Below are 72,089 nucleotides of genomic sequence, written 5' to 3'. Positions count from 1 at the left end.
ACTCAGGAAGAATTGAAAAGTTGCATTGTTTCCAAAATGGTAATGTCCTCCTTATTTTGAATCAGAGCAACTCCAAAGAAAAAAACAAAACAAACTATTGAATGTTCATTACACATAGCTCAAAGTGAGCCCTGATCTTTAATTAACATTTATTTCCACGAAATAGTTTTGCGTACATTCGCTATTTCATATTCATCTTTTTCACTTAAAATTATCTTATATGCACTTTCCACAAATAGACATGAACACATGTGCCTGTCATTTTAGTTGTATATAGCTTGATATCCTGTTGCTCAGCCATTTCCCTAGACATTTTTTGTTAATGTTGTAAAGTTTTTACTATTATAAATCCAATTTTTAAAGTTATAAAGCGCTGTGAACAACTTTCCCAACTCCTTTTGTACAATGCCTTGCCTCCATTTCCATGTTAGAGCATTATGGGTTATTATGAACCACCGAGACCTGAAAAATCAAATACACCCACAGAGATATATTCAACTAAGTGCTACCTTTAAAATAATCCTCTCAGGATGTGTACATTTTTAAAAAATTGTACTTTAGATGAAGGTTTACAGAACTAGTTTCTCATTAAACAGTTAGTACAAAAACCCCAAAACCCGTTGCCATTGAGTCGATTCCAACTCATAGTGACCCTATAGGACAGAGTAGACTTGCCCCATATCGTTTCCAAGGGGCACCTGATGGATTCGAACTTCTGGCCTTTTGGGTTAGCAGCCACAGCTCTTAACCACTGTGCTACCAGGGTTTCCCAGTTAGAACAAGTATTGTTTTATGACATTGGTTAACAACCCCCTGACACGTCAATGCTCTCCCTTCTTGACCTTGGGTTCCCTACTACCAGCTTTCCTCTTCCCTCCTGCCTTCTAATCCTTGCCCCTGTGCAGGTGTGCCCCTTCAGTCTCATTTTGTTCCATGGGCCTGTCCACTCTTTGGCTGAAGGGTAAACCTCAGGAGTGACTTCATTACTGAGCTGAAAGGGAGTCCGGGGGCCATACTCGCGGGGTTTCTCCAGTCTTTGTCAGGCCAGCAAGTCTGCTCATTCTTTTTTTTTTTTTTAACTTTTATTGAGCTTCAAGTGAATGTTTACAAATCAAGTCAGACTGTCACATATAAGTTTCTATACACCTTACTCGATACTCCCACTTGCTCTCCCCCTAATGAGTCAGCCCTTCCAGTCTCTCCTTTCAGGACAATTTTGCCAGCTTCCAACTCTCTCTATCCTCCCATCCCCCCTCCAGACAGGAGATGCCAACACAGTCTCAAGTGTCCATCTGACATAATTAGCTCACTCTTCATCAGCATCTCTCTCCTACCCACTGTCCAGTCCCTTTCATGTCTGATGAGTTGTCTTTGGGAATGGTTCCTGTCCTGTGCCAACAGAAGTTTTGGGGACCATGACCGCCGGGATTCCTCTAGTCTCAGTCAGACCATTAAGTATGGTCTTTTGTGAGAATTTGGGGTCTGCATCCCACTGATCTCCTGCTCCCTCAGGGGTTCTCTGTTGTGCTCCCTGTCAGGGCAGTCATCGATTGTGGCCGGGCACCAACTAGTTCTTCTGGTCTCAGGATGATGTAGGTCTCTGGTTCATGTGGCCCTTTCTGTCTCTTGGGCTCTTAGTTATCGTGTGTCCTTGGTGTTCTTCATTCTCCTTTGCTTGAGGTGGGTTGAGACCAATTGATGCATCTCAGATGGCCGCTTGTTAGCATTTAAGATCCCAGACGCCACATTTCAAAGTGGGATGCAGAATGTTTTCATAATAGAATTATTTTGCCAATTGACTTAGAAGTCCCCTTAAACCATGGTCCCCAAACCCCGCCCTTGCTCCGCTGACCTTTGAAGCATTCAGTTTATCCTGGAAACTTCTTTGCTTTTGGTCCAGTCCAGTTGAGCTGACCTTCCATGTATTGAGTATTGTCCTTCCCTTCACCTAAAGCAGTTCTTATCTACTAATTAATCAGTAAAAAACCCTCTCCCAACCCCCTCCCTCCCCCCCTTGTAACCACAAAAGTATGTGTTCTTCTCAGTTTATACTATTTCTCAAGATCGTATAATAGTGGTCTTATACAATATTTGTCCTTTTGCCGCTGACTAATTTCGCTCAGCATAATGCCTTCCAGGTTCCTCCATGTTATGAAATGTTTCACAGTTTCGTCACTGTTCTTTATCGATGCGTAGTATTCCGTTATGTGAATATACCACAATTTATTTACCCATTCATCCGTTGATGGACACCTTGGTTGCTTCCAGCTTTTTGCTATTGTAAACAGAGCTGCAATAAACATGGGTGTGCATATATCTGTTTGTGTGAAGGCTCTTATGTCTCTAGGGTATATTCCAAGGAGTGGGATTTCTGGGTTGTATGGTAGTTCTATTTCTGTTTAAGATAACGCCAGATAGATTTCCAAAGTGGTTGTACCATTTTACATTCCCACCAGCAGTGTATAAGAGTTCCAATCTCTCTGCAGCCTCTCCAACATTTATTATTTTGTGTTTTTTGGATTAATGCCAGCCTTGTTGGAGTGAGATGGAATCTCATCATAGTTTTAATTTGCATTTCTCTAATGGCTAATGATCGAGAGCATTTTCTCATGTATCTGTTAGCTGCCTGAATATCTTCTTTAGTGAAGTGTGTGTTCATTTCCGTTGCCTACTTCTTGATTGGGTTGTTTGTCTTTTTGTGGTTGAGTTTTGACAGAATCATATAGATTTTAGAGATCAGGTGCTGGTCGGAGATGTCATAGCTGAAAATTCTTTCCCAGTCCGTAGGTGGTCTTTTTACTCTTTTGGTGAAGTCTTTAGATGAGCATAGGTGTTTAATCTTTAGGAGCTCCCAGTTATCTGGTTTCTCTTCGTCATTTTTGGTAATGTTTTGTATTCTGCTTATGCCTTGTATTAGGGCTCCTAACGTTGTCCCTATTTTTTCTTCCATGATCTTTATCGTTTTAGTCTTTATGTTTAGGTCTTTGATCCACTTGGAGTTAGTTTTTGTGCATGGTGTGAGGTATGGGTCCTGTTTCATTTTTTTGCAAATGGATATCCAGTTATGCCAGCACCACTTGTTAAAAAGACTATCTTTTCCCCAATTAACTGACACTGGGCCTTTGTCAAATATCAGCTGCTCATATGTGGATGGATTTATATCTGGGTTCTCAATTCTGTTCCACTGGTCTATGGGCCTGTTGTTGTACCAGTACCAGGCTGTTTTGACTACTGTGGCTGTATAATAGGTTCTGAAATCAGGTAGAGTGAGGCCTCCCACTTTCTTCTTCTTTTTCAGTAATGCTTTGCTTATCCGAGGCTTCTTTCCCTTCCATATGAAGTTGGTGATTTGTTTCTCTATCACCTTAAAAAATGACATTGGAATTTGGATCGGAAGTGCATTGTATGTATAGATGGCTTTTGGTAGAAGAGACATTTTTACTATGTTAAATCTTCCTATCCATGAGCAAGGTATGTTTTTCCACTTAAGTATGTCCTTTTGAATTTCTTGTAGTAGAGCTTTGTAGTTTTCTTTGTATAGGTCTTTTACATCCTTGGTAAGATTTATTCCTAAGTATTTTATCTTCTTGGGGGCTACTGTGAATGGTATTAATTTGGTTATTTTCCTCTTCAATGTTCTTTTTGTTGATGTAGAGGAATCCTAGTGATTTTTGTATGTTTATCTTATAACCTGAGACTCTGCCAAACTCTTCTACTAGGTTCAGTAGTTTTCTGGAGGATTCCTTGGGATTTTCTGTGTATGTGATCATGTCATCTGCAAATAGAGATAATTTTACTTTTTCTTTGCCAATCCGGATGCCCTTTATTTCTTTGTCTAGCCTAATTGCTCTGGCTAGGACTTCTAGCACAATGTTGAATAAGAGCAGTGATAAAGGGCATCCTTGTCTGCTTCCCGTTCTCAAGGGAAATGCTTTCAGGTTCTCTCCATTTAGAGTGATGTTGGCTGTTGGCTTTGCATAGATGCCCTTTATTATGTTGAGGAATTTTCCTTCAATTCCTATTTTGGTGAGAGTTTTTATCATAAATGGGTGTTGGACTTTGTCAAATGCCTTTTCTGCATCAATTGATAAGATCATGTGGTTTTTGTCTTATTTATATGGTGGATTACATTAATGGTTTTTCTAATATTAAACCAGCCTTGCATTGGCTACCTGGTATAAATCCCACTTGGTCTTGGTGAATTTTTTTTTGATATGTTGTTGAATTCTATTGGCTAGAATTTTGTTGAGGATTTTTGCACCTATGTTGATGAGGGATATAGGTCTGTAATTTTCTTTTTTTGTGATGTCTTTACCTGGTTTTGGAATCAGGGAGATGGTGGCTTCATAGAATGAGTTGGGTAGTATTCCGTCATTTTCTATGCTTTGAAGTACCTTTAGTAGTAGCGGTGTTATCTCTTCTCTGAAAGTTTGGTAGAACTCTGCAGTATAGCCATCCGGGCCAGGGCTTTTTTTGGTTAGGAGTGTTTTGATTGCCGTTTCAATCTCTTTTTTTGTTATGGGTCTATTTAGTTGTTCTACTTCTGATTGTGTTAATTTAGGTAGGTAGTGTTTTTCCAGGAATTCATCCATTTCTTCTAGGTTTGCAAATTTGTTAGAGTACAATTTTTCGTAATAATCTGATATGATTCTTTTAATTTCGGTTGGGTCTGTTGTGATGTGGCCCTTCTCGTTTCTTATTCGGGTTATTTGTTTCCTTTCCTGTATTTCTTTAGTCAGTCTAGCCAATGGTTTATCAATTTTGTTAATTTTTTCAAAGAACCTGCTTTTGGCTTTGTTAATTCTTTCAATTGTTTTTCTGTTCTCTAATTCATTTAGTTCAGCTCTAATTTTTATTATTTGTTTTCTTCTGGTGCCTGATGGATTCTTTTGTTGCTCACTTTCTATTTGTTTAAGTTGTAGGGACAGTTCTCTGATTTTGGCTCTTTCTTCTTTTTGTATGTGTGCATTTATCGATATAAATTGGCCTCTGAGCACTGCTTTTGCTGTTTCCCAGAGGTTTTGATAGGAAGTATTTTCATTCTCATTGCATGCTATGAATTTCCTTATTCCCTCCTTAATGTCTTCTATAACCCAGTCTTTTTTCAGGAGGGTATTGTTCAGTTTCCAAGTATTTGATTTCTTTCCCCTAATTTTTCTGTTATTGATTTCCACTTTTATGGCCTTGTGGTCTGAGAAGATGCTTTGTAATATTTCAATATTTTGGATTCTGCAAAGGTTTGTTTTATGACCTAATATGTGATCTATTCTAGAGAATGTTCCATGTGCACTAGAAAAAAAAGTATATTTTGCAGCAGTTGGGTGTAGAGATCTGTATAAGTCAATGAGGTCAAATTGGTTGATTGTTGTAATTAGGTCTTCCGTGTCTCTATTGAGCTTCTTACTGGATGTCCTGTCCTTCTCCGAAAGTGGTGTGTTGAAGTCTCCTACTATAATTGTGGAGGTGTCTATCTCACTTTTCAATTCTGTTAAAATTTGATTTATGTATCTTGCAGCCCTGTCATTGGGTGCGTAAATATTTAATATGGTTATATCTTCCTGGTCAATTGTCCCTTTTATCATTATGTAGTGTCCTTCTTTATCCTTTGTGGCGGACTTAAGTTTAAAGTCTATTTTGTCAGAAATTAATATTGCTACTCCTTTTTTGCTTATTGTTTCCTTGATATATTTTTTTTCCATCCTTTGAGTTTAATTTGTTTGTGTTTCTAAGTCTAAGGTGTGTCTCTTGTAGGCAGCATATAGATGGATCATGTTTCTTTATCCAGTCCGAGACTCTCTGTCTCTTTATTGGTGCATTTAGTCCATTTACATTCAGCGTAATTATAGATAAATGTTTAGTGTTGTCATTTTGATGCCTTTTTATGTGTGTTGTTGACAATTTCATTTTTCCACTTACTTTTTTGTGCTGAGACGTTTTTCTTTGTAAATTATGTGATCCTCATTTTCATAGCATTTGACTTTATGTTTGTTGAGTCGTTAGTTACGTTTTTCTTGGCTTTTATTTTGAGTTATGGAGTTGTTATACCTCTTTGTGTTTACCTTAATATTTACCCCTATTTTTCTAAGTAATAACCTAACTTGTGTTGTCTTATATCGCCTTGTGTCCCTGTCCATATGGCAGTTCTATGCCACCTATATTTAGTCCCTCTTTTTGATTATTGTGATCTTTTACGTATTGACTTCAATGATTCCCAGTTATGAGCTTTTTTTTTTTTTTAATTAATCTTAATTTGTTTTTATGATTTCCCTATTTGAGTTGATATCAGGATGTTCTGTTTTGTGACCTTGTGTTGTGCTGGTATCTGATATTATTGGTTTTCTGACCAAACAATTTCCTTTAGTATTTCTCGTAGCTTTGGTTTGGTTTTTGCAAATTGTCTAAGCTTGTGTTTATCTGTAAATATCTTAATTTTGCCTTCATATTTCCGAGAGAGTTTTGCTGGATATATGATCCTTGGTCGGCAGTTTTTCTCCTTCAGTGCTCTGTATATGTCATCGCATTGCCTTCTTGCCTGCATGGTTTGTGCTGAGTAGTCTGAACTTATTGATTCTCCCTTGAAAGAGACCTTCCTTTTATCCCTGGCTGCTTTTAAGATTTTCTCTTTATCTTTGGTTTTGGCACGTTTGATGATAATATGTCTTGGTGTTTTTCTTTTTGAATCAATCTTAAATGGGGTTGGATAAGCATCTTGGATAGATATCCTTTCATCTTTCATGATGTCAGGCAAGTTTTCTGTCAGCAGATCTTCAACTATTTTCTCTGTGTTTTCTGTCCTCCCTCCCTGTTCTGGAACTCCAATCACACGCAAGTTATCCTTCTTGATAGAGTCCCACATGATTCTTAGGGTTTCTTCATTTTTTTTTAATTCTTTTATCTGATTTTTTTTTCAGCTATGTTGGTGTTAATTCCCTAGTCCTCCAGATTTCCCAGTCTGCATTCTAATTGCTCGAGTCTGCTCCTCTGACTTCCTATTGCGTTGTCTAATTCTGTAATTTTATTGTTAATCTTTTGGATTTCGGCATGCTGTCTCTCTATGGATTCTTGCAACTTATTAATTTTTCCACTATGTTCTTGAATAATCTCTTTGAGTTCTTCAACTGTTTTATCAGTGTGTTCCTTGGCTTTTTCTGCAGTTTGCCTTATTTCATTTCTGAGGTCATCCCTGATGTCTTGAAGCATTCTGTAAATTAGTTTTTTATATTCTGTATCTGATAATTCCAGGAATGTATCTTCATTTGGGAAAGATTTTGATTCTTTTGTTTGGGGGGTTGTAGAAGCTGTCATGGTCTGCTTCTTTTTGTGGTTTGATATCGACTGCCGTCTCCAAGCCATCACTAGTAGTGGTTTATTCTATAATTGCTCACTGAGTCTTATCTTGTTTTGTTTTATTTCAATATACGTGGATGGGATACTAGATTGTGCTGTCTTGTTCGTTGTAGCCCTTGACTTACTTATGACCTATTACCAACTGGTTTGGGCTGTTGCCAGATATATATGCCTGAGTCTATTCACTATTCTCGAGTAGAATCTGATTTTGGGTCATCAAGTGTGTGCTGCACCCTAACACCTATCCACCTTGAGAAGTAGTGGTGATAGTTGTGGGCACCAGATTCTATTAGCAGCTGGGGTTCACACTCCAGGGGGGGCAGGATGCTGACAGGCTTCCCCCAAGTGTCAGTGAGGTAGGTGTATCTCTATTCCTATAGCACCTTGGTGGGAGGGCACTGCAGCTGTACCTCAGGCCTCCAATGTAAGTACCTCTACTTATTGGTAGGTGTCACCCTCCTTAGACCCCTAAGGCAAGAGGCTAGGTGGTCTGGGGGGAGCTTCAGCCCTCAGTTCCCTGTCGTGGGTCAGTTAGGGCTGTGTTGAATAAGCAGAGATATCAGACCCAGAAAACTTTTTTTTCCAGTAAATACGCTAAAAAAAATGCAGTCAGATCCCTATCAGAACTGCCTTTGGATTATAACTGCCACCTTGTTCCCTGTGAGGATGAAAGCCCGAGATTTGGATCATATATGCTTGGCTGGAGCTGGTTCTGTGTTTGTAGTCCAATTAGGGAAGGATTTTTGGTCTCTGGGTTTTTTGTGGTTGCTTCTCTCAGGCCGGAAGAATGGGTTAGGAAAAGACCAAAAAAAAAAAAAAAAAGGGAAAAGCAAGGCGCCGCGGAGAGCCAGAGCCGTTCTCCCTGTGGCTCAGGAAATTCCAATGTTAATGAAGCTGCCTGGGAAGGGGGGGGGATTCAGAAAAACAGGAGAGTAGCACCCCAGAACATAGCCAGAGTTGCTTATCTTGCTTGGGATGACTATTTCATCTGTCGCCTATGTGTGCTGGCTGTGTGGAGATTGCCCCCGAGGGTCTGGCCCGCTAAAGCCGCGGTCAGATCCTCCGCTGCCCGTCCAAAGCCCAGCGTCAAGGTTCCCCTGCTGGGACGCTGCACTCCCGGCTCCAAAACGAGTCACTGCCTCCCGGGGACTTCTCGTCTGGCCAGCCGCGTTGCCACGCCACCCCTACGGACTGGCTGGGTCCCCTCCCGGGGTTAGTTTCGGGGAGTAGGGCTGCACCCTGTGTTTGTGCCATGAGTAGATGCCATGTTCAGCTCCCCTGCGCCCAGTCCAAAGCTCGGCGCCAAGGTTCCCCGGCTGGGATGCTGCACTCCCAGCTCCAAAACCAGTCACTGCCTCCCGGGGACTTCTCCCACCAGCTGCGTCGCCACACCACCTGCGCGGACCGGCTGGGCCCTGTCCTGGGATCAGTTCAGGGGGGTAGGGCTGCGCCCCTTGTTTGCGCCGTCACAAGATTTTGTGTTCAGCTCTCCTGGGCCCAGTCCTAAGCCCGGCACCAAGGTTACCTGACTGGGATGCTGGCTCCAGGCTCCGAAAACAGTCGCTGCTTCCCTGTATTTGTTCGTTCTCCATCTCTGTCATTCAGGTCAACTCTTTAAATCTGTGTTTGTTGTTCAGGGTTCATAGAGTGTTATGTATGTGATCGATTCACTTGTTTTTCCAAGTCTTTGTTGCAAGAGGGATCCGAGGTAGCGCACCTAGTCAGCCATATTGGTCCCACCTTGCACGTGAGTTTTTTATAAGCTTTTTTTAACTGTGCTTTAGGTGAAAGTTTATAGCTGAAGATGGGAGTTTTTTAAAGGACTGAAATAGATTGAAATTGTGAGTCTATTTGTAAAGCTGCATAAAAGCAATATTTCTCAGAAAAAATTTCAACCAAAGGTCACACACATCATGAAAACAAAATTATTTATTCAGGCAATCTCCACTTTAGCCATTCGGTGTTGTGTACCTTTTAGATTTGATATTGCCCAACAGAGAGTAGCCATCCCATTTGGACGTAACTGAACATTTGGAGGCATCATATGCGAAGACAGTTGGGATTCTGCTTGAGATCAGTTTATTTTGAGAAAGTCTTTTATTACATTTTTACCTAATATTGTGGCCTAACTGTATTACTCAATTTACGTCTGGGTTATTTCTCTGATTACGAACTGAGTATATTGGAGATATATTTGTTAACTAAGATTTTAGATTCATTCCTACCAGCGTTAGTTGTTTAATGCAAACTGAAAAATGTTGTAGATGTAATATCAAATAATACACATGTTATTAATCGCTAAGCCTTAGGAGAAAGGCGATATTTTGCTCCTGCTTCTGTAAAAAAAGTTCCTTCTTTGAAGGGGAAAGAATGGTATCATGACCTTTCATTTCTTTATTACTCCCTTAATATGAAAAAGAGGCAAAAGCAAGCTGAAGAACAAAAACTCTGCAGTTAAACTCCACAGCCTTGGATGTACTCAGTGAGATCGTGGTTCTGACAATGATTTCTCCATTCCACCCTGTACAGAAAGGTCAAACAAACCGTAAAAAGATTAAAGTATCTTCATTGTGTATACATACTTCGAATATTTTGGGGAAAAAAGTATTTTACCTAAATAAACTATACGCTATAGAGTTAGGTATTATTTATTAAATGGAGATATTCAAAGCACTCCACTCCTCCCCCATGCCCCACTAGAACATCAGAATGCAGAATACAAACACTGAGGTACATGCCTTGCACATCAAGAATTACAAAGTGCATGACATGTTTCCTTGTTCTAAAAACAATTTCAAGATATTACAAGCATAGACACTGTGGAGAATCTTAGAAACACTTTAAAAAAAAAACCCTAAAATAAATTTATGAAGCAGAGAGTAAGAGTCTGAATTAGTTAAGGTAGATTGTTCCTTCAAGAATTGAGGTAATGCAGTCTTTGGCATAAATCTAAAGACAACTTTTAGTTCTCAGTAGCATACTTTGGACTCTAAAAACCTGCTCTCCACACCAATCAACAGCAGCGTAAAACAGTTTACGCCTTTAATGACTGAAAACATACCATGCTTTAATGCCTTGTGGATCCCTGACGACTCTCTTCGCACAAGTTACAGCTTGAGTGATGTCATCTTGCAGCAAAAGTGAAAAAGACGCAGTGAGGAATGAAAACAGCTTTCATAGAAATCTCATTGTAAGTTTAGGTTTAGCCAGCTTTACTAGGCAGAGGAAGGAATGAATACTAGGAAGTTATTTTCCAAGAGGCCATATATCTGTGAATAGTAGGAAAATTTTGTCTTTGTGCCATCCTATTTGGCATGAAAGAAAGCATTTTGTTTACCATTTACCAAGTTGTTGGGAGTTCTGAAATTCTTAATATGGAAACCCTGGTGGCGTAGTGGTTAAGAGCTACGGCTGCTAACCAAAAGGTCACAGTTGACTCCACCAGGCATTCCTTAGAAACCATATAGGGGTGCTATTGTTCTACAGGGTCACTATGAAGCGGAATCAACCTGATGGCAGTGGGTTTGGTTTTTAGCATTTTTATGGTCTTAGGTCCTGTTCGTACTTGCTGTTGTTGTTGTTAGTTGCCGTCCAGTCGATTGTGACTCGCAGTGACCCTATGTACAACAAAACGAACCACTGCCCGGTCCTGCACCATCCTCACAATCGTTGTTATATTTGAGCCCATTGTTGTTGCCACTTTGTCAATTCATCTCCTGGAGGATCTTCCTCTTTTTCACTGCCCTTATACTTTACCAAGCATGATGTACTTCTCCAGGGACTGGTCCCTCCTGATAACATGTCCAAAGTAAGTGAGACTAAGTCTCACCAGTTTGCTTCTATTGAGCAATCTGGCTATATTTCTTCCAAGTACAGGTGGTGGTATGTCTACTAAGCAATGTAAAAAAAAAAAAATTTTTTTCGACTAGCAATATTTTTACTTCGCAATTCCACTTCTAGGAAATGAACCCAAAGATGTATGTACAAGGCTTTTCATAGTAATTTACAAACAGGAAAAGTGGAAACAGCTTAAGTGTTTCCAATAGGAGTTGAATCAATAAATAGTGCAATATTCATGTAAGGGAATTCTATACAGCCTTTAAAAGTGATAACATAGATTTGTGTTTGTTTTCATGGAAATGTTAAAATAATAAAGAGTCATAAAGCAGTATACGTAATACAATTTCATTTGTGTAAAAACATACATTGCTTACCTGTCTGTATGTGGGTAAACGTGCATGAGATATAGTTTCACATTTGTATACCGGACTGATGTATAGTCTTGAAAAGTATACGTCAAATAGTTAACAATGGGTATAAATTTGAGTAGTAAAATCCTGGGTGATTTTGTTTCTTGGTACCTGGAAGTTTTATTCAATGACCACAGATGATTACATGATACCAAATATTTTTGAAAGTTACATTAACTGGATTATTAAAGAAGAATATTCTAAGACTAATCTTTATTAGGGATTTAACATTTAAAATTTAATAATATCAATTTAGCAATACTTAGTATTTTATGCATGAAAGGTTCCATACGTTTTTAGTTTTATATGAGCTGAAACACAATATTTGTTTCACCCCAAATAAACAAATGCACAAAATAACTTATTAGGAGTATCTAGAATTTGAGATGGAGTTCGTACAGGTCCCTGATGAACCTTTCAAGGCTTTATTTGTATTGCATCTCTAGCAAGTATAACCAGATGGGTCCTGTGCCATTACTCATATATTATCTTGTCTTACCATTGCAAGATATGCCACAGGCATTAACTGCTCTTGGGGTTTTCCCATCATCACACCAGTTGTGGCTATTCATCTGAAAAATCCTGCATACTCAGTGCTTTTGACTCCAGGATTGTAATTTGTAGCTCAGGTGTTGTAACTACGTTCACATTTGGCCAAACACACTCCTGAAAAGTAATAGGTGAGCAACACCAAATCACTTATATTGTAAGTATAAAGATATATTCGACTTGCAAAGTAATTTAACATTGTAGTGTTAAAGGGCTCCTAAAAAAGTCCTTTTCACAATGCAAATAATTTTGTAATATTAATGAAACAAGATAATATACTTTTAAAAGTATATACAATATGCTTTTACCCTTCCCCTATACCTCAGGCAACATTTACCCTAGAATGTTGAGTGGATTTTTTTCATTCACAGGAGATACAAAAAGCAATAAACCAGTTGCCTTCCAGTCAACTTCATTCATGGTGTTCCCACATGCATCAGAGTAGAACTGTGCTCCATAGGGATTTCAATGGCTGATTTTTCCAGAAGTAGATAGCCAGACCTTTTTTCCAAGGCACCTCTGAGTGTACTCAAACCTCTAACCTTTTGATTAACGGCTGAGTGCATTAATCCCTTGCACCACCAAGGAATCCCTAGACTGATAGAAAAATGCTTTTGATTAGACAAAATAAGGATTTTCTGACAGACAAAAATTTATTAAAATCCTTAACGGGGTACTTGCATATAAATTCAGAATCTGCAAGACACGAGTTACAGAATACAAAGGAATATTTTATCCATCAAATCATTTACTTATTTATTCAAAAAAAGTTACTAAGGGGAAATATTTGAATTCAATTTGAAAAGTACAGTACTTACATTGGCAAATATGAACTAAAATACAAAGAATGTTTTACTCAGGGCATGTCTTCAATTGTGTGGAACAAAATGAAAAACAATCAATCAACCAGGTGAATCAGAATGAAAAAAACATTATTTTCACGCTGAATTTCAGGGATTCTTATGCAGCACAGTTCCTGAGAAGAAATAGCTTCCTACTGCCCTCATATTAAGAGTTGAACATAATCTTTTTAATGTTCATGTTAAAAATCCCATGTTGTGACAGGAGAATTTTTAAAACCATACTGCATCACTCTAGGCTGTCCGGAGTCACGTAAGGAGGAATTGGCAGAGATATTCCACATCCTCAAATGTATATTTTAGTCAGCCTACTTGCACCATTGAGTTGGAGGCAACTGGCAAATCTAGTGGAACTGGAAGACCACAAACAGGTTCCATTGTACTTAGAATGGTAGGAATTTTGCCCTCTCTTGCCCTTATTCCTGAATCTGGTATCTCTGATTTTAAAGGAACAAATTGCTGTTTTTAACCATTTTAAGGATGCAAACACCAAAGAAATTTTAAAATGTCCGCTCCCTGAGAGCCCCTTCTTTTTTTGTGTGTAATTGTTTCCCAGCAATTAAAAAAATTTTTTTTTATTGTGCTTTAAGTGAAAGTTTACAAATCAAGTCAGCCTTTCACACAAAAATTTATATACGCCTTGCTACATACTCCCAACTGCTCTCCCCATAATGAGATAGCCCCATCCCTCCCTCCACTCTCTCTTTTCGTGTGCTTTTCGTCAGCTTCTAACCCCCTCTACCCTCTCATCTCCCCTCCATGCAGGAGATGCCAACATAGTCTCAAGTGTCCACCTGATCCAAGAAGCTCACTCCTCAACAGCATCCCTCTCCATCCCATTGTCCAGTCCAATCCCTGTCTGAAGAGTTGGCTTTGAGAATGGTTCCTGTACTGGGCCAACAGACGGTCTGGAGGCCATGACCACCGGGGTCCTTCTAGTCTCAGTCAGACCATTAAGTCTGGTCTTTTTAGGAGAATTTGGAGTCTACATCCAACTGCTCTCCTGGCTCCCTCAGAGGTTCCGTGTTGTGTTCCCTGTCAAGGCAGTCACTGGTTGTAGCTAGGCACCATCTAGTTCTTCTGGTCTCAGGCTGATGTAGTCTCTGCATTATTTGGCCCTGTCTGTCTCCTGAGCCCCTTCTTATTATCACCCTCCCCTTGGCAACTCTGTGGGAAGGAGAGCAGACTTATAGTTCGTCAGGCTGATTCTCCTGTAGTCACCAATCCATGTCATTTCAGAGTTCTGGCCAACTCGCACCTTTTTTTTTTCATGTTGACTGGCAAGTCAGACGGCTTGGCTGAGCAAGTTGAGCTGGTCCCAGTATTTAACATCTTGTAACTTCCTCCTTCTCCTAGTGGTTTGGTGGCTCCACCCTTTGAACTACCGGGAAAGCAGGAATTGTTTATCCACTGACATTGAAAGGTATTTTGTTTGTGTTTGAAGATACAGATCCTGATGACCTCAGAATTACTCATAGTAAAATGATGAAAGAAGTTACATTGTTGAAACACCTGACTTAGCAAGAATTTAGAAGTTGCTTTGTTTCCAAAATGGAAATGTCCTCTTTATTTTGAATGGGACCAACTCTAAAGAAAAAAAGAAAATAAACTAATGAACAGTATACATAGCTCAAAGTTAGCCGAGATCTTTAACACTCATTTCCACGAAATTGTTTTGTGTACATTCACTATTTCATATTCATCTTTTTCATTTAAAATTATCTTACATGTACTTTTCCACAAATAGACACGGACACATGTGCCTGTCATTTTAGTGGTATATAGCTTGATATCCTGTTGCTCAGCAATTTCCCCATTCTAGACATTTTTTTGTTACTATTGTAAAGTTTTTACTATTATAAATCCAATTTTTAAGGTTATAAATAAGTGCTATGAACAACTTTCCCAACTCTTTTGTACAATGCCTTGCCTCCATTTCCATGTTAGAGCATAAAGTGTTATTATAAAGCACCAAGACTTGAAAAATCAAATACACCCAAATAGATATATTCAACTAAGACCTACCTTTAAAATAAACATCTCAGGATGTGCATTTTTTTTTTAATTGTACTTTAGATGAAGGTTTACACAACTAATTAGTTCCTCATTAAACAGTTAGTACAAAAACCCGAAAACATGTTGCTGAGTCGATTCCGACTCATAGCGACCCTATAGTACAGAGTAGGACTGGCCCACACGGCTTCCAAGGGGTGCCTGGTGGATTCCAACTGCTGATGTTTTTGATTAGCAGCCGTAGCTCTTAACCACTGTGCTACCAGGGTTTCCCAGTTAGTACAAGTATTGTTTTATGACATTGGTTAACAACCCCCTGACATCTCAACACTCTCTCTTCTTGACCTTGGGTTCCCTATTACCAGCTTTCCTGTTCCCTCCTGCCTTCTAATCCTTGCCCTGGGCTGGTGTGCCCCTTCAGTCTCATTTTGTTCCATTGGCCTGTCCACTCTTTGGCTGAAGGGTTAACCTCAGGTGTGACTTCATTACTGAGCTGAAAGGGTGTCCAGGAGCCATGCTCTCGGGGTTTCTTCAGTCTCTGGCAGACCAGCAAGTCTGTTCTTTTTGAGTTATAATTTTGTTCTAATTTTCTCCAGCTCTGTCCAGGACCCTCTATTGTGTGCACATTTTTAAGAAGAATACTGTGTATATATGTTTTTTTTGAAAAGCTGCCAGAGCTCAAAAACTACTGTCCTGGAGCTGCCCATGAAGACAGATTCCGAGCCAGACAAAATGTCATCACATTGTAGTCACCCCCAATTTTCATCTCATCAAGAGCAGTCTGTTTGTCCTTTAAGATTACACTCCCGCTTTGTCTCTAAACGACTGGTTGGAGACCTTGTATAAAAAAGGAAATAATTCCATTTTTCAAGGTAGGTCTAATTTTGTTACTTCATAATAAATACAGAGACATTTTCAGGACCCAAAGAGACAGAAGCCAGTTTAAAACATTAGTCTTTAGTCCCCCATTATATTGTCTCCAACTCATTTCTAAAGAACATCTAGTTATTATCCACACCGTCTCAGTCTTTTGGTGGCGAGATTAACTTTGCTTTTTAAATATCTGAATAGCTCTGCACTTCCACTCTCTTGGGATGGGATAAGGAAATATTTGCTTGATACCCCAAACCAAAATGACACCACGATAATGTGAATACTTAAACAGAAGAGATGTTTTGGTCCTTTAACTATCTCCCCTGGGGGGATGATATCCTATTAAAACCCTATTATTTCATGTGAGGTGAGTTGAATGAGCAAGCTATTTAAAAATAAAATAACAAGTAAGCATGCTTTTTGGGCAGAGATTTTTTTCCCTAGAAATTTTCTATGTTTTGCATGTTTATTTCGTGCGATGTATGTATTTTATCCTTTTGGGAAAGGTGTGTATAGATCCCAGATTATTTTATTAGATTATAATACACAATGTCATTGTTGTTGGGTGCCCTTGAGTCACTTTCGATTCATAGAAACCCTATGTGCAACAGAACGAAACACTGCCTGGTCCTGTGCCATACTCAAAATTGTAGCTATGTTTGAGCCCATTATTGCATCTACTATGTCCATCCATCTCATTGAGGGTCTTTCTCTTCTATATTGATGCTCCATCTTACCAAACATGATGTCCTTCTCCAGGGACTGATCCCTTCTGATAACATGTTCAAAGTAAGTGAGATGAAGTCTTGCCATCCTTACTTCAAAGAAGCACCCTGGTTGTAGTTCTTTCAAGAAAGACTTCTTGCATTTTCTGGCAGTCCATGGTATATTCAATACCCTTCGCCAACACCATAATTCAAAGGCATCAATTCTTCTTTGGTCTTCCTTATTCATTGTCCAGCTTTTGCACACATGTGAAGCAACTGAAAGTATCATGGCTGGGGTCAGGAGCACCATAATCCTCAATGTAACATCTTTGCTTTTCAACACTTTAAAGAGGTCTTTTGCAGCAGATTTGCCCAATGCAATATGCCATTTGATTTCTTGACTGCTGTTCGCTATGGATCCAAGTAAAATGAAATCCTTGACAATTTCAATATTTTTTTTCATTTATTATGATGTTGCTTATTGGTCCCGTTGTGAGAATTTTTGTTCTCTTTGAGATGTTAATCCATACTCAAGTCTGTAGTCTTTGAGCTTCATCAGTAGGTGCTTCAAGTCCTCTTTGCTTTCAGCAAGCAATGTTGTGTCATCTGCATATAAAACCCATTGCCGTGGAGTTGATTCCGACTCATAGTGACCTTGTAGGACAGACTAGAACTGCCCCAAAGGTTTCGAAGGAGCACCTGGTGGATTCGAACTGCCGACCTTTTTGGTTAGCAGCTGTAGCTCTTAACCACTATGCTTCCAGGGTTTCCCATCTGCATATAGCAGTTGTTAATGCATCTTCCTCCAGTCCTGATGCCCCATCTTCTTCATATACTCCAGTCTTGGGTTATTTGCTCAGCATGCAGATTGAATAAGTACGGTGAAAGGATACAACCCTGATACACACTTATCTTGACTTCAAACCACAGAGTATCCCCTTACTCTGTTCAAACGACAGCCTCTTGGATTACATATAGTTCCTCATGAGCACAAAGAAGTGTTCTGCAATTCCCAGTCTTCCCAATGTTATCAGTCATTTGTTATGATCCACACAGAAAAATGACTTTCCATAGTCAATAAAACACAGGTAAACATCTTTCTGGCATTCTCTGCTTTCAGCCAAGATCCGTCTGACATCAGCAGTGATACCCCTAACTCCATGTCCTCTTCTGAATTCTGCTTGAATTTATGGCAGTTCCCTGCAAGTGTACTGCTGCAACTGCTTTGGAATGATCTTCAGCAAAATTTACTTGCCTGTGATATTAATGATATTGTTGAATAACTTCCACATTCTATTGTATCACCTTTCTTTGCAACGGGCACAAACATGGATTTCATTCAGTTGGTTGACCAGGTAGCTGTCTTCTAAAGTTCTTGGCATAGACAAGTGAGCACTTCCAGCATTACATCTGTTTGTTGAAACATCTCAATTGGTGTTCCTTCAGTTCCTGGAGTCTTGGTTTTGCCAATGCCTTCGGTGAAGCTTGGACTTCTTCCTTTGATACCATCGGTCCTTGATCATATGCTACCTCCTGAAATGGTTGAATGTCGACCAATTGTCTTTGGTACAGTGACTCTGTGTATTCCTTCCATCTTCTTTTGATGCTTCCAGTGTCATTCAATATTTTGCCTACAGACTCCTTCAAAATTGCAACTCAAGGCTTGAATTTTTCCTTCAGCTCTTTCAGCTTTAGAAATGACGAGTATTTTCTTTTCTTTTGGTTTTCTAACTCCAAGTCTTTGCACATTTCATTATTATACTTTTCTTTGTCTTCTTGAGCCACCCTTTGAAGTCTTCTATTCAGCTCCTTTACTTCACCATTTCTTCTGTTCACTTTAGCTACTCTACATTCAAGAGCAAGTTTCAGAGTCTATTCTGGTATCCATTATGTTCTTTTCTCTCCTTCCTGTCTTTTTTAAGACCCCTTGCTTTCTTCACGTATAATGTCCCTGATGTCATCCGACAACTCACTGGATATTTGGCTATTAGTACTCAATGCATCAAATCTATCCTTTTTCTTTGCATCAAATCCATTCTTTAGATGGTCTCCAGATTCAGGTAGAATATATTCAATGTCATATTTTGGTTCTCAAGGACTTGTTTTAATTTTCTTCAGCTTCAATTTAAACTTCCATATGAGCAATTGATGGTCTGTTCCACAGTCAACCCCTGGCATTATTCTGAATGATGATAAGGAGCTTTTCCATGGTCTTTTTTCCACAGATGAAAGGAGGACACCATAACTTGCTGAAGATCTTTCATTTTATTCTTGAAGGAGAGGGTGAATAGAACTCTGTAAATGTTCAGGTGCCTGGTGACAGTTGTCCTGATAGTCGCTTCAGTGATCATGTACCATGCCTTTTTCTAAGCCCACCACTTTGGCAGATAAGTAATTTTTCAATTTGAAGAACAAGCTACTTTTGTACAAACCTTGGCATAATTTTAAATATGACTTCCTAGGTTAAGATCTGCACAGGAGCCAATGTCAAGATTAGCATTAATTATTAGCCATGTTCTAACTGAATACCCAGCTCTGGTAGTGAGGAAATTATTTAAGCCCTTTAAGTTTAAGTGGATATATCGCACCTGAATTTAAGGACCATCTTAAGAACAGATTTGATGCATTTAATACTAATGACTGCCAAGAAATTTGGAAGACAGCTTCCTGGCCAAAGGCCTGGAAGAGATCCATATTTATGCCTATTTCCAGGAAAGGTGAGCCAACAGAATATGGAAATTATCAAACAGTACAATTAATATCACATGCAAGTAGAACTTTGCTGAAGATCATACAAAAGTGGCGGCAGCAGTATATCAACAGAGAACTCCCAGAAATTGAAGCTGGATTCAGAAAAGAAAGTGGAACCAGGGATATCACTGCTCAGGCCCAGTGGATCCTGGCTGAAAGCAGAGAATACCAAAAAGATTCTTACCTGTGGTTTACTGACTATGCAGAGGCATTTGACTGTATGGATTATAAGAAATTACGGATAACATTGGAAAGGTTGGGAATTCCAGAACATTTCATTGTGGTCCTGAGGAGCCAGTACCTAGATCAAAAGGCAGTTATTTGAACAAAACAGAGGATACCGCGTGGTTTAAAGTCAGGAAAGGTGTGCCTCATGGTTGTATCTTTTCCCCATGCATCTTTAATCTGTATGCTGAGCAAATAATCCAAGAAGATGGGCTATATGAAGAACGGGGCATCAGGATTGAAGGAAGACTCATTAACAACCTATGCTATGCAGACGAGAAAATGTTGCTTCCTGAAAGTGAAGAAGACTTGAAGCACGTACTGATGAAGATCAAAGACTACAGCCTTTAGTGTAGGTTACACTTCAACATAGAGAAAACAGAAATCCTCACAACTGGACCAATAACCAACATCATAAGATGGAGAAAAGACTGAAGTTGTAAAGGATTTCATTTTACTTGGATCCACAATCAATACCCAGGGAAGCAGCAGTCAAGACATTGACCAAAACAAATTATAGCTTTGAAAAATTATAAGGAAAAGATACCTATCTCATCGTATATAGTTTTACATATACTGTCCACTGATGGGTGTGTCCGTCTTCCTCTCTTTTCTTCCCCAAGTATCCAGCAACATTACCATAAACTATTGGTGTAACAACAGTAACCCCCTAAAGGAAAAATAATTTCAAAGACAATAAATATTGTGCCAATACCCAAATCAACAGCATGAGAGCTCTGAAGCTGTGTTTCAAGTAATGGATTACCCTAGCACTCTAAGAACCTAGAGTTTGGCTATAAAATAAGATAAATTTCTTATTTCCAGAAATAATACCAGATTAATTAAAATTTCCCATTTTGAAGGTGTCTTTTTAAATTACCCAGGTAAAGCACTTTGAGGATTTTGTAAAAAGAAGCACAAAATGTCAATTACTTACAAACTTTAAAGCTAGACTTTGGAAAAAAATCGCCAACGTTGGCAGCCATCACCAGCTGGTTATGTCAGCAGTTTGAGGACATTTTCGTGAATCATCTTCTCCTTAATCAGCCTATGGAGTATTTGGAGTCCTGGTGGCAAAGTGTTTAAATGCTTGGCTGTTTAAAGGTCAGCAGTTCGAATCTACCAGCCACGCCTTGGAAACACTATGGAGCAGTTTTACTCTGTCCTATAGGGTCAGTATGAGTCGGAAGTGACTCGAATGCAACGGGTTACTGAGTGGTGACCAAAACACTGCCCAAATACCAAAGGCAGCTTGTGTGAGGATGTTAGGTAGAACAAAGGCAAACAGTTTTCATTTTAATACTTAAATCAGTATTAGAAAGAACATAGTACAAATAGTAAATAAAACCCCAAATTTCAATACCTTAATGCTTAAGGTATTTTTAAAATTGAATTGATTTGAATAAAAATGTTAAAATAATATTATAGTTGGACTGAGATATGGCAAAAAATGGTAAACTGGCCCTTAGATGACTGAAGCTTCGTAAACACTGGCCTATGGCATGCTTCCTTACATTCCGTGCGCAGTTCTGGGATGTACATTCAACATCTTTCTCATCACTTGTAACAAACACAAAGGCAGTGCTGGGGCATTCTGATGGAAATGAAAAGATAAGAAATTTAAACTGAAAATACAAAATGTTCTACTTGAATCTGGGACAAGTTCTTCAATAGTAAGAATGTATCTGAAGGACAAAGAACAAGTTTTACCACACATGAAAAAAGGTTCTGCCAATGTAATCGACAATATGAAATGTGGCAAAATAGTGAACAAAATAGAAAACGTTTTCATTGCGGTTGGCTATTCAACAAGTATATCTAATACCTACTAGCCTAAAGTTAGTTCAGAAAAATGCAAACTGTACAAGAACTTAAATAAGCAGAGTATGTGCTATTGATGAAACTTTGGGGGCAACCATAGATGGGACCTCAGGTTCAAGGTCTGATTGAAGTACAAGGAGCACTGATGTGACACTGTGTGCGTAACCTTCCATAGCTGCTATGCTATTGCTAAGAATTTGCAGTTCATTAATGGTAAACAGGACTCACCAGCCTACAGGTTTTCTACCTGGATGAAATTAACCTAACCTGGAAAAATATACCTGAAAGAGTATGCAAGAATGAGGAAGGAGGAGAAATCAATCTGTAATTTTCAAGCTTTCCAGGACTAACTCACACCCATTTTTGCTGGAAAAGTATTTGGGGACTGCAGGGCTAAACTCAAGTCATTTTGGACTTAAACTTACAAACTTTTAGAACCTAACATGATTACAAACAGAGAAAATTACATCACATCTCCCTCAAAAATCAGTGTTTTAACCCTCTGTTCTGCAGTAGTTCCCTGTAAGTCCAAAACCTTCCCATAACTGCATGTATTTATAAAGTGTCTAATAATAAGAGATTTTACATGCATCTTTTCCCCATTCCATTAAATTTCACCAGTGTTTTAAATTTTAGAATTCCTACTTTACATTTGCTATTACAACACTTCATAAGATAGCTGTATATATAAAAATGTGACATAGGTAAGGACTCTTTAAAAAAAAAAACAATTGCAGATTATCTACATTGGTGCAATGATGTGTGATTTCTTTTTAAAGAATATTCCTTTCACAATCAATAAAAATCAGAATCAGTTGGTTCCGCCTTAAAAATTAGTTAACATGCCAGGCTCTGTGGAGAAGTAGAAGCAAAGTAAGTCAGTGTCACACGCTAGACTATATCCTAACGTTCACTAAAAATAGCAGAAGTTAACATTTACTCAATGTTCCTTATGTACCAGGCACCGTGTCAGGATAACATGCCTTGATTAATATCCTGGCCGTAGCTTTGTAAACACCATAAACTCGGGCAAGTTTCCAATTTTCTATCCCCTCGGTTCTGGCACTTGTAAATACCGCGGGTGATAGTGACTCTATACTGTTGTGGTGAGGATTAAATCAGAGCATCGGGGAGTGTTTAGCCTCTGTTGGGCAGAGGATAGGCGCTTAGCGGGTATTTGCTGCCACTGTTATTATCCTCACAGCCAGGCGGCGGCACCCCCCCGTTTGCGGATGACCTGGGCTGGAACCGGTGAGCACCAAGCCAAGATTCCCCAGCCCGCTAAGTGGCCTGTTTCCTCTGCCACAACCTCCAGGTCATCGGTGATTACGTTTGCTTTTGACGCGGAAGGGGGTTGTAGTGACGCGGTGACGTCGGCCTCTGACTCCCCGCCCGCCCTCAAGCCGCGATTCAAACCCGAGGACAGAAGGCGCGAAAGAGAAACAAACCGGCCCACGCCGTGCCCCACCACGCTGGGAGGGGCCAGGCCGTGACAGCCACCGCCGGAAGGGAGCCGCGGGCCGGCACTGAACGTCACTCTCCCGCCGGAGTCAGGCCCAAATCCGGCCATTCTCTTGAACATATTGTCCCACGGATGAAGCCGCCACCGCCGCTGCCGCCAGGGAAAGAGACCGGGGCCGGCGGGGTCGCCGCTCCCCTCAAAGGACCCGCTCCTCCCGCGCGGGCCCAGGCGGAGGGTTTGTGGTGGAGAAAGGCTTGGCACCTATGCCCACTGCACCGAGTAACCGCCAAGTCTTCTTGGCGGCCGACGTCCCTGAAGCCCATTCTGTTACGCGCTGGAGAAGATCCGGAAAGATGGAGGAGCGATGGCCACGCCCTGCTCAGGCGCGTTGGGATCACGCGCAGAGCGCGCACGCGCATCGCCCTTGGCCTGGTGCATGGTGGTCCAGGTGGCTGGCACTTGAGGATCCTGAATCATCATGTCACCTATCCAGACGACTTAGCTTCGTAATGAGCGCGAAATTGCCGTTTGGAGGGAATACCTTATCATCGACCAAGTGTTTCCTCAATGATGAAGTCAAAATCATGAAATCTTGCTGACCCAAACCTCCCCCCACAGCTTTTCGTTGTTCTCATCCAGACCTCCACCCCTGACCCCGCTGATTTCTTCCCATCAGCCCCCTTTTTCCTTTCTTGTCCTACTCCGTTGAAATTCCAAATACTATAACTTCTCACAGTGCTCCCTTCCGTTGCCCGTTGCGCTTCTGTGGCACTATTGTGAAGGTGAGTGCTGTGCTGAATTTATGTTCTCCAGTTTAATTGAAGTCTTTCTTACTGGTCGTTGGTTCTCTCTTAATTTCTGTAGTTATTTTAAAAGTTCTGTAGTGTCAACCTCTGACACAAATTCCCTCATTGTTATCATTTGACTTTGCATCCTACTTCGAAAAGATGTTACCTAATGAGGGTCCCTGCTCTGGAGCAGGGGAGCCAATAAAACATACTCCAAGTCAGAAAGAGTGAGAAAGTTTATTAAGGAGATGTATACATAACTGGGGACCCAGCAGAAACACAGGCTGTCTCTGTGGAATCCCAAAGAGCAGTTTTACATTAGAGCTTGTATAGACTCTTACAAGGGTTACAAGTGTGTTTGTAGTCCCGTGCCAGACATTTCTTTATTAGGCTAAAGACATACATATCTGATACCTGGGCTCCAACTTTCCTGTGGCGGTTGTATGCCACAGGTAGTCCGGACAGAACAAAAGGTTATTTGCATCAGTTTTAAAACAAAGAACAAAGTCATTAACATTTGTCAAAACAAGGTCATTAACAGAGGTATGTGAAGAAGGCAGGCAGAGGAAGATCAACTTATAGGTTTATCATGGCCTTAGTTATGTTAAGCTCTGAGCTGCCCATTTTGAAAAAGGAGAAAACATGCTGGGTGGTATTGGGGTCACAAGGATAACAGACCCCATGCCTCCAGACTGAAGCAGAATCTTTGGCTTGCCCAACAGCCACCCTCCTTCTCTTCTCTTCTGTTAAGAGGAAGTCTTTCCGTTTAAAAACAATCCCTTTATCTGTGTTCTTGGAACCCAGATGGCACAGAGATTAAAAGCTTGGCTGCTAAACAACGCGTCATCAGTTGAATCCCCCAGCAGCTACTTGGAAATCCAATTGGACACTTCTGCTGTATTTTGTAGGGCTAGTATAACTTGGAATCGACTTGAGGTAATGGATTTATCTGTCTTTGACATCTTTTTTGTTTTTTTTGCTTTCTCAAGAATTTTGCCCCATCAACCATCACGATTCTGCCTTGCATTTTCAACTTTTTCTTTTCTTTTGGCTTTTTCTCCCAGGAAGATTGAAACAACCTTATGTCTTTCCTATTTAAAGCTAACCAAGCAAACGTTTAATCCCACGTAGCTGTGTGTTGTCCTTCATGGTTGAACTTAGAAAAGCTGTCAACATTTCCTGTTTCCATACCCTCTTCAATCCATCACTTCTGACTTTCACCCTCACTGAAACCAAAGATACTGTCATCTGTTATCAGTAAAGCCAATGTTATTTCCTTCGCTTGATCTCTTGGCAGTGTCCATGGCCTCCTTTAGAGACACCAATTTCTTCTGGTTTTCCTCCTACTTCTGTGGCATCTCCTCCGTTGCCAGGGTAATCAGTCCCTCCACTATGTTCCTGAGGGATTGGAACATTTATCATGTTATATTTTAATTATTTACAAACTTCATGAGGGAAATAACATCCACCCAAATGCGGAAATTATCATATTATATTGTTAATATCAGAAGCAAGTAAAATTTTGCTGAAGATCATTTAAAAGCGGTTGGAGCTGTGTATAAGCAGGGAACTGCCAGAAATTCAAGCTGGATTTAGAAAAGGACGTGGAACCAGCGATATCATAACTGATGTCAGATGGATGCTGACTGAAAGCAGAGAATCACCTGCGTCTTACTGACTATGCAAAGGCATTCGTCTGTGTGGATCATAACAAATTACGGATAACATTGCGAAGAATGAGAATTCCAGGACACTTAATTGTGCTTGTGAGGAACCTGTACATAGATCAAGAGGCGGTTGTTGAACAGAACAGCAGATACTTAGTGGTTTGAAGTCAGGAAAGCTGTGTATCAGGGTTCTATCCTTTCCCCATAGCTATTCAATGTGTATGCTGAGCATATCCAAGAAGCTGGACTATATGAAGAAGAATGGGGCATCAGGATTGGAGGAAGACTTATGAACAACCTGCGATATGCAGATGACACAGCCTTGCTTGCTGAAAGTGAAGAGGACTTGAAGCACTTACTGATGAAGGTCAAAGACCACAGTCCTCAGTGTGGATTACACCTCAATATACAGAAAACAAAAAAGCTCAAAACTGGACCAATAAGCAACATCATGATAAACGGAGAAAAAATTGAAGTTGTCAAGGATTTCATTTTACTTGGATCCACAGTCAACACCCAGGGAAGCAGCAGTCAAGAAATCAAAAGACACATAGTATCGGGCAAATCTGCTGTAAAGCAGGTCTTTAAAGTGTTAAAAAGCAAAGTTGTCACCTTGAAGACTAAGGTGGGCCTGACCCAAGCCATGGTTTTTAGGATCACCTCATATGCATGCAAAAGCTGGATGATGAATAAGGAAGACCAAAGAGGAACTGGTGGTACCTTTTAACTGTGGTGTGGCAAAGAATATTGAATACACCATGGACTGCCAAAAGAAATGAACAAATCTGTCCTGGAAGAAGTACAACAAAAATGCTTTGTTACCATATTTTTAAGGTAAAATAAAATTTAATAAAATTAAACCAATACATAGAACACATTTGGATCTTTTCAGGAAAGACAATGGATTGAACACACATCTTTAGCTTCTTTCCCAAAGTCCTCTAAAGCAAGGAAAGGAGTTTTATAAAAGGCATCTTACTATCAGGATGGGGAAAATGGGAAAGAAACCAGCAACAAAAATTTGAAATGTGGTATGCAAATAGCAGGTGGTAAAGGACAGACCTGAACTGAGCAGGCAGAGCTAATAACCAAATCAATTTACACTGCAGTATCTTCCCTCTCTCCAGCCCAAGAGCCATACAGCCAAGCAATTGCCCCTTATCTACTCCAAAGCAAAAAACAGAGTCTATGCTCTGAGGAACACCAGAGTTGAGGTAGGATATTATCCAGAAAACAGATTTACCAAAATGTGCCTACAAGCTGCTGAAACCCTCACTCAGCTCTTTAAAATGCTGGCAATCAGGCCTTTGTTTTCTAGTAGGGTATAGGTAGGGAGAGGCTTCTCTGGGGAATCTGACCAGCCTGAGAGGAGAGATCTAAGGATCTCCAGTGAAACTGACCCGACCCAGCTTGATCGTTCTACAGTGAATTACACAGATACTGTTGATATCCAGTTAGGCAGTGGGAACTTTAATTAACATTTAGTTGCCCACTGCTGTATTTAAGTAAGTGACCAAGGATTACCAGGCATCTGAGGAAAGCCTCTAAAATTAAAGAGATAATCCAGCAAGAACTGAACAGGAATGGCAAATTGGAGGAAACAGAGGAGAAAACTAAAACAACACAAATCAAAACTATTATCATTACTCCGGTAAAATGTCACAAATATGACAGAAAAACAGGGAAAAAAGAAATCCAGGAAACAAAAAGCTGTTAGAAATTAAAAATACGGTAGTAGAAATGAAACCTTACAAAAAATATTAGAAGCTTAAATTGAAGAAATCTCCCAGATACTAGAACAAAGTACAAAGAGGTGGAAAATAGGACAGGAAAGACAAGAACATCAGAGGATCAGTCTAGGAGTTCCCAAAAGACAGAACGAAGAAAATGGAAGGAAGCAAATCATTAATAAATGATTCAAGAAAGTTTTCCAAAACTAGAGGATATGTTTCCAAACTGAAAGATCCCACCAAGTGCCAGTAGGAAGATGAAAACAGACTTACATCAAGACACATCATTATGAGGTTTCAGAATGGGGGAGGGGATAAAGAGAAAATTTCACAAACGTCTGGGTCATCAAGATTCAGGAAACGTAATAGCTTCAGACTGCTTAATAAGAAGAGCAACGTTGGTTAGCAGTGGGCCCTAGTCCAGTGTGCCTGGCATCCTTGTAAGAGTAGGAGAGACAACTGGAGAGACACAGGGAGAAGGCAGCCACGTGAAGATAAAGGCAGATTGGAGTTATGCTATCACAAGCCAAGGCAAGCCTGGGGCCGCCACAGGATAGAAGAGGTAAGGAAGGATCCTTCTCTAGAGCCTTCAGAGAGAGTGTTGGCCCTGTTGACACCTTGTTCTCAGACTTCTGGCTTCCAGAAAGGTGATAGAATAAATTTCTGTTGTTTTAAGTGATCTGTGGTACTTTGTTATGTCAGCCACAGGACACTCATATAGTAAGTATATGTTTAAGGACATTGGTGGTTTGGTGGTAGAATTCTCATCTTCCATGCAGGAGACCCATGTTCAATTCCTGGCCAGTGTACCACATGGCAGGCCACTACCCATCTGTTTTTGTGTACTGCTGTGATGAACAGGTTTTAGCTGAGCTTCCAGACTAAGATGGACTTGGAAGAAAGCACTGCCAATCTATATTCTCAAATCAGCTGGTGAAAACCCTGTGGATGACAAGGGTCTGAGTTGCAGCTGATTATAGGAATGGTGCAGAGCCAGGCAGCATTTTTTATGTCATGCATGGGGTCACCATGACTTGGGGACTGACTCGCCAGCGGCTAACAATCGGTGCACTGCTTTGGACTTGGAGGCAGAGAGAAGACTGGGGCCTTCAGGCAGTTCTACCAGTGTCACACTGTACCCTGGACAAGCACTTTCCTTTGAAAGGCCTCAGTGTTTCCACTTGTAAAATGAGATGAGGAAACCAAGGCACAGAGAGGGGGAGTAACTTAGCTAAAATCATGCAGTCAGGAAGGAGAGGAGCTAGGATTCAAAATCAAGTTGAAAACCACCGTGGCTCACCTATTAATTCAAAATTCTGTCAGTACCCTGCAGCAGCTGGAGCAGGGCCCAGCAGAATGACGCCCATCTGCCCCCTGCCTCTGCCCATGGCCACCTGATGCCTGGTCCTCCGCGTCGGGGCACTCCTGGCAGCCTCCCAGCCGGGTCTAGCCCAGCCAGATGCACTGCTGGTCTTCCCAGGCCAGATGGCCCAGCTCTCCTGCACGCTCAGCACCCCCCACGCTGCCATCAGGAGCTACGGTGTATCCACGCAGCAGCGGGCAGGTAGCGCCCCCTGGTACCTCCTTTACTACCGCTCAGAGGATGAACAGCACCAGCCTGAAGATGTCCCAGCCCGCTTCTCAGCAACCAGGGATATGGCCCACAATGCCTGCATCCTGACTGACCATCAGCCCTGTGCAGCCCGAGGATGATGCAGATTACTACTGCTCTGTGGGCTATGGCTCCAGCCCCTAGGGATGGAGCGTGGAGGAGTGCTCTTGTCTGCCTCCCACTCTGCCCGAACCTCCGGCCAGTCTCGAACTTTCTCTGAGCCTTGCTTTCCCTTCTCTGTAAAATAGGTTAATAAAATTCAACCTGTCAATCAAAAAAAAAAAAAAAAAAGAAGAGCAACATTGGAATCTAGGGAGCAATGAGGTACTAAGTTGGCTAAATTTATAGGCAACTATCAGTCGAATGTGTGATTAGAATAAAGACAATTTTAGACATGCTAAGACTCAAAAACAAACAAAGCCTCTCATGCACCCTTCCTCAGAAAGTTTTGGAGATGTAATCCACCAAAATGAGGGAATAAGCCAAAAAGGAGGAAATCATGAAATACAGGAAGCACAATAACTGTCAAACACGGAGAGAGAAGAAGAGAATCTCAAGATGACGCTGAAAGAAAGAGCCTAGGATGACAGCTATGTAGTAGGCATACACAGCATCCAGTCTAGATCAGATTTGGTCAGAAATCTTTGTGTGATACTGCTTCAGGAAGATGAAATTGATAAAAGTCCAGCTGTATCTAAGGAAATGAGAGGAGACTTAAATATAAGACTTAGAGTTTGGGAGTTGAATGAATGAGATACGCAGAAATCTAGGCAAAATTTAAAATCATGCATCTATTGACTCTGGGGAAAACAAAACCTTGTGTAAGAACTGTATTTACAGCTATGAAAACCCTGAGTATTGATCTAACAAAAAAAAAAGTATGTAATTGCATTGGAAGGATGGGCTTGGGGCAACAGTGTATGTGTGGTGGGGATGGGACAGGTGGCTAGAGCTTAATTCTTAATATCCATAGTGGGAAGTCAGTGTCCTAAAATGGAAAAATCAAGAAGGAGCAATATAATCCTAGTATTTAAAGTCATGGAGGTAAATATAAGAAGAGCTAAATATAAATAAGCTAAAAGAGGAGAAGGTGGTTGCATCTGAAGAGGGAGAGAAGCTTTGTAGGGTTATTTGTATAAACATTGAGGATTTATAACGTTATTAAAAATAAAAATTAAAAGCCATTTTAAGTGATTTTTATGATAGACATGCATCTAAAATCATTTTTGAAAAATATATTTTCAATGACTACAGCTTCATGTGATTACAATTTTTAGTAATTCCATTGAGCAATTTATAAAAAATATTTTTAAAATGATTCCACTAAGTTGAAGCCTACAAAAACATGCTCAGAGCTTAGTTATAATTAGTGCACATGGAGAGCTCACTCACTGCATAGAATACCTCTCTGAATTTCAAATAGCATCCTGGGGTGAAACTAAGCAACACAGAAAGTGAGTTTCTTTTGACAATGATCAGACGCTGATACTGATTTTTATTCTGTTCTCAGCGTAAGAGTAGAAATTTGGTTTAGGATTTTGATTGTAGTAAAACAACAACAGATATTATCAAAATACATCGCTTTCCATTTTCAGCCAACTTCTGCTGTTTCCTCAGTCAGCCTGGCCTGTCTTAGATAAGTCTCACCTCTGTTTCTTAACTGTCACTCTTCAAGTCTCTATTCCCTACCTTCAAAGATGGTCAGACTATGTCTCACATACTTTGGACGTGTTATCGGCAAGGATCAGTCTCTGGAGGACATCATGCTTGTTATAGTTGAGGGTCATTGAAAAAGGGGAAGGTCGTCAACGGGATGGACTCACACAGTAGGTACAACAACGGGCTCGAGTACGATTGTGATGATAGTGCAGGAGCGGGCAGTGTTTCCTTTTGTTGTAGATAGGTTCACTATTAGTCAAAAAGGACTTGCCGGCAGCGAACAGCAACACCACCACCACCCCTACCTTGACCCATATGTCATACACCTCAGAGAATCCTGTGTCAGCTTCCTGAGTTTATTCATATCAAGATATGCCCAGAGCCTGAAGCTGTACCTGTGTTGGGGCCCTCTGCTGCCAACCCCCCACGGATGATTTATGCACTACATCCACATGGACTTGAGGCTGACCCTTGGAATACCAGAAGTTGTTGTAATGGAATGAAGTGGGCTTAAAACTATGAAAAGCTTTGCAAGACCAACATTGAGGAACATACTAAAGAATGGACAAGAAGCTCATTGCATCAATCAGGGTTAATTCAGAATGTCCCTTATTCAAAGCAGTATTCTGTGTTTGGGATATGTTGTTGTTAGTTGCCGCTGAGTCAGTCCCGACTCATGGCAACCCAATATATTTGAAAATAGAACTGCTTCATAGAGTTTTCTTGGCTGTAATCTTTATAAAAGCAGTTCACTAAGTTTTTCCGCCATGGAGACACTGAGTGGGTTTGAACCGGCAACCTTTACATTAGAAACTGAAGGCAAACTGCTTGTGCCATCCAGGCGTGAGTGATCAGAACGATAAAAAATAAGTTTTGCCCTCCTCCCTATGAGGAGAGTGTTTCAGCATGGTGTGTTGGAACAGGGACACAGTAAGGAGGGGTGCAGGTGTGTGTGGGTGGCAGCCCAATGACAGGTATCAGAGCCTGAGTGGGGTGAAGAAGACAGCTATTCTCAGTGTGATATGAGGCGAGTGGGGGCTCGGTGGAGTGGAGGACTGGGGGGAGGATACTGGGACTTTGGAGAGAGAGGAGAAGAAGTAAAATAGCAATACTTATTTTAGAGTGGGGACACCAACAGGGAGGACTGCAGAGAAATAACTAAGATGGCCAGATAGGTTTGAGTGTTCATTTGAGATTCGTAGCAATGAATTTAAAGTGAGAACTATCAGGATATTTGTGTGTTTTTCTGCAGCAACATGCAGCAGTTTGGGTGCAAGTGAGGATATAGGAAATATATTGAGTGCAAAATCATTTTTTTCAAATTTTTTTTCTTCAAAGACTCCAGTCTTAAACAAACATACAAGGTGTGAGTTGCGAAGCCTTTAATAACCATGTTTGCATTTTTTTTTACAATATGCATAATTTCTTAGCTGTTGTTCATTAGCATTTCACTATTTGCAAACTCATCTGCCTTCTGGATTTAGTTTTCATGCATGAATTTACATTAATAAAATTAAAGAATAGCAACAGCTTATCTAATCTTTCCTTATCTTTCCTTCATGATCAGCAAGATGCATGTGACAGTTTTTTAATTAAATTTTTTTTTTATTGTGCTTTAAGTGGAAGTTTACAGCTCAAGATAGGACAGGTTTTTAAGGGACTAAAATAGATTGAAATTGTGAGTCTATTTGTACAGCTGCATAAAAGCAATATTTTTCAGAAAAAGTTTCAACCAAAGGTCACACACTTCATGAAAACAAAATTATTCATTCAGGCAATTTCCACTTTAGCCATTTGGCGTTCTGTACCTTTTTAAATTTGAGATTGTCCAACAAAGAGTGGCTGTCTCATTTGGAGATGACTGAACAGTTGGAGGCATTGTATGCCTACACAGTTGGGATTGTGCCTGAGATCAGTTTATTCTGAGAGAGTCTTCTATTACATTTTTATCTAATATTGTGGACTAACTGTATTATCCAGTTTAAGTCCGGGTTATTTCTTTGTTAATGAACTGAATATATCGGAGATGTATTTCTAACCAAGGCTTTAGATTCATTTCTACCAGCGTTAGTTCTTTGACGCAAACTGAAAAATGCTGTAGGTATAACATCAAATACCCATAATCAAATAGTACATGTTATTAATCACTAAGCCTTAGGAGAAAGGCAATATTTTGCTCCTGCTTCTGTAAAAAAAAGTTCCTTGTTTGGAGGGGAAAGAAAAGTAGTGTGACCTTTCACTTATTTACTACTCCCTTAATATGAAAAGAGACAAAAGTGAGCTGAAGAACGAAAACTCTGCAGTTAAACCCCACAGCCTTGAACGTACTGAGTGAGATCGCGGTTCTGACAATGTTTTCTCCACGCCACCCTGTAGAGAAAGGTCAAACAAACCATAAAAAGGTTAAACTATCTTCATTGTATATACATACTTCAAATCTTTTGGGGGGAGGAAAGTATTTTACCAATAAATAAACTATAGACTATAGATAGAGTCAGGTATTATTTAATAAATGGAAATATACAAAGCACTCCACTCCTCCCCAAAGCCCCACTAAAGCTCAGAAGGCAGAATACAAACACTGAGTTACGTGCCTTCCACATCAGCAACTACAAAGGGCATCATTACACGTTTCTTTGTTCTAAAAATAATTTCAAGATATTAGAAGCACAGCCAGTGTGGAGAATCATAAAAACCCTTAAAAAAAAAAAAAAAAAAACCCTGAATTGATGAGGCAGAGATTAAGAGTGTGAATTTAGTTAAGGTAGATTGTTTCTTCAAGAACTATATATTGCTGTACAATGTTCAGCATAAATCTAAAGACACAACTTTTACTTCTCAGTAGCATACTTTGGCCTTTGAAACCCTGATCTCTGCACAAATCAATACCAGGGTAAAATAGTTTACCCCTTTAATGACTGAAAACATACCATGCTTTAATGCCTTGAGGATCCCTGACAACTCTCTTTGCACAAGCTACAGCTTGAGTGATATCACCTTGCAGCAAAGCTGAAAAAGAGGCAGTAAGGAATGAAAACAGCTTTCATAGAAATCTCATTATAAGTTTAGGTTTACCAGCTTTAACTCTACTAGGCTGAGGAAGGAATACTAGGAAGTTATTTTCCAAGAGTCCATGTATCTGTGAATAGGAGAAAATTTTTCTCTTCATTCCATTCTATTTGGCATGAAACATTTTGTTTATCATTTACCAAGTTGTTGGGAGTTCTGAAATTTTAAACTAATATGGAAACCTTGGTGGTCTAGTGGTTAACAGGTACGGCTGCTAACCAAGAGATTGGCAGTTCAACCCACCAGGCATTCCTTAGAAACTGTATAGGGGCACTATAGTCCTATAGGGTCACTATGAGTCAGAATCAACCTGATGGCAGTGCGTTTGGTTTTAAGGTATTTTATGATCTTACGACCTGTTTGTACTTCCCGTTGTTATCGTTGGTTGCTGTCCAGTCGATTTCGACTGCCAGCGACCCTATGTACAACAGAACGAAACACTGCCCGTTCCTGCTCCATCCTCACAATCGTTGTTATGTTTGAGCCCACTGTTGTAGCCACTGTGCCAATTCATCTCGTTGAGGGTGTTCCTCCTTTTCACTGACTCTATACTTTACCAGGGACTGGTCCCTCTTGATAACATGTCTAAAATAAGTGAGACTAAGTCTCATCATGTTTGCTTCTAATGAGCATTCTGGCTGTACTTGGTGGTCGTGTTTGTACTAGGCAATGTAAAAAAAAAAACAAAAAAATTTGCTTATTAATTTTTTTACTTAGCAATTCCGCTTTTAGGAAATGAACCCAAAGATGTATGTACAAGGTTTTTCATAGTAATTTACAATCGGGAAAAGTGGAAACAACTTATGTGTTTCCAATAGGAGTTGAATCAATAAATTCTGCAATATTCATGTAACGGAATTCTATACGTCCTTTAAAATGATAATACGGTTTTGTTTGTTGTGGAAATAATTTTAAACAATAAAAAGTCATAAAGTAGTATAGGTAATACAATTTCATTTTTGTGAAAACATACATTGCTTACATGTTTGTATGTGGGTAAATGTGCATGAGATATAGCTTTACATTTGTATACATGATTGATATATAGTCTTGAAAAGTATTTTTCAAAAAGTTAACAATGGTTATAAATTTCTGAGTAGTAAAATTATGGGTGATTTTGTTTCTTAGTATTTTCTAATTTTTATTCAATGACCACAGATTATTATATACAACAAAATATTTTTTAAAGTTACATTAACTGGATTTTAAAAGAAGAATATTCTAAGACTAATCTTTATTAGGGATTTAACAATTCAAAATTTAATAATATTAATTTCGCAATACTTATTCTTTTATGCACGAAAGATTCCATATGTTATTTTTATATTTATATGAGCTCAAACACAATATATGTTTTACCCCAAATAAACAAATCCAGAAAATAACTTATTAGGAGTATCTAGAAGTTTTTAGAAGTTGAGATGGAGTTCTTACAAGTCCCTGATGAAACTTTCAAGGCTTTTTAAAATTTGTATTGCATCTCTAATAAGTACAACCAGATGGGTCCTGTGCCATCACTTATATGTTATCTCCTCTTACCGTTGCAAGATATGCCACAGGCATTAACTGCTTTTGGGGTTTTGCCATCATTACACCAGTAGCGGCTATTGATCTGAAAAATCCCGTAATCAGTGCTTTTGTCTCCAGGATTGTAGTTTCTAGCTTGGGTGTTGTAATTACTCTCATGTTTGGCCAAACACACCCCTGAAAAGTAATAAGCGACACCAAATCACTTATATTGTAAGTGTAAAGATATATTCGACTTGCAAAGTATTTTAACATTTTAGTGTTAAAGGGCTCCTAAGAAAGTCCTTTTCACAATGCAAATAATTTTGTAATACTAATGAAACAAGATAACATACTTTTAAAAGTATATACAATATGCTTTTACCCTTTTTTTTTTATACCTCAGGCAACATTCAGCCCAGAATGTTGAGTGGAGTTTTTTAATTCATAGGCGATACAGCAATAAACCAGTTGCCTTCCAGTTGACTGCAATTCATGGTGATCCCATGTGTATCAGAGTAGAACTGTGCTCCATAGGGTTTTCAGTGGAAGATTTTTCCAGAAGTAGATAGCCAGGCCTTTTTTCTGAGGTACCTCTGAGTGCACTCAAACCTCTAACCTTTTGATTAACAGCTGAGTGCATTAATCCCTTGCACCACCCAGGAATTTCCAGACTGATGGAAAAATGCTTTTGATTAGAGAAAATAAGAATTTTCTGACACAAAATTTTCTTAAAATCCTTAACGGGGTATTTGAATACACAGTCAGACTCTGCAAGACAACAGCTATAGAATCGAAAGGAATATTTTTTCCATCAAATCATTCATTTAATTGTTTATTCAAAAATAGTTACTGAGGGGAAATACCTGAATTCAATCTGAAAAGTACAGTACTTATATTAGCAAATATGGACTAAAATAGAAATAAGTTTTACTCAGTGCACCTCTTGAATTGTGTGGAAGAAAATGAAAAATAGTTAATCAACCAGGTGAATAAGAATTAAAACATTATTTCATGGCTGAGTTTCAGGGATTCTTATGTAGCACAGTTACTGAGGAGAAATAGTTTCCTACTGCCCTGGTATTAAGAGTTGAACATAATCTTTTTAATGTTAATGTTAAAAATCCCACGTTGTGACAGGAGAAGCTTTAAAACCATACTGCATCACTCTAGGCTCTCCCGAGTCACGTAAGGAGGAATTGGCAGCAATATCCCAGATCCTCAAATGTATCTTTTAGTCAGCCTACTTGCGCCATTGAGTTGGAGGCAACTGGCAAACCCAGTGGAACCGGAAGAGCACGAACAGGTTCTATTGTACTTAAAATGGTAGGAATTTTGCCCTCTCTTGTTCTAATTCCTGAATCTGGTATCTCTGATTTTAAAGGAACAAATTGGTGTTTTTAATCATTTTAAGTATGCAAACACCAATAAAATTTTAAAAAGTCCACTCTCTCAGAGCCCTTTTTCTTTTGTGTTATTGCATCCCAGCAAATTTTCTTTTTTTAATTTTTATTGTGCTTTAACTGAAAGTTTACATATCAAGTCAGTCTCTCACACAAAAATTTATATACACCTTGCAACATACTCCCAATTGCTCTCCCCTTAAGGAGGCAGCCTGCTCCCTTCCTCCACTCTCTCTTTACCTGTCCATTTCACCAGCTTCTAACCCCCTCTACCCTCTCATCTCCCCTCTATGCAAGAGATGCCAACATAGTCTCAAGTGTCCACCTGATCCAAGAAGCTCGCTCCTCACCAGCATCCCTCTCCAACCCATTGTCCAGTCCAATCCCTGTCTGAGGAGTTGGCTTTGGGAATGGTTCCTGTCCTGGGCCAACAGAAGGTCTGGGGGCCATGACCACTGGGGTCCTTCTAGTCTCAGTCAGACCATTAAGTCTGGTCTTTTTAGGATAATTTGGAGCCTACGCCCAACTGCTCTTCTGCTCCCTCAGGGGTTCTCTGTTGTGTTCCTCCCAGGGCAGTCATAGTTTGTAGCCAGGCACCATCTAGTTCTTCTGGTCTCAGTCTGATGTAGTCTCTGGTTTATGTGGCTCTTTCTGTCTCTTGAGCCCCTTCTTATTATCATCCTCCCTGGGGTATCTCTGTGGAAAGGAGAGCAGACTTACAGTTTGCCAGGCTGATTCCCCTGTAGCCATCCAGTCCATGTCGCTTCAGAGTTCGGGCCAACTCGCACCTTTTAAAGACCTTACCGTGGACAGTGCCACAAAGGAAGAGAAGCCCCAGAATAAGGAGAGCCTTCATGTTGACTGGGAAGTCAGATGGCTCAGCTAACCAGGGTGAGCTGGTCCCAGTATTTAACATCTTGTAACTTCCTCCTCCTCCTAGTGGTTTGGTGGCTCCACTCTTTGAACTATGCGGAAAGGAGGAACTGTTTATCCACTGACATTAAAAGGTTTTTTGTTTTTTGTGTTTGAACATACAGATCCCGATGACCTAAGAATTACCTATGAAGGAAGTTACATTTTTTAAGACAGGAGGGAACAGGAACACCTGGTTCAGGAAGAACTGAGAAGTTGCATTGTATCCAAAATGGAAATGTCCTCCTTATTTTGAATTTGAGCAACTCTAAAGAAAAAAAACACAAACTAATGAACATTATACATATCTCAAAGTTAGCCCTAATCTTTAATTAACACTCGTTTCCACGAAATCATTTTGTGTACATTCACTATTTCATTTTCATTTAAAATTATCTTATATGTGCTTTTCCACAAATAGACACGAACACATGTGCCTGTCATTTTAGTGGTATATAGGTTTATATCCTGTTGTTCAGCCATTTCCCTATTCTAAACATTTTTTACTATTATACATTTTTTACTATTATAAATCTAATTTTTAATTGTTATAAATAAGGCTGCTGTTAACAACTTTCCCAACTCTTCTTGTACAAGGCCTTGCCTCCATTTCCATGTTAGAGCATAAAGAGTTATTATAAAGCACTGAAACTTTCAAAATCAAATACACCCAAATAGATATATTCAACTAAGTGCTCCCTTTAAAATAATCAGCTCAGGATGTGCACTTTTTTTTTTTTAATTGTACTTTTTAGATGAAGGTTTACAGAATGAACTAGTTTTTCATTAAACAGTTAGTACAAGTATTGTTTTATGACATTGGTTAACAACCCCCTGACACGTCAAAACTCTCTCATCTTGACCTTGGGTTCGTTATTACCAGCTTTCCTATTCCCTCCTGCCTTCTAGTACTTGCCCCTGCGTTGGTATGCCCCTTCAGTCTCATTTTGTTCCATGGGCCTGTCCATTCTTTGGCTGAAGGGTAAACCTCAGGAGTGACTTCATTACTGAGCTGAACGGGTGTCCGGGGCCATACTCTCGGGGTTTCTCCAGTCTCTGTCAGGCCAGCAAGTCTGCTCTTTCTTTTTCAGTTACAATTTTGTTCTACATTTTTCTCCAGCTCTGTCCCAGACCCTCTATTCTGTGCACATTTTTAAGAACAATGCTATGTGTGTGTGTGTATATATATATATATAGCGGCCATAGCTCAAAAGGAACTGTCCTTCTGGACCTGCCTATGAAGACAAATTCTGAGCCACACAAAATGTCATCACTTTGTAGTACTCCTAATTTTCATCAATGGCAATCTCTCTCTGTTTGTCCTCTAAGATTATTCTCCAGCTTTGTCTCTAAATTACTGGTTGGAGACCTTGTCTAAGAAAATCAAAATAATTCCATTTTTGAAGCTAATTTTGTTAATTCACAATAAATATAGAGACAGATTTTCAGGACTCAAAGAGACAGAAGTGAATGTAAAATGCTAGTCTTTAAAATTAGTCCCCTTTATATTCTCTCCGACTCAATGCTAACATGCATCTAGTTATTATCCACACTATCTCAGCCTTCTGCTGGCGAGATTAACTTTTCCTTTTAAATATCTGAATAGTTCTGGACTTCCACTTTCTTGGGATGGGATAAGGAAATATTTGCATGACATCCCAAACCAAAATGATAGCATGATAATGTGAACACTTAAACAGAAGAGATGTTTTGGTCCTTTATCTCTCCTGGGGCAGAAGCGACGATCAGTGATAACATCTTATCAAAACGCTATTATTTCATTTGAGGTGAGTTAGCAAGCTCTTTAAAAATAAAATAAGAAGTAAGCATACTTTTGGGGCACAGATATTTTTCCCCAGAAGTTTTGTACGTATTGCATATTTGGTGCAATGTATGTATTTTATTCTCTTGGGAAAGGTGTCTATAGATTCCAGATTATTTTATTACGTTATAATACCCAGTGTTACTGTTGTTAGGTGCCCTCAAGTCAATTTCAACTCATAGCAACACTATGTGCAACAGAACAAAACACTCTCTGGTCCTGCACCATACTCACAATCATAGCTATGTTTGAGCCCATTGTTGCATCTACTGTGCCCATCCATCTCACTGAGGGTCTTTCTCTTTTTCACTGATGCTCTGCCTTACAAAGCATGATGTCCTTCTCCAGGGACTGATCCCTTCTGATAACATGTTCAAAGCAAGGGAGATGAAGTCGTGCCATCGTTACTTGCAAGGAGCACTCTGCCTGTACTTCTTTCAAGATGGAGTTTTTGCTTTTTTTGGCAGTCCATAGTATATTCAATATTCTTTGCCAACAGCATAATTCAAAGGCATCAATTCTTCTTTGGTCTTCCTTATTCATTGTCCAGCTTTTGCATACATATGAAGCAACTGAAAGTATCATGGCTTGGGTCAGGCGTACCTTAGTCCTCAATGTAACATCTTTACTTCTCAACACTTTAAAGAGGTCTTTTGCAGCAGATTTGTCCAATGCAATATGCCGTTTGATTTCTTGACTGCTGCTTCCATGGGTGTTGGCTGTGGTTCCAAGTAAAATGAAATCCTTGAGAATTTCAATATTTCTTTTCATTTATTATGATGTCGTTTATTGGTCCAGTTGTGAGGATTTTTGTTTTCTTTACGTTGAGATGTTAATGCATAAGGAAGGCTGTAGTCTTTGATCTCCATCAGTAACTGCTTCGAGTCCTCTTTGCTTTCAGCAAGGAAAGTAGTGTCATCTGCATATAGCAGTTGATAATGGGTCTTCCTCCAGTCTTGATGGCTGGTTCTTCATATACTCCACTCTTGGGTTATTTGCTCAGGATACAGATTGAGTAAGTACGGTGAAAGGATACAACCCTGACGCACACCTATCTTGATTTCAAACCACAGAGTATCCCCTTACTCTGTTCAGATGACTCACTCTTGGTTTACATTCAGGTTCCTCATGAGCACAATTAAGTTTTCTGCAATTCCCCGTCTTCCCAATGTTATCCATAATTTGTTATGATCCACACAGACAAATGACTTTCCATAGTCAATAAAATACAGGTAAACATCTTTCTGGCATTCTCTGCTTTCAGCCAAGATCCATCTGACATCAGCAGTGATACCCCTAATTCCACGTCCTCTTCTGAATTTGGCTTGAATTTCTGGCAGTTCCTTGCTGGTGTACTGCTGCAACTGCTTTGGAATGACTTGCATGTGATATTAATGATATTGTTCAATAATTTCCACCGTCTATTGGATTGCCTTTCTTTGGAATGGGAACAGACATGGATTTCATCCACTTGGTTGACCAGGTAGCTGTATTCCAAATTTTTGGGCATGGACAAGTGAGCACTTCCAGCATTGCATCTGTTTGTTAAAACATCTCCATTGGTGTTCCTTCAATTCCTGGAGTCTTGGTTTTGCCAATGCCTTCAGTGAAGCTTGGACTTCTTGCTTTAATACCATCAGTCCCTGATCATATGCTACCTCCTGAAATGGTTGAATGTCGACCAATTCTTTTTAGTAGAGCGACTGTGTATTCCTTCCACCTTCTTTTGATGCTTCCAGTGTCATTCAATATTTTGCCTATAAAGTCCTTCAAAATTGCAACTCAAGGCTTGAATTTTTCCTTCAGCTTTAGAAATGACCAGTATTTTCTTTTCTAACTCCAGATCTTTGCACATTTCATTATAATACTTTATTTTGTGTTCTCAAGCCACCCTTTGAAATCTTGTGTTCAGCTCTTTTATGTCACCATTTCTTCCATTTGCTATAGTTACTCTACATTTAAGACCTAGTTGCAGAGTCTCTTCTGACATCCATTTTTTTCTTTCCTGTCTTTTTAACGACCCTTTGCTTTCTTCATGTATGATGTCCTTGATGTCATCCCACAACTCTTCAGATATTTGGTTATTAGTGTTCAATGCATTATATCTTCTTTTTTTTTTTTTTGCATCAAATCCATTCTTTAGATGGTCTCCAGATTCGGGTGGAATATATTCAAGGTCATAGTTTGGTTCTCATGGAATGGCTGTAATTTTCTCCAGCTTCAATTTAAACTTGCATATGGGCAACTGATGGTCTGTTCCACAGTCGACCCCGGCAGTGTTCTGAATGATGATACTGAGCTTCTCCATGGACTCTTTCCACAGGTGAAAGAAGGACACTATTACTTGGTGAAGATCTTTCATTTTGTTCCTGAAGGGGAGGGTGAATAGAACTCTGTAAACGTTCAGGTGCCTGGTGACAGTTGGCCTGATAGCGGCTTTAGTCATCATGCACAATGCCTTTTTCTAAGCCTACCACTTTGGCAAATAAGTGACTTTTCAATTTGAAGAACAAGCTACTTTTGTGTAAACTTTGGCATAATTTTAAGTATGACTTCCTGGGTTGGGACCTGCACAGGAGCCAATGTCAATATTAGCCATGTTCGACCTTAACACTCAGCTCCAGCAGTTATTAGATTTAGACACCTGGGCAAATTATTTAATCCTTTTATGTTTTACTCGATATATCACACCTGAATTGAAAGACCATCTTAAGAGCAGATTTCATGCATTTAACACTAATAACTGAAGGCCAGACAAGTTGTGGAATGACATCACAGACATGAGACATGAAGAGAGCAAGAGGTCGTTAAAAAGACAGGAAAGAAAGAAAAGAACAAAATGGATGTCAGAAGAGACTCTGAAACTTGCTCTTGAATGTAGAGCACCTAAAGTGAAAGGAAGAAATGATAAAGTAAAAGAGCTGAACGGAAGATTTCAAAGGATGGCTCGAGAAGACAAAGTATTATAATGACAGCTGCAAAGACCTGGAGATAGACAACTAAGAGGGAAGAACGCCCTCGGCATTTCTCAAGCTGAAAGAACTGAAGAAAAGTTTAAGCCTAGAATTGCAATACTGAGGGACTCCACAGGGAAAATATTAAAACATGCAGGAAGCATCAAAAGAAGATGGAAGGAATACACAGAGTCACTATATTAAAAAGAATTGGTCGACATTCAACCATTTCAAGAGGTGGCAATGATCAGGAACCAATGGTACTGAAGGAAGACGTCCAAGCTACACTTAAGGCACTGGTGAAAGACAAATCTCCAGGAATTGACGGAATACCAATTGAGATGTTTCAACAAACAGATGCAACCCTGGAAGTGCTCACTCATCTATGCCAAAAAACTTGGAAGACAGCTTCCTGGCCAACTGACTGGAAGAGATTCATATTTATGCCTATTTCCAAGAAAGGTGATCCAACAGAATGTAGAAATTATCAAACAATATCATCAATATCTTATTCAAGGAAAATGTTGCTGAAAACCATTCAAAAGTGGCTGCAGCAATATATCAACAGGGAACTGCCAGAAATTCAAGCCAGATTCAGAAGAGAACGTGGAACCAGGGGTATCATTGCTCATGCCCAGAGGCTCCTGGGTGAAAGCAGAAAATACCAAAAAGATGCTTGCCTGTGCTTTATTGACTATTCAAAGGCATTCGACTGTATGGATCATAACAAAATACGGATAAGATTGTAAAGATTGGGAATTCCAGAACATTTCCTTGTGGTCATGAGGAGTCAGTACATAGATCAAAAGGCAGTTTGAACAGAACAGGGGATACTGCGTGGTTTAAAGGCAGGAAAGGTGTGCATCATGGTTGTATCTTTTCACCACACTTCTTTAATCTGTATGCCAAGCAAATAATCTGAGAAGCTGGACTATATGAAGAATGGGGCATCAGGATTGGAGGAAGACTTATTAACAACCTGCAATATGCAGATGACACAACCTTGCTTGCTGCAAGTGAAGAGGTCTTGAAGCACTTACTGATGAAGATCAAAGACTATAGCCTTTAGTGTAGATTACACTTCAACATAAAACAGAAATCCTCACAACTGGACCAATAAGCAACATCATAATAAACGGAGAAAAGTTGTCAAGGATTTCATTTTACTTGGATCCACAATCAATAGAGAAGCAACAGTCAAGAAATCAAAAGACGCATTGCATTGGGCAAATCTGCTGCAAAATGCTTCTTTAAAGTGTTAAGAAGCAAAGACGTCACCTCGAAGACTAAGGTGCGCCTGACCCAAGTAAGGGTGTTTATGATTGCCTCATATGCATGTGAAAGCTGGACAATGAATAAAGAAGACCAAAGAAAAATTTACGCTTTTGAACTGTGGTGTTGGTGAAGAATATTGAATATACCAGGGACTGCCAAAACAATGAACAAATCTGTCTTGGGAGAAGTACAATCAGAATGCTTCTTAGAGGCAAGATGACATATTTTGGACATTTTATCAGGAGAAAATTTTTTATTTATTTATTTTTTTTATCAGGAGGGATCAGTCCTTGGAGAAAGACATCCTACTTGGTAAAGGAGAGGCAGAGTGAAAAAGAGGAAGCCCCTCAATGAGATGGATTGACACAGTGGCTGCATCAATGGGCTCAAGCATAACAACGATTGTGAGAATGGCGCGGGATTAGGCAGTGTTTCGTTCTATTGTACATAGGATCGCTCTGAGTCAGAATCGACTTGATGGCACCAAACAACAACAAGTTTTAGTTTCTTCAACTGAAAAATGGGATAACAATAATAATACCTGTTTCTTAGGTTGATGAGAGAGTTCAGTGAAATAGTGTTTGGATAGTGCCTAACAGATTCTGCTATATAATAAACATTTTATACATGTTCATTGTTGTTACTCATTTTCTGTCCACGTTTTTGCACATTTTGAAATTCAAGTTAATTTCTTTCTAAATTTGTAACACATTTTCCCGTATATTAAGGGTATTAACCCTTCATCTGTGACACATTCGGTAAATGGTTCTCTTAGTTTCTCATTTGCCTTTTAGTTCTGTTGATGTTCCTTTTTCAACATATAAGTTCATGACTGTGTACGTGTTTAAATAAGGACTGAATTTTTCCAAAAAAAAAACCTAACAAAACTATCTCCTGAGAACACCTTTTAGCTAAATAACAGATTTCTCATAAAATAAAGAATATTACCCTTGAGTACAGCACACCAAATGGTCAATAATTACTCTAAAGCAAAGATGAAAGGGTAAGGGAACAGGGAAATTAGATAGCTGGAAACTTAACATTTAATTACATGATCATTGACTTAAAATGTTAAGTGGGACAACTAAGATACAAGTCTATATACAGTATGCTCCCAAAGCATACACACACACAGTTATATTCACAGCTTGGATGGAAAAACTATTAAAAATATTAGTGAAATTTAAGACTTTAAAAAAATTCATTCAACTCTTTTTGCAAAATTACTGTAATGGGTCAATTTTTAATCAGAAAGTTACTATAAAAGAATATTATAATCTTTCTTCAAGCAAAACAAATTATAGCTTTGAAAAATTATAGGGAAAAAATGCCTACCTCATTTCTGTGTGGTTTTACATATACTATCCACTGATGGGTGTGTCCATCTTTCTCTCTTTTCTTTCCAAAGTATCGGCAACATTACCATAAACTATTAGTGTAACAATAGTAACCCCCTAAAAGAAAAATAATTTCAAAGACAACAAATACTGTGTCAATACCCAAATAAACAGAAAGAGAGCTCTGAATGTGTATTAAGTAATGGATTACCCCGGCACTCTAAGAACCTAGAGTTTGGCTAGGCTATAAAATAAAATCAATTTCAGCCACTCATTCTTATTTCATGTTAACACAAATAATACCAGATTAATTAAAATTTCCCCTTTTGAAGACCTCTTTTTAAATCACCCATCTAAAGCACTTTGAGGATTTTGTAAAAAGAAGCACAAAAGGTCTGTTACTTACAAACTTTAAAGCTAGCCTTTGGAAAAAATTTTCCAACGTTGACTGCCATCACCAGCTGGTTATGTCAGTAGTTTGAGGACATTAGGCAATCATTTCCTCCTTAATCAGCCTGTGGAGTATTCGGAGCCCTGGTGGTGCAGTGTTTAAATGCTCGGCTGCTAACCAAAAGGTCAGCAGTTCAAATCTACCAGCCACGCCTTGGAAACCCTATGGAGCAGTTCTACTCTGTCGTATAGGGTCATTAGGAGTCTGTATCCACTCGAAGGCAACAGGTGATTGAGTGTTGACCAAAACTGCACAAATACCAAACAAAGGCATTTTGTGTGAGGATGTTAGGAGAACAAAGGTAAACAGTTTTCATTTTAATACTTTATCAGTATTAGAAAAAACATACTACAAATAATAAATAAAACCCCAAATTTAAAAATCTTCATGCTTAAGGTATTTTTAAAATTGAATTGATTTAAGTAACAATGTTGAAATGATATTACAGTTGGACTGAGATATGGCAAAAAATGGTAAACTGGCCCTTAGACTGAAGCTTGGTAAACACTGGCCAGTGGCATGCTTGCTTACATTCTGTGCTCAGTTCTGGGATGTACATTCAATATGTTTCTCATCACTTCTAACAAGCATAAACGCAGTGTTTGGGGATTATGATGGAAATGATAAGAAATTTAAACTGAAAATACAAAATGTACATGAATCTGGGACAAACTGTTCAATAGTTAGAATTTGTCTGAAGGACAAACAGCAAGTTGTACCACACGTGAAAAAGGTTGTGCCAATATAACCAGCAATATGAAATGTGGAAAAATAGTGAACAAAATAGAAAACCTTTTCATTCTGGTTGGATAATCAAAAACGAAATCTAATACCTATTAGCCTAAAATTAGTTCAGAAGAAGAGAAACTGTACAAGAACTTAACTAAGCATAGTATGTGCTATTGATGAAACTTTTGGGGCAACCATAGATGGGACCTCAGGTTCAAGGCCTGACTGAAGTACAAGGATCGCTGATGTGACAGTGTGTGCATAACCTTCCATAGCTGCTATGGTATGCTAAGAATGTGCAGTTTGTTAATGGTAAAAAGGGCTCACCAGCCTACAGGTTTTCTACCTGGATGAAATTTACGAAACCTGGAAAAATATGCCTGAAAGAGCATGTAACAATGAGGAAGGAGAAGAAATCAATCTGTAATTTTCAAGCTTTCCAGGACTAACTCACACCCATTTTTGCTGGAAAAGCATTTGGGGACTGCAGGGTTAAACTCAAGTCATTTTGGACTTAAACTTACAAACTTTTAGAGCCAAACATGATTACAAGCAGAGAAAATTCTGTAACTTCTCCCTCAAAAAAATCAATGTTTTAACGCTTTGTTCTGCAGTAGTTCCCTAGCAGTCCATAACTTTCCCATAACTGCATGTATTTATAATGTGTCTAATAATAAGAGATTTTACCTGGATCTTTTTCCCATTCCATTAAATTTCACCGGTGTTTTAAATTTTAGAATGTTACTTTACATGTAATATTGAAACACTTCATAACATAGCTCTATATGTGAAAATGTGACATAGTAAGGTCTATCTAAAAAAAAAAAGCAACAACAATTGCAGGTTGACTGGATCGGTGCAATAATGCATGATTTTCTTTTTAAAGAATTTTCCTTTCACAATAAATAAAAATCAGAAGCAATTGGTCCCGCCTTAAAAAAATCGTTAACATGCCAGGGTCTGTGGGGAAGTGGAAGCAAAGTAAATAAGTGTCACACGCTAGGCTGTATCCTAACGTTCACTAAAAACAACAGAAAAAAAAATTAACATTTACTCAATGTTCCTTATGTACCAGGCACCGTGTCAGGATAACGTGCCTTGATTAATATCCTGGCCGTAGCTTTGTAAACACCATAAACTCGGGCAAGTTTCCAATTTTCTACTCCTCGGTTTTGGCACTTGTAGATACCGCGGGTGATAGTGACTCTATACTGTTGTGGTGAGGATTAAATCAGAGCATCGGGTAGTGTTTAGCCTCTTTGGGCAGACGATAGGCGCTTAGCCGGTATTTGCTGCCACCGTTATTATCCTCACAGCCAGGCGGCGGCATCCCCCGTTTGCGGATGACCTGGGCTGGAGCCGGTGAGCACCAAGCCAAGATTCCCCAGCCCGCTAAGTGGCCTGTTTCCTCTGCCACAACCTCCAGGTCATCAGTGATTACGTTTGCTTTTGGCGGGGCAGGAGGCTGTAGTGACGCGGTGACGTCGGCTTCTGACTCTCCGCCCGCCTTCAAGCCGCGATTCAAACCCGAGGAGAGAAGTCAGGAGAGAGAAACAAACCGGCCCACGCTGCGCCGCACCACGCTGGGAGGGGCCAGGCCGTGACAGCCACCGCCGGAAGGGAGTCGCGGGCCGGCACTGACCGTAACTCTCCGGCCGGTGTCAGGCCCAAATCCGGCCATTCTCTTGAACATATTGTCCCACGGAAGAAGCCGGCACCGCCGCCGCCGCCAGGGAAAGAGACTGGGGCCGGCGGGGTCGCCGCTCCCCTCAGAGGACCCGCTCCTCCCGCGCGGGCCCAGGCGGAGGGTTTCTGGTCGAGGGAAGGCGTGGCACCTGTGCTCACGGCACCGGGTAATTTTCAGACTCATTCAGTTACGCGCTGGAGAAGATCGGGAAGGAAAGAGAGGCGACGGCGACGTCCTGCTCGGGCGCGGCGGGATCGCGCTCACAGCGCGCATGCGTCTCGCCGCTGCCCCGGTGCAGGGCGGGTTAGGTGGCTGGCACTTGAGGATCCTGAATAATCGTGTCACCTGCCCACACGATTTAGCTTCGGGATGACCGAGAAGTTGCTGTTTGGAGGGAATACCTTGTCATCGACCAAGTGTTTCCTCAATGATGAAGTCAAAATCATGAAATCTTGCTGACACAAACCGCCTCCCACAGCTTTTCGTTGTTCTCATCCAGACCTCCACCCCTGACCCCGCTGATTTCTTCCTATCGGCCCCCTTCTTCCTTTCTTTTCCTGCTCCGTTTAAATTCCAAGTTCTATGACTTCTCACAATGCTCCCTTGTATTGCCCATTGCCCTTCTGTGGCACTCTTGTGAAGGTGACTGCTGTACTAAATTTATGTTCTCCAGTTTAATTGAAGTTTTCGTTATTGGTCTTTGGTTCTCTCTTACTTTCTCTTCAGTAATTATTTTGAAATTTCTGTAGTCTCAACTTCTGACACCAATTCCCTCTTTGTTATCAGATGACTTTGCTTCCTACTTCGCGAAGGTAACAGACCCCATGCCGCCAGACTGAAACAATCTTTGCCTTACCCAGCAGCCACCCTCCTTTCCTTCTCTTCTGTTAAGAGGGAAACCTTTCAGTTTAAAAACAATCCCTTTCTCTATGTTCTTGGAACCCAGATGGCGCAGTGATTAATAGCCTGGCTGCTAACCAAAGGGCTGGCAGTTGAATCTACCTGTGGCTACGTGTAAACCCAATGGGACGGTTCTACTCCATCCTGTAAGGTCAATATAAGTCGGAATCGACTTGAGGGTAATGGATTTGTCTGTGTTCTTGATATCTTTTTTTTTTTTTTTTTGCTTTCTCAAGAATTTTGCCCAATCAACCATCCTCACTCTGCCTTGTATTTTCAACTTTTTCTTTTGTTTTGGCTTTTTCTCCTAAGAGAGTCAAACAAGCTTACGTCTTTCCTATTTAAAGTTAACCAAGCAAACCTTTAATCCCACGTAGCTCTGTGTTGTCCTTCAAAGTAGAGCTTGGAAAATCTGTCAACATTTCCTGTTTCCATACCCTCTTCAGCCCATCACTTCTGACTTTCACCCTCACTGAAACGAAAGATACTTTCATCTATATCGGTAAATCCAATGTTATTTGCTTCGCTTAACCTCTTGGCAGTATCCACGGGCTCCCTTAGTGACACCAATTTCTTTTGGTTTTCCTCCTACTTCTGTGGTATCTCCTCGATTTCCAGGGTAATCACTCTCTCCTCCACGTTCCCGTAGTGCCTGAGGGATTGAAACATTTACCATATTATACTTTAATGCTTGACAAACTTCATGAGGGCACTAACTGATCCAACCAAATGTGGAAATTATCAAACAATATTATTAGTAACACAGGCAAATAAAGTTTTCCTGAAGAACATTCAAAAGCGGTTGCATCAGTGTATCAGCAGAGAATTGCCAGAAATTCAAGCCAGATTCAAAAGAGGATGTGGAACCACGGCTATCGTAACTGATGTCAGATGGGTGCTGGCTGAAAGCAGAGAACACCAGAAAGATGTTTACCTGCATTTTATTCACTATGCAAAGGCATTCGACTGTGTGGATCATAAGAAATTATAGATAACATTGCAAAGAATGGGAATTCCAGAACACTCAGTTGTGCTCATGAGGAACCTGTACATAGATCAAGAAGCAGTTGTTTGAACAGAACAGCAGATACTTCGCGGTTTAAAGTCAGGAAAGGTGTGTGTCAGGACTGTATTCTTTCACCATACCTATTCAATCTGTATGCTGAGCAAATAATCCGAGAAGCTGGACTATATGAAGAAGAATGGGGCATCAGGATTGGAGGAAGACTCGTTAACAACCTGCGATATGCAGATGACACAGCCTTACTTGCTGAGAATGAAGAGGACTTGAAGCACTTACTGATGAAGGTCAAAGACCACAGCCCTCAGCCTGGATTACACCTCAACATAAAGAAAAGAAAAATCCTCACAACTGGACCAATAAGCAACATCATGCTAAATAGAGGAAAGATTGAAGTTGTCAAGGGTGTCATTTTACTTGGATCCACAGTCAAGACCCAGGGAAGTAGCAGTCAAGAAATCAAAAGATGCATCGTATTGGGGAAATCTGGTGTAAAAGAGCTCTTTAAAGTGTTAAAAAGCAAAGATATCACATTGAAAACTAAGGTGCCCCTGACCCAAGCCATGGTGTTTAGGATCACCACATGTGCATGCGAAAGCTGGATGATGAATAAGGAAGACCAAAGAACTAATGCCTTTGTGTTGTCTTGTTGGCAAAGAATATTGAATATACCATGGACTGCCAAAAGAAAATGAACAAATCTGTCCTGAAAGAAGTGCAACAAAAATGCTCCTTAAAAGCAAAGATGGCGAGACTACATCTCACATACTTTGACATGTTATCAGGAGGGACTAGTCCCTGGGGAAGAACATCATGCTTGGTAAAGTAGAGGGTCAGTGAAAAAAGAGGGAGACCCTCAATGGGATGGATTGACACAGTGGCTGCAACAATGGGCTCAGTCATAACAATGATTGTGAGGATGGTGCAAGATCCGGCAGGGTTTTGTTCTGTTGTACACAGGGTGGCTATGAGTAGGAACCGACTGGACGGCACCTTAGAACAGCAACGACATTCAGTTTAGTAGCCTCAGCCTCTGGTGATCATTTGCTGTGACTTATAATCATTGTCTGTTCAATAGATGAATTAATGAAGAACAGAGACATCAAGAAAACTTGAGGCTATTCTTTGAAAGGTAATTGAAATCAGTCAGATCTGTTAAAGCAGTCTGTCCTACAAGGTCTTCCACACACAATATAGGGTTTTTCTTCCCGTACCCTTTCGTGACTTTCACTTTTTTCTAAAAGTGCTTTCAGAATTGGATACCTGGACCGCCTTTTTTTGTTGTTGTTGTTGTAATTATTCTCCAGTTTTCCTGATTTTTTCTTCCTCTTTATTTCTACTTGGATTTTGTTTTTTCCTGAAAATGTTACTGTAAGTATTTTTAAGGTAAAATAATATTAAATTAAACAAATACATATAACACATTTGGATCTTTTGGGGAAAGACAGTGGATTGAACACACATCTTTTGTTTCTTCCCCAGACTCCTCTAAAGCAAGTAAAGGATTCTTATGAAAGGCAAAATCCTGTTAGAATGGGGAAAATGGGAGAGAAAGCTGCAACAAAAAATTGAAATCTGGTATGCAAATGGAAAGTGGTAAAGGACAGACCTGAGAACTGAGCCGGCAGAGCTAATAACCAACTCAATTTACACTGCAGCATCTCACCCATCTCTGCCCCAAGAGCCATACAGCCAAGCAACTGCCCCTTATCTACTCCAAAGCATAAAACAGGGTCTCTGCACTGAGGAACACCAAACAGAGTTAAGGGAGGATATCATCCAGAAAATGGGTAGATTAATGAAACATTTGCCTATTAGCTGCTGAGACCCTCACTCAGCTCTTTAAAATGCTGGCAATCATACCTTTGTTTTCTAGTAGGCTATAGGGAGAGGCTTCTCTGGGGAATCTGACCAGCCTAAGAGGAGAGATTTAAGGATGTCCAGTGAAACCGACCCAACCCAGCTTGATCACCCTACAGTGAAGTACATAATGTTTAAACCCAGTTAGGGGCTGGGAACTTCAAATTAACATTTAGTTGCCCACTTCTGTATTTAAGTAAATGTCCAAGGATTAGCAGACATCTGAGGAAAGCCTCTATTATGAAAGAGATAATCCAAGAAGAATCAAAGAAAAATGGCAAATTGGAGGAAACAGAAAACTAAAACAACACAAATTAAAACTATGATCACTACTCTGATAAAATAAGATGTCACACGCAAATATGACACAAAAACGGAAAAAGGAACATTCAGGAAATAAAAACGAGCTGTTAGAAATTAAAAATATGGTAGTAGAAATGAAAAACTCAATAAAAATATTAGAAGCTTAAACTGAAGAAATCTTCCAGATACGAGAACAAAAGATTAAAAATAGGACAGGAAAGACAAGAACATCAGAGGATCAAAGTAGGAGTTCCAGAAAGACAGAACAAAGAAAATGGAAGGAAGCAAATCATCAATAAATGATTCAAGAAAGTTTTCCAAAACTAGAGGATATGTTTCCAAATTGAAAGATCCCACCAAGTACCAGTAGAAAGATGAAAACAGACCTACAACAAGACACATCATTATGAACTTTCAAAGCGTGGGGATAAAGAGATGATTTCACAAACGTCTGGGTCATAAAAATTCATGTTATCAGGAAGGATCAGTGCCTGGAGAAGGACATCATGCTTGGTATAGTTGAGGGTCATCGAAAAAGAGGAAGACCCTCAACGAGATGGACTCACACAGTGGCTACAACAATGGGCTCAAGCATAACAATGATTGTGATGATGGTGCAGGAGCGGGCCGTGTTTCCTTCTGTTGTAGATAGGGTCACTGTGTGTCAAAAACGACTTGCCGAACAGCAACAACAACATCCCTACGTTGACCCATACGTCGTACACCTCAGAGAATCCCTTGTCAGCTTTCTGAGTATGTTCATATCAAGATAGGCCCAGAGCCTGAAGCTGCACCTGTGCTGGGGCCCTCTGCTGCCCACCCCCAACGGATGCTTTACGCACTACATTCACATAGACCTGAAGCTGACGCTTGGAATATCAGGAGCTGTTGTAATGGGATGAAGTGGGCTTAAAACTGTGAAAAGCTTTGCAAGGACAAACATGGAAGAATATACCAAAGAATGGACAAGAGATTCATTCGGTCAACCAACCAGTGTTTATTGAGAATGTCCCTTAGTCAAAAAGCATTATTCTAAGTGTTTGGGATATGTTGTTAGCTGCTGCTGAGTCAGCCCCGACTCATGGCAACCCCATATGTTACACAATAAAAAAAAAAAATAGAACTGCTCAATTGGGTTTTCCTGGCTGTAATCTTTATGAAAGCTGTTCACTAGGTTTTTCTTCCGTGGAGCCACTGAGTGGGTTTGAACTGCCAACCTTTACATGAAAAGTGTACGGTTAACTGTCTGTGCCAGCCAAGCGCGAGTGAACAAACCCAAACCAAACCACTGCCATCGAGTCAATTCCAACTTATAGCGACCCTATAGTGCAGAGTAGAACTGCACCATAGAGTTTCCAAGGAGCGCCTGGTGGATTCAAAATGCCGACCTCTTGGTTAGCAGCTGTAGTACTTAACCACTACTCCACTAAGGTTTCCGCGAGTGAACAGAAAGGTAAAAAAGAAGTTCTGCCCTCCTTCCTATGAGGAGAGTGGTTCAGCATGGTGTGTCAGAGCAGTAAGGAGGGGTCCAGGTGTGTGTGGGTGGCAGCCCAATGAGAGGTATCAGAGCCTGAGTGAGGTGAAGAAAACAGCTATTCTCTCAGTATAATATGAGGCGAGTTGGGGCTCAGCGAAGTGGAGGACTGGGGGGAGGATACTGGGACTTTGGAGAGAGAGGAGAAGAAGTAAAATAGCAATAGTTATTTTAGAGTGGGGACACCAACAGGGAAGGACTGCAGAGAAATAACTAAGATGGCCAGACAAGTTTGAGGGTTCATTTGAGATTTGTAGTGATGAATTTAAAATGAGAACTATCAGGATGCTTGTGTATTTTTCTGCAGCAACATCCAGCAGTTTGGGTGCAAGTGAGGATATAGGAAATGTATTAAGAGTGTGAAAACATTTTTTTTTCAAAATTTTTTTTTCTTCAAAGACTGTAGATAGTCTTACACAAAAACAGACAAGGTGTGAGTTGCGAAGCCTTTAATAACCGTGGTTGCATTTTTTTACAATGCGCATAATTTCTTAGCTGTTGTTCATTAGCATTTCAAAATAGTTGCAAACTCATCTGCCTTCTGGATTTAGTTTTGATGCATGAATCTATAGAAATAAAATTAAAGAATAGCAACAGCTTATCTAATCTTTCCTTATGTTTAGTTCATTTCTACCAGCATTAGTTCTTTTAAGCAAACTGAAAAATGTTGTAGGTGTAATATCAAAGAGTACACATGTTATTAATTACTAAGTCTTAAGAGAAAGGCGATCTTTTGCTCCTAAAATATCAGAGTACACACGTTATTAATTACTAAGTCTTAGGAGAAAGGCAATATTTTGCTCCTGCTTCTGTAAAAAAAAGTTCCTTGTTTGAATGGGAAAGAAAAGTAGTGTGACCTTTCACTTATTTACTACTCCCTTATATGAAAAAGAGGCAAAAGCGAGTTGAAGAACAAAAGCTCTGCAGTTAGACTCCACAGCCTTGAATGTACTGAGTGACATCGTGGTTCTGACAATGGTTTCTCCATGCCACCCTGTGGAGAAAGGTCAAAGAAACCATAAAACGGTTAAAATATCTTCATTGTACATACATACTTCAAATCTTTTGGGGGAACAAAGTATTTTACCAATAAATAAACTATAGGCTATAGATAGAGTGAGGTATTATTTATTAAATGGAGCACTCCATTCCTCCCAAAGCCCCACTAGAGCCTTCCACATCAGCGACTACAAAGTGAATTACACGTTTCCAAAAAATAATTTCAAGATATGACAACCATAGACAGTGTGGAGAATCTTAAAAACTCTTAAAAAAAAAAAAACCCTAAAATAAATTGATGAGGCAGAGAGTAAGATTCTAAATTAGTTAAGGTAGACTGTTTCCTCAAGAACTGAGGTAATACAATGTTCAGCATAAATCTAAAGACACAACTTTTAGTTCTCGGTAGCATACTTTGGCCTTTGAAAACCTGCTCTCAGCGCAAATCCATACCAGGGTAAAATAGTTTACCCCTTTAACGACCGAAAACATACCATGCTCTAATGCCTTGTGGATCACTGACAACCCTTTTCGCACAAGCTACAGCTTGAGTGATATCATCTTGCAGCAAAGCTGAAAAAGAGGCAGTGAGGAATGACAACAGCTTTCATAGAAACCTGATTGTAAGTTTAGGTTTAGTCAACTTTAACTCTACTAGGACGAGGAAGGAATACTAGGAACTTATTTTCCAAGGGTCCATATATCTGTGAATAGGAGGAAAATTTTCTCTTCATTCCATCCCATTTGGCATGAAACAAAGTATTTTGTTTATCATTTACCAAGTTGTTGGGAGTTCTGAAATTCTTAACTAATATGGAAACCCTGGTGGCCATAGTGGTTAAGAGCTACGGCTGCTAACCAAAAGGTCAGGGGTCAATCCACCAGGCATTCCTTAGAAACTTTATAGGGGCATTATAGCCCTAAAGGGTCACTATGAGTCGGAATCATCTTGATGGCAGTGTGTTTGTTTTTAGGTTTTTTATGATCTTAGTCCTGTTTGTACTTGTTGTTGTCGTTAGCTGCCATCTAGGCATTTCCAACTCCCAGAAACCCTATGTACAACGGAATGGAACACTGCCTGGTTCTGCGCCATCCTCACAATCATTGTTATGTTTGAGCCCATTGTTGTAGCCACTGTGTCAATTCATCACCCTGAGGGGTCTTCCTCTTTTTCACTGACCCTCTACTTTACCAAGCATGATGTACTTCTCCAGGGACTGGTCCCTCCTGACAGCATGTCCAAAGTATGTGAGACTAAGTAAGTCTCACCATCCTTGCTTCTAATGAGCATTTTTGCTGTACTTCTTCCAAGTACAGGTGGTGGTGTTTGTGCCAAGCAATGTGAAAAAAAAAAAAACGAAATTGCCTAGTAATTTTTTTATCTAGCAAATCCACTTTTAGGAAATGGACCCAAAGATGTATGTATAAGGCTTTTCATAGTAATTTACAAACGGGAAAAGTGGAAACAACTTAACTATTTCCAATAAGGGATGAATCAATAAATTGTGCAATATTCATGTAATGTAATTCTACACATCCTTTAAAAATGATAATACAGATTTGTGTTTGTTGTCATGGAAATAATTTTGAACCATAAAAAGCAAGTTGTAAAGCAGTATCGGTAATACAATTTCATTTTTGTAAAAACATACATCGCTTACGTGTTTGCATGTGGGTAAATGTGCATGAGATATAGCTTTACATTTGTATACACGATTGACATTTAGTCTTGAAAAGCATACATCAAAAGTTAACAACAGTTATAAATTTCTGAGTAGTAAAATTATCGGTGATTTTGTTTCTTAGTATTATCTAATTTTTAGTCAATGACCACAGATTATTATACACTACAAAATTTTTTTTTAAGTTACATTAACTGCATTTTAAAAGAAGAATATTCTAAGACTAATCTTTATTGGGGATTTAACATTTAAAAAATTGAATAACATTAATTTTGCAATACTTATTATTTTATGCATGAAAGATTCCATACATTACTTTTAATTTTATATGAGCTCAACACAATATTTGTTTCACCCCAAATAAATCCACAAAATAACTTATTAGGAGTATCTAGAATTTGAGATGGAGTTCTTACAGGTCCCTGATGAACCTTTCAAGGTTTTTTTATTTGTACTGAATCTCTAGTAAGTATAACCAGATGGGTCCTGTGCTATCACTTATATGTTATCTCGTCTTACCGTAGCAGGATATGCCACAAGCGTTAACTGCTCTTGGGGTTTTGCCATCATTACACCAGTAGTGGCTATTGATCTGAAAAATCCCGTAATCAGTGCTTTTGTCTCCAGGATTGTAGTTTGTAGCTTGGGTGTTGTAATCACTCTCCCATTTGGTCAAACACACCCCTGAAAAATAATAAGGGAGCAACACCAAATCACTTATATTGTAAGTATAAAGATATATTCGACTTGCAAAGTATTTTAACATTTTAGTGTTAAAGGGCTCCTAAGAAAGTCCTTTTTACACTGCAAATAATTTTGTAATACTAATGAAACAACATAATATACTTTTAAAAATATTAAAGTGGGGGTTTCTTCCATTGCTTTTACCCTTCCCCTATTCCTCAGGCAACATTCAGCCCAGAATGTGTGAGTGGAGTTTTTTAATTCATAGGCGATACAGCAATAAACCAGTTGCCTCCCAGTCGACTGCAATTCACGGTGATCCCACGTGTATCAGAGTAGAACTGTGCTCCGTAGGGTTTTCAATGCCTGATTTTTCCAGAAGTAGATAGCCAGACCTTTTTTCCAAGGCACCTCTGAGTGCACTCAAACCTCTAAGCTTTTGATTAACAGCTGAGTGCATTAATCCCTTGCACCACCAAGGAATTCCTAGACTGATGGAAAAATGCTTTTGATTAGAGAAGATAAGGATTTTCTGACAGACAAAAGTTTATTAAAATCCTTAATGGGGTATTTGAATATAAAGTCAGATTCTGCAAGACAAGAGTGATAGAATAGAAAGGAATATTTTATCCATCAAATCATTCATTTACTTATTTTATTCAAAAATAGTTACTGAGGGGAAATATTTGAATTCAATCTGAAAGGTACAGTACTTACATTGGCAAATATGGACTAAAATACAAAGTAAGTTTTACTCAGGGCACATCTTGAATTGTGTGGAAGAAAATGAAAAATAGCCAATCAACCAGGTGAAGAAGAATTAAAAAAAACATTATTTCATCACTGAGTTTCAGGGATTCTTATGTAGCACAGTTACTAAGGAGAAATACTTTCCTACCGCCCTGGTATTAAGAGTTGAACATAATCTTTTTAACGTTAATGTTAAAAATCCCACGTTGTGACAGGAGAATCTTTAAAACCATACTGCATTACTCTGGGCTCTCCAGAGTCATGTAAGGAGGAATTGGCAGAGATATCCCAGATCCTCAAATGTATCTTTTAGTCAGCCTATTTGTGCCATTGAGTCAGAGGCAACTGGCAAATCCAGTGGAACTGGAGAGCACAAACAGGTTCCATTGTACTTAGAATGGTAGGAATTTTGCCCTCTCTTGCCATTATTCCTGAATCTGGTATCTCTGATTTTAAAGGAACAAATTGGTGTTTTTAACCATTGTAAGTATGCGAATGCCAATGAAATTTTAAAAAGTCTACTCTTTCAGAGCCCCTTCTTGTTCCTCATCCTCCCCTGGGTAACTCTGTGGAAGTATCAAGGACAGCAGACTTACAGTTTGCCAGGCTGATCCCCCTGAAGCCATCCATTCCATACCGTTTCAGAGTTCTGGCCAACTCGCACCTTTCAAAGACCTTGCCCTGGACAGTGCCAGAAAGGAAGAGAAGGCCCAGAATAAGGAGAGCCTTCATGTTGACTGGGAAGTCGGACCACTAGGCTGACCAGGGCAAGCTGGTCCCAGTATTTAACATCTTGTAACTTCCTCCTTCTCCTAGTGGTTTGGGGCTCCACCCTTTGAATTATTTACAAAGCAGGAACTATTTATCTGCTGACATTATAAAGTTTTTTGTTTTCTATGTTTGAAGATACAGATTCTGATGTCCTAAGAAGTACATTGTTTAAACACCAGGCTCAGAAAGAATTGAGAAGTTGCATTGTTCCCAAAATGGAAATGTCCTCCTTTATTATGAATTTGAGCAACTCTAAAGAACAAAAACTAATGAACATTATGCATAGCACAGAGTGAACCATGATCTTTATTTAACATTCATTTCCATGAAATTGTTTCATGTGCATTCACTATTTTGTATTCATCTTTTTCATTTAAAATTATCTTATATGCACTTTTCCACAAATGGACATGAACACATGTGCCTGTCATTTTAGTGATATATAGCTTGATATCCTGTTGCTCAGCCATTTCCCTATTGTAGACATTTTTTGTTACTACTGTAAATTTTTTATGATTATAAACCCAATTTTTTACTGTTATAAATAAGGCTGCTGTGAACAACTTTCCCAACTCCTGTTGTATATATAATTCCTTGCCTCCATTTCCATGTTAGAGCATAAAGGGTTATTATAAAGCACCAAGACTTTAAAAATCAAAGGCACCCAGATAGATATATTCAACTAAGTGCTACCTTTAAAATAATCATCTCAGGATGTGCACATTTTTTTTAATTGTACTTTAGATGATGGTTTACAGAACAAACTAGTTTCTCATTGAACAGTACAAATACTGTTTTATGACGTTAGTTAATGACCCCCTGACATGTCAACACTCTCCTTTCTTGACCTTGGGTTCCCTGTTACCAGCTTTCTTGTTCCCTCCTGCCTTCCTAGTCCTTGCCCCTAGGCTGGTGTGCCCCTTCAGTCTCATTTTGTTTCATTGGCCTGTCCACTCTTTGGCTGAAGGGTAAACCTTAGGAGTGACTTCATTACTGAGCTGAACAGGTGTCCAGGGGCCATACTCTCGGGGTTTCTCCAGTCTCTGTCAGGTCGGCAAGTCTGCTCTTTCTTTTTGAGTCACAATTTTGTTCTACATTTTTCTCCATCTCTGTCCAGGACGCTATATTGTGTGCACATTTTTAAGAACAATGCTGTGTGTATATATATATATTTTAAAAAGCTGCCAGAGTTCCAAAAAACTTTCTTTCTGGACCTGTCTATGAAGACAGATTCTGAGCCACACAAAATGTCATCACTTTGTAGTAACCCTTAATTTTCATTAATGGCAGTCTCTCTCTCTGTTTGTCCTCTGAGATTATTCTCCAGCTTTGTCTCTAAATGACTGGTTGGGGACCTTGTCTAAAAAAATCAGAAATAATTCCATTTTTGAAGCTAGGTCTAATTTTGTTACTTCATAATAAATACAGAGACAGATTTTCAGGACCCAAAGAGACAGTAGCCGGTTTGAAATGTTAGCCTTTAGTCCCCTTTATATTCTCTCCGACTCAATTCTAAAGAACATCTAGTTATTACCCATACTGTCTCAGTCTTTGGCTGGCGAGATTAACTTTTCTTTTTAAATATCTGTATAGTTCTGGACTTCCACTTTCCTGGGATGGGATAAGGAAATATTTGCTTGATACCCCAAACCAAAATGATAGCATGATAATGTAAATACTTAAAGAGATGTTTTGGTCCTTTGACTATCTCCCCTGGGGCAGAAGTAATGAGAAGGGATAATATCCTATTAAAACCCTACTATTTCATTTGAGGTAAGTTTAATGAGCAAGCTATTTAAGAAGAAAATAACAAGTAAGCATACTTATTGGGAACAGATTTTTTTCCCCAGAAATTTTGTATGTATTGCATGTTTATTTGGTGCGATGTATGTATTTTATCCTTTTGGGAAAGGTGTGTATAGATCCCAGATTATTTTATTAGATTATAATACACAATGTTATTGTTGTTAAGAGCCCTCAGGTCAGTTTTGACTCATAGCAACATTATATGCAACAGAACAAAATACTGCCTGGTCCTGCGCCATACTCACAATCGTAGCTATGTTTGAGCCCATTATTGCATGCACTGTGTTGATCCATCCATTGAGGGCCTTTCTCTTTTTCACTGACGCTCTGCCTTACGAAGCATGATGTCCTTCTCCAGGGACTGATCCCTTCTGATAACATGTTCAAAGTAAGTGAGATGAAGTCTTGCCATCCTTACTTTCAAGGAGCACTCTAGCTGTACTTCTTTCAAGATGGACTTGTTGCTTTTTCTGGCAGTCCATGGTATATTCAATATTCTTTGCCAACACCATAATTCAAAGGCATCAATTCTTCTTTGGTCTTCCTTATTCATTGTCCAGCTTTTGCATATATATGAAGCAATTGAAAGTATCATGGCTTGGGTCAGGCACACCTTCTCAAAGTAACATCCTTGCTTTTCTATACTTTAAAGAAGTCTGTTGCAGCAGATTTGCCCAATGCAATATGCCAATAGATTTTCTTTTATTTTATTGTGCTTTAAGTGAAAGTATACAAATCAAGTCAGTCTCTCATACAGAAATTTATATACACCTTGCTGTATACTCCTAATTGCTCTCCCTCTATGAGAGCACACTCCTTCCCTCCATTCTTTCTTTTCGTGTCCATTCCGCTAACTTCTGACCCCCTGTGCCTCTCATCTCCCCTCCGCATAAGAGATGCCAATATAGCCTCAAGTGTCTATTTGATCCAAGAAGCTCATTCTTCACCAGCACCTTTTCCTATCCCATTGTCCAGTCCAATCCCTGTCTGAAGAGTTGGCTTTGGGAATGGTTCCTGTCCTGGGCTAACAGAAGGTCTGGGGGCCATGACCACTGGAGTCCTTCTAGTCTTAATCAGACCGTTAAGTCGGGTCTTTTTATGAGAATTTGGGGTCTGCATCCCACTGCTCTCCTGCTCCCTCAGGGGTTCTCTGCTGTGTTCTCCCCGTCAGGGCAGTCATCGATTGTAGCTGGGCACCATCTAGTTCTTCTGGTCTCAGGATGCTGTAGTCTCTGCTTTATGTGGCCCTTTCTGTCTCTTGGGCTCATAATTACCTTTTGCCCTTGGTGTTCTTCATTCTCCTTTGCTCCAGGTGGGTTGAGACCAACTGATGCATCTTAGATGGCCACTTGCTAGCGTTTAAGACCCCAGACGCCACTCTCCAAAGTGGGATGCAGAATGTTTTTTTAATAGATTTTGTTATGCCAATTGACTTAGATGTCCCCTGAAACCATGGTCCCCAAACCCCTGCCCCTGCTACACTGGCCTTTGAAGCATTCAGTTTATTCAGGAAACTTCTTTGGTTTTGGTTTAGTCCAGTTGTGTTGACCTTGCCTGTATTGTGGGTTGTCTTTCCATTCGCCAAAAGTAGTTCTTATCTACTACCTAATTAGTGAATACCCCTCTCCCTCCTCCCTCCTTCCCTCCCCCCTTTGTCTGATAACCATCAAAGAATATATTCTTCCCTGTTTAAACTATTTCTCGAGTTCTTATAATAGTGGTCTTATACAATATTTGTCCTTTTGCAACTGACTTATTTCACTCAGCATAAGGCCTTACAGATTCCTCCAGGTTATTAAATGTTTCACAGATTCATCACTGGTCTTTATTGATCCACAGTATTCCACTATGTGAATATCCCACAATTTATTTATCCATTCAGCCGTTGATGGGCACCTTGGTTGCTTCCATGTTTTTGCTATTGTAAACAGTGCTTCAATGAACATGGGTGTGCATGTATCTGTTCCTGTAAAGATCTTATTTCTCAAGGACATAGTCCAAGGAGTGGGATTGCTGGATCGTATGGTAGTTCTATTGCTGGCTTTTTAAGGAAGCAACAAATCAATTTTCAAAGTGGTTGTACCATTTTACATTCCCACCATCCCTGCATACCTGGTATGAATCCCACTTGGTCATGGTGAATTCCTTTTTTGATACGCTGTGGAATTCTATTGGCTAGAATTTTGTTGAGGATTTTGGCATCTAAGTTTATGAGGGATATAGGTCTGTAATTTTCTTGTTTTGTGGTGTCTTTAGCTGGCTTTAGTATCAGGGATATGCTGGCTTCATAGAATGAGTTTGGGAGTATTCCGTTCTTTTCTATGCTCTGAAATACCTTTAGTAGTAGTGGTGTTAACTCTTCTCTGAAAGTTTGGTAGAACTCTGCAGTGAAGCCCTCTGGGCCAGGGATTTTTTTTTTTTTTTTAATTGGGAGTTTTTTGATTACCTTTTCAATCTCTTCCTTAGTTATGGGTCTATTTAGTTGTTCTACCTCTGCTTGTGTTAGTTTAGGTAGGTAGTTTGTTTCTAGGTATTCATCCATTTCTTCTAGGTTTTCAAATTTGTTAGAGTACACTTCTTCATAGTAATCTGATATGATTCTTTTAATTTCAGTTGGGTCTGTTGTAATACCACCCATCTCATTTCTTATTCAGGTTATTTGCTTCCTCTCCTGTTTTTCTTTTGTCAGTTTGGCCAATGGTTTATCAATTTTGTTAATTTTTTCAAAGAACCAGCTTTTGGTCTTGTTAATTCTTTCAGTTGTTTTTCTGTTTTCTATTTCATTTAGTTCTGCTGTAATTTTTTATTATTTCCTTTCTTCTGGTGCCTGAGGATTTCTTTTGTTGCTCTCTTTCTCTTTGTTCAAGTTGTAGGGAGAATTCTTTGATTTTGGCCCTTTCTTCTTTTGGTATGTGTGCATTTATTGATATAAATTGACCTCCTCAGAGCACTGCTTTCACTGTGTCCCAAAGGTTCTGTTAGGAAGTGTTTTCCTTCTCATTGGATCCTATGAATTTCTTTATTCCATCCTTAATGTCTTCTATAACCCAGTCTTTTTTCAGCAGGTTATTGTTCAGTTTCCAAGTGTTTGATTTCTTGTCCCTGCTTTTTCTGTCATTCATTTCTACTTTTATGGCCTTATGGTCAGAGAAGATGCTTTGTAATATTCCAGTGTTTTGGATTCTGCTAAGGCTTGCTTTATGACCTAGTATGTGGTCTATTCTAGAGAATGTTCCATGTGCACTAGAAAAGAAAGTACACTTGGCTGCTGTTGGGTGGAGTGTTCTGTATATGTCTAGGGGGTCAAGTTGGTTGATTGTGGGATTTAGATCTTCCATGTCTTTATTGAGCTTCTTTCTGGATGTCCTGTCCTTCACCAAAAGTGGTGTGTTGAACTTTCCTACTATTATTACAGAGCTGTGTATTTCACTTTTCAGTGTTGATGGAGTGTGTTTTATGTATCTTGCAGCCCTGTATCAGGTGCATAAATATTTAATATGGTTATATCCTCTTGGTATATTGTTCCTTTAATCATTATATAGTGTCCTTCCTTACCCTTTATGATGGATTTAACTTTAAAGCCTATTTTGTGAGAAATTAGTATTGCTACTCCTGCTCATTTTTGATTGTTGTTTGCTTGATATATTTTTTTTCCATCCTTTGAGTTTTAGTTTGTCTGTGTCTCTAAGTCTAAAGTGTGTGTCTTGTAGGCAGCATATAGACGGATCGTGTTTTTTAATCCCTTCTGCCACTCTCTGTCTTTTCATTGGTGCATTTAGTCCATTTACATTCCACGTAATTATGGATAGGTATGAATTTAGTGCAATCATTTTGATGTCTTTTTGTGTGTTGTTGACAGTTTCTTATTCCCACTTTATTATTTTGCTGAGTAGTTTATCTTACTATATTCTCTTTTCCTCATGTTTATTTGTTGTTGATTTTGTTTCTGCTGAGTTTCTATTTTTTCTTGTATTTTATTTTGATGTGTAGAATAGTTTGTCTCCTTTGTGGTTACCTTAATATTTACCCCTATTTTTCTAACTTTAAACCTAAATTTTATTTCTTTGTATTGCCTTGTCTTCCTCTCCATATGAAAGATCTATGACTACATTTCTTAACCCCTCTTTCTTGTTTTAATGTTGTCTTCTTTTACATAATAACATTGCTGTTTCCGTGTTTTGAGTGTTTATTTATCTTGATTTATTTTTGTGATTTCCCTGTCTCGGTTGACATCTGATTGCTCTGTCCAGTGTTCTAGTCTTGGGTTGATACCTGATATTATTGATTTCCTAACCAAAGAAACCCCTTTAGTATTTCTCGTAGTTTTTGTTTGGTTTTTACGAATTCCCTAAACTTCTCTTTATCTGGAAATGTCCTAATTTCACCTTCATATATGAGAGACAGTTTTGCTGGATATATGATTCTTGGCTGGCACTTTTTTTCCTTCAATACTTTATATAAGTCATCCCGTTGCCTTATTGCCTGCCTGGTTTCTGCAGAGTAGTCCATGCTTATTCTTACTGACTCTCCTTTGTAGGTGACTTTTTGCTTCTTCCTAGCTGCTCTTAAAATTCTGCATCTTTGTTTTTGGCAAGTTTGATTATAATATGTCTTGGTGACTTTCTTTTAAAATTTACCTTATGTGGAGTTCGATGAGCATCCTGGATAGATATCTTCTCATCTTTCACTATATCAGGGGAGTTTTCTGCCAACAAATCTTCAACAATTCTCTCTGTATTTTCTATTATCCCTGCCTGTTCTGGTACTCCAGTCACTCATAGGTTATTTCTCTTGATAGAGTCTCACATGATTCTTAAGTTTTCTTCATGTTTTTCAATTCTTTTACCTGATTTTTCTTCATATATATTGGTGCCAAGTGCTTTACCTTCAAGTTTACAAATTCTGCATTCCACTTGCTCAATTCCGCTCCTCTGACTTTCTATTGAGTTTGCTACTTCTGGAATTTTATTGTTAATCGTGTGAATTTCTGATTGCTGTCTATCTATACATTTTTCCAGCTTATTAAATTTTCCATTATGTTCCTGAATAACCTTTTTAATTTCTTCAACTGCTTTATCTGGGTGTTTCTTTGCTTGTTCTGCGGATTGCCTGATTTCCTTCCTGATGTTTTGAAGGGTTCTGTATATTAACCTTTTGTATTCTGCATCTGGTAACTCCTGGAATGCATTTTCATCTAGAAGATCCCTTGATTCTTTGTTTTGAGAGCTTGTTGAGGTGATTATGATCTGTTTCTTTATTTGACTTGATATTGAGTGTTGTCCCCAAGACATCTATAAGTCATTGTTTTAGTTTATTTTATGTTTGCTTATTGTATCATAGCTTCTTGCTTTGTTGTGTTTTGATATGCCCACATGGGTTGCTTGAGTGAGCTAGCTTGATTATTTTCACCTTTGGAGCTCTAATGTTTTGTCACCAGATGGCTAGAGCTGTTATCAGGTATAACAGTCTACGAGTCCATTCACTTTTCTTGTATGAATTCAGCTCAGGTGTCCAGGTAGCTGATCCTTAAGTCTGTGGTACAGGCTCTGTCCTACAGTCTTAGATGGGCAGGGGTGATTGATGTAGGTACCGCTATCTGGTTGCAGCAGGGGATTACGCTCTGAAAAAGACAGGGGGCAGAGAATCATCCCCCAAATGTCTCTGAGTATAGTGTGTCCCTGTTCCCTAAAGCGTACAGGTGGGTGGGTTCTGCAGATGGACAATGAGCATGCAATATTTTTGTTGGTACGGACTGGGAGGTACCAGTTATCCTTGGACCACTGTCACATGTGGTTTGGTGTCCCGAGTGGAGCCACCAGTCCTTAGGCCCCTGATGTGGGTAGGTGAGGATCCTGTTTAATAGGCAAAGCTGTGTCAACCATCAAACACTCACCTCTCCACTGCAGAGCTAATGCAGTTGTGTCTGCCAACAAGGGCCTATTCTCCTGAAATAGGCCAACACAGGTCCATGCAGTGGGAAAAATTACTCAAAGTCCATGGACCTTTATGCCGAGACAGGAGCCACTTCTGTCCTGAGCTCCCCAAGTTACTGGAGCTGGCAAATTTTCTTTTCCCCAATTGTGAATTTATTCCTTCTCCAAGGCCAAGAGGATGTCTCTAGGTGCTTAACAGGTCCTATCTCAGGCCCAGGGAAATCAACAGCCACTGAAGCCAGCTTGGGGGCAGGGGACATGGTAAAATATAGGCAAATACTTAGCTTTTGCTGAAAGTGCTGTTCTTTCTTGTTTCCGGAGGTGCAAGTAGGCTATGTGACTCGCTGGTTCTCCCTGAGGAAACTGCTCCTGAATGCTAGTATCAGCCTGCTGCGGCTGCTCCCAGGAATGGCTCCTGAGGGCTCCTGATGATTCAGGCCTGGTAACTCCTCTCTGCTTCTGAACTGCCTCTTCCTCCCCCTGTTGTTCAGTTAATTTTCTAACTTTGCCTTTGATGTTCAGGGCTCCTAGCTTGATATAAATATACTTGTTTCACTTGTTTTTTTCAGGTGTTGGTTGTAAGAGGGCTCACCAGAAGCATCTGTGTATTCCTCCATTTTGGTCCCACCCTCTCCCATTTGATTTCTTGACTGCTGCTTCCATGGGTTTTGACTGTGGATCCAAGTAAAATGAAATCCTTGACAATTTCAATATTTTTTTCCTTTATTATGACGTTATTTATTGGTCCAGTTGTGAGGATTTTTGTTTTCTTTATGTTGAGATGTTAGTACTGAAGGCTGTAGTCTTTGATCTTCATCAATAAGTGCTTCAAGTCCTCTTTACTTGCAGCAAGCAAAGCTGTGTCATCTGCATATAGTAGTTGTTAATGGGTCTTCCTCCAATCCTGATGCCCTGTTCTTCTTCATATACTCCAGTCTTGGGTTATTTGCTCAGCATAAAGATTGAATAAGTATGGTGAAAAGATACAACCCTGATGCACACCTATCTTTACTTCAAGCCCACAGTATCCTCTTACTCTGTTCAAACGCCTGCCTCTTGGTTTACATACAGGTTCCTCATGAGCACAATTAGGTGTTCTGGAATTCCCAGTTTTCCCAATGTTATCCATAATTTGTTATGATCCACAGAAAGAAATGACTTTCCATAGTTAAAAAAACACAGGTAAACATCTTTTTGGCATTCTCTGCTTTCAGCCAAGATCCACTGGACATCAGCAGTGATATCCCTCACTCCACGTCCTCTTCTGATTTTGGCTTGAATTTCTGGCAGTTTCTTGCTGGTGTACTGCTGCAACTGCTTTGGAATGATCTTCAGCAAAATTTACGTGCGTGTGATATTAATGATGTTGTTCAATAATCTCCACGTTGTGTTGGATCGCCTTTCTTTGGAATGGGCACAAACATGGATTTCACCCAGGTGGTTGACTGGGTAGTTGTCTTCCAAATTTCTTGGAATGGACAAGTGAGCACTTCCAGCATTGCATCTGTTTGTTGAAACATCTCAATTGGTATTCCTTCAATTCTCGGAGTCTTGGTTTTGCCAATGCCTTCAGTGCAGCTTGGACTTCTTCCTTTGATACCATCGGTCCTTGATCATATGCTACCTCCTGAAATGGCTGAATGTCGACCAATTTTCTCTGGTACAGTGACTCTGTGTATTCCTTCCACCTTCTTTTGATGCTTCCAGTGTTGTTCAATATTTTGGTTATACCAATAATCCTTCAAAATTGCAACTCAAGGCTTGCATTTTTCCTTCAGCTCTTTCAGCTTTAGAAATGACTAGTATTTTCTTTTCTTTTGGTTTTCTAACTCCAGGTCTTTGCACATTTCATTATTATACTTTTCTTTGTCTTCTTGAGACACCCTTTGAAGTCTTCTATTCAGCTCTTTTACTTCGCCATTTCTTCCATTTGCTTTAGCTACTCTACATTCAAGAGCAAGTTTCAGAGTCTATTCTGGTATCTATTATGTTCTTTTCTTTCCTTCCTGTCTTTTTTATGACCCCTTGCTTTCTTCATGTATAATGTCCCTGATGTCATCCCACAATTCATTGGATATTTGGCTATTAGTGTTCAATGCATCAAATCTATTCTTTTTTGCATCATATCCATTCTTGAGATGGTCTCCAGAGTCAGGTAGAATATATTCAATGTCATATTTTGGTTCCCATGGACTTATTTTAATTTTCTTCAGCTTCAATTTAAACTTGCATATGAGCAATTGATGGTCCGTTCAACAGTCAACCCCTGACTTTGTTCTGAATGATGATATTGAGCTTTTCCATGGTCTCTTTCCACAGATGAAAGGAGGACACTGTAACTTGGTAAAGATCTTTCATTTTGTTCTTGAAGGAGAGGGTGAATAGAAATCTGTAAATGTTCAGGTGCCTGGTGACAGTTGGCCTGATAGTGGCTTGAGTCATCATGCACCATGCCTTTTTCTAAGCCCACCACTTTGGCAAATAAGTAAGTTTTCAATTTGAAGACCAAGCTAAATTTGTGAAAACTTTGGCATAATTTTAAGTATGACTTCCTGGGTTAAGACCTGCACAGGAGCCAATGTCAAGATTAGGGATTAATTATTAGCCATGTTTGAACTTAACGCCCAGCTCTGGCAGTTATTAGATTTAGGCTCTTGGCTAAATTATTTAATCCTTTTGAGTTTTAGTGGATATATCCCACCTGAATTTAAAGACCATCTTAAGGATAGGTTTGATGCCTTTAACTCTAATGCCTGAAGACCAGACAAGTTATGGAATGACATCATGGACATCAGACATGAAGAGATCAAAAGGTCATTAAAAAGACAGGAAAGAAAGAAAATAAAATGGATTTCAGAAGAGACTCTGAAACTTGCTCTTGAATGTATAGTACCTAAAACGAAAGGAAGAAATGATGAAGTAAAAGAGCTGAACAGGAGATTTCAAAGGATGGCTTGAGAAGACAAAGTATTATAATGACAGCTGCAAAGACCTGGAGATAGAAAACCAAAAGGGAAGTACACCCTCGGCATTTCTCAAGCTGAAAGAACTGAAGAAAAATTTAAGCATAGAATTGCAATACTGAAGGATTCCACAGGGACGATATTAAAAGATGCAGGAAGCATCAGTAAAGATGGAAAGAAAACACAGAGTCAATAGATCAAAAAGAATTGGTTGACATTCAACCATTTCAAGAGATAGCATATGATCTGGTACTGATGGTAGTGAAGGAAGAAGTCCAAGCTCCACTGAAGGCATTGGTGAGAGGCAAGTCTCCAGGAATTGATGGAATACCCACTGAGATGTTTCAATGAATGGATTTAGTGCTGGAAGCGCTCACTCGTCTATGCCAAGACATTTGGAAGACAGCTTCCTGGTCAACCGACTGCAAGAGATCCATACTTTTGCCTATTTCCAAGAAAGGTGATCCAACAGAATGTGAAAATTATCAGACAATGTCATCAATATCACATGCAAGTAAAACTTTGCTAAAGATCATTCAAAAGTGGCTGCAGCAGTATATTGACAGGGAGCTGCCAGAAATTCAAGCTGGATTCAGAAGAGAACGTGGAACCAGGGATATCATTGCTCATGCCTAGCAGCTCCTGGCTGAGAAGAGAGAATACCAAAGAGATGCTTACCTGCATTTTATTGACTATGCAAAGGCATTTGACTGTGTGGATCAGAACAAATTATGCATAACATTGGAAAGAGTGAGAATTCTAGAACATTTCATTGTGCTCATGAGGAGCCTCTACCTAGATTAAAAGGCAGTCATTTGAACAGAACAGGGGATACTGCACGGTTTAAAGTCAGGAAAGGTGTGCATCATGATTGTATCTTTTCATCATACTTCTTTAATCTGTATGGTGAGCAAATAATCTGAGAAGCTGGGGTATATGAAGAACGGGACATCCAGATTGGAGGAAGACTCATTAACAACCTATGGTATGCAGATATACAACCTTGCTTGCTGAAAGTGAAGAGGACTTGAACCCCTAACTGATTAAGATCAAAGACTTTAGTGTAGATTACACCTCAATATAAAGAAAACAAAAATCCTCACAACTGGACCAATAAGCAACATTGTGATAAACGGTGAAAAGTTTGACATTGTCAAGGATTTCATTTTACTTGGGTCCATAATCAATACCCAGGGAAGCAGCAGTCAAGATATTAAAAGACCCCTTGCGCTGGGCAAATCTGCTGCAAAATGCCTCTTTAAAGTATTAAGAGGCAAAGATGTCACCTTGAAGACTAACGTGTGCCTGACCCAAGCCAGGGTGTTTACAATTGCCTCATATGCATGGAAAGCTGGATGATGAATAAAGAAGACTAAAGAAAAATTTATGCATTTGAACTGCAGTGTTGCTGAAGAATATTGAACATACCAGGGACTGCCAAAACAATGAACAAATCTGTCTTGGAAGAAGTACAATCAGAATGCTCCTTAGAGGCAAGAGGACATATTTTGGACATGTTACCAGGAGGGATCATTCCCTGGAGAAGGACATCATACTCAGTAAAGGAGATGCTAAGTGAAAAAGAGGAAGACCATCAACAAGATAGATTGACACAGTGGCTGCATCAATGGGCTCAAGCGTAACGATTGTGAGGATGGCGCAGGATTGCACAGTTTCATTCTGTTGTACATAGGATCACTATGAGTCAGAATGGACTTGATGGCACCTAACAACAACAAGTTTTAGTTTCCTCTACTGAAAAATGGGATAACAATAATAATACCTGTTTGTTAGGTTGATGAGAGAGTTCAGTGAAGATACTGTATGGAAAGTGCCAAACACATTCTGCTGTATAATAAACACTTTATACATGTTCATTTTTATTACTTATTTTCTGTCCACGTCTTTGCACATTTTTAAGTTCAAGTTAATTTCTTTTAAATAATTTGTAGGAAATTTACCCATTTATTAAGGGTATTAACCCTTCATCTGTGACAAATTTGGTATTTCTCCCAGTTTCTCACTTGCCTTTTAGTTCTGTTGATGTTCCTTTTTCAACATATAATGCAAATTATGTCTCTGTTTGTGTTTATATAAGGATCGAATTTTTCCAAAAAACAAACCAAACTATCTCCTGAGGTCCCCTTTTAGCTAACTAACAGATTGCTCATAAAATAAAGAATATTACCCTTGAGTGGTGCACACTGAATGGTCAACAATTACTCTAAAACAATGATGAAAGCATAAGGGAACAGGGAAATTAGATAGCTGGAAATGAAACATACACAATCGACAATGTTGACACATTATGAAAAATGTAGCCAATCTCATTGAACAATTTATGTAGTAATTGTTAAATGGGAACGTAATTTGCTGTGTAATCTTTCACCAAAAACACAATAAAATACTATTTTAAAAAGCCATAAGAAGGCAGGGCCAAGATGGAGTAGTCAGAAGCTTCCTGTAGTCCCTCTTACAACAAATAACCCAAAAAACTAAGTGAACCGATGATATATGACAAGACAGGAGCCCTAAACATCAAAGGCAATGTTGAGGAATCGGACTGAGTGGCAGGGGCAGGGGGAAATGGTTCAGAAGCAGTGAGGAGTTGCCAGGCCTGATCTGACAGGAACCAGCACCCTGTAGGCCTATTCCAATGGCACGAGCACTGTGAGGCAAGCAGTGGCATTTGGGACACGTTTTCTATGCCCGGAGAGAACAAGCGGTGGAGAGTCTGCTCAACCCTCCAGAAAAGTGAGAATCAGCAAATAGATAAGTACCTACATTTAACCTACCTCACAGATCCAAAAAAACCCCTTTAGGAAAAAGCTCTTTCCCACTTACCTGCTCCGTTCTTGCTTCACACTGGGTCCCAGCTGGCTACATTCCCTGGGCCATGAGAAGGACCCTGCATTTGCCCTGAGCCATTCTCCTGGCCTTAGACAGGGAACAAATTAACAAACAGGGGAAAAAATAATCTGCTGTCTCTCCTAAAGCCAGAAACTGAGGGCAGAAACAGCTCTTCTGCCTAGGCACAGGCATAAGGGGTTCATGGATTTTGAATGCCTTTCACCCCTCCATAGAACTGTGCGGGCCCATTTCAATAGTGTAGGCCCTCATTAGCAAAGTACGACAGGGTATATACCCAAAGTCTAACTTCAACTGTTTCAGTGCCATAGTGTAGAGGTTGGTTCTTGACATTTGACATGGCTCTGCTTTTTAAGCAGGGTCCTTACCTACCCACGACAGGGGCCTGAGGACTGTTGGCTCCACCACCGACACCTAGCCACCCACAACAAGGGTCCAAGAATAAGTTGTGCCATCCAGTCCTTACAGCCAACAGCATTGGGTGCCCATTGTCTGGCTGCAAAACCCACCTACCTATGCACTCTAGGGAACAGGGACACACTTTCCTCACAGACAT

At 39.6% G+C, this 72,089-nt stretch overlaps 2 protein-coding genes and 1 pseudogene across 2 annotated transcripts; 1 reads left to right on the top strand and 2 right to left on the bottom strand.

Annotated features, from left to right (window-relative positions):
- The first annotated feature begins 28,429 nt into the window (after positions 1 to 28,429).
- On the top strand, positions 28,430 to 28,888 carry LOC126075786 (pre-B lymphocyte protein 3-like; annotated as a pseudogene).
- Positions 28,889 to 31,681: 2,793 nt separating this feature from the next.
- LOC126075777 (lysozyme C, spleen isozyme-like) lies at positions 31,682 to 37,223 on the bottom strand. Its single transcript, XM_049883856.1, has 4 exons — positions 37,013 to 37,223; positions 34,923 to 35,087; positions 33,245 to 33,323; positions 31,682 to 32,684 (listed from the first exon to the last, which is right to left on the bottom strand). The coding sequence occupies exons 1-4, from the start codon at positions 37,206 to 37,208 to the stop codon at positions 32,618 to 32,620; spliced, it is 507 nt and encodes a 168-aa protein (XP_049739813.1). The 5' UTR covers positions 37,209 to 37,223; the 3' UTR covers positions 31,682 to 32,617.
- Positions 37,224 to 53,511: 16,288 nt separating this feature from the next.
- On the bottom strand, positions 53,512 to 57,970 carry LOC126075782 (lysozyme C, kidney isozyme). Its single transcript, XM_049883864.1, has 4 exons — positions 57,789 to 57,970; positions 56,278 to 56,442; positions 54,571 to 54,649; positions 53,512 to 54,071 (listed from the first exon to the last, which is right to left on the bottom strand). The coding sequence occupies exons 1-4, from the start codon at positions 57,922 to 57,924 to the stop codon at positions 54,005 to 54,007; spliced, it is 447 nt and encodes a 148-aa protein (XP_049739821.1). The 5' UTR covers positions 57,925 to 57,970; the 3' UTR covers positions 53,512 to 54,004.
- Positions 57,971 to 72,089: the final 14,119 nt, after the last annotated feature.

This window comes from Elephas maximus, chromosome 4 (genome assembly GCF_024166365.1).
Source record: "Elephas maximus indicus isolate mEleMax1 chromosome 4, mEleMax1 primary haplotype, whole genome shotgun sequence".
NCBI classification, from domain to species: Eukaryota; Metazoa; Chordata; class Mammalia; order Proboscidea; family Elephantidae; genus Elephas; species Elephas maximus.
The sequence above is the reverse complement of the archived record's forward strand: the minus strand, read 5'-3'. Positions and strand labels throughout refer to the sequence as shown.

Excerpts from the sequence above, each read along its gene's own strand:
- LOC126075777 (XM_049883856.1), bottom strand. The coding sequence starts at position 37,208 with ATGTTAAATACTGGGACCAGCTCACCCTGGTTAGCTGAGCCATCTGAC. Across the intron at positions 33,324-34,922 it reads CTGTGGCATATCTTGCAACG|CTTTGCTGCAAGGTGATATC; the intron begins GTAAGAGGAGAT and ends CCTCTTTTTCAG. Across the intron at positions 32,685-33,244 it reads CCTCAAGGCATTAAAGCATG|GGTGGCGTGGAGAAAACATT; the intron begins GTATGTTTTCAG and ends CTTTCTCTACAG.
- LOC126075782 (XM_049883864.1), bottom strand. The coding sequence starts at position 57,924 with ATGAAGGCTCTCCTTATTCTGGGCCTTCTCTTCCTTTCTGGCACTGTC. Across the intron at positions 56,443-57,788 it reads GGGGATCAGCCTGGCAAACT|GGGTGTGTTTGACCAAATGG; the intron begins GTAAGTCTGCTG and ends ATTATTTTTCAG. Across the intron at positions 54,072-54,570 it reads CCACAAGGCATTAGAGCATG|GGTGGCATGGAGAAACCATT; the intron begins GTATGTTTTCGG and ends CTTTCTCCACAG.